Source organism: Phocoena phocoena, chromosome 8, assembly GCF_963924675.1.
Source record: "Phocoena phocoena chromosome 8, mPhoPho1.1, whole genome shotgun sequence".
Lineage (NCBI taxonomy): Eukaryota > Metazoa > Chordata > Mammalia > Artiodactyla > Phocoenidae > Phocoena > Phocoena phocoena.
In genome coordinates, this window is record NC_089226.1 from 98,239,759 (window position 1) to 98,303,639 (window position 63,881).

The following is a 63,881-nucleotide window of genomic DNA, read 5'->3' on the forward strand; positions in this document are numbered from 1 at the left end:
AGTAGAACAGTGCTATCACATTGGATCTCCTGCAGGCCGGTGGCCAGAGTCGGCCTCACAGCTGAGGGAACAGGAGTACTGGCTCCTAGTCACAGGCCGGGTCCCAGTCCTGGCTCTGCAGCTGACTAGATGCGCAGTTTTGCCCAAGGCACTCACTCCCGCGCCTTACTCTTCTAGTCTATTATGTGCTGGAAAAAATAGTATCCAGTTCACAGTGAAGAAATTATTTATTCAGCCTGACAAATAGTCATGGTAAACCCTTGCGTGAGGAATGTAAATAAATAGCGCAGCCACTTTGGAAAAACGGTTCGGCTGATCCTCAAATAGTTACACAGTCACCACTATGACCCAGCAATTCCTCTCCTAGGTATATACCCAAGAGAACTGAGAACATATGTGGACACAAAAACTTGGACACAGGGCTTCCCTGGTGGCGCAGTGGTTGAGAGTCCGCCTGCCAATGCAGGGGACACGGGTTCGTGCCCTGGTCCGGGGAGATCCCACATACCGCGAAGCGGCTAGGCCCGTGAGTCATGGCCGCTGAGCCTGCGTGTCCGGAGCCTGTGCTCCGCAACGGGAGAGTCCACAGCAGTGAGAGGCCTGCGTACAGCCAAAAAAAAGAAAAAAAGAAAAACTTGGACACAAATGTTCATAGCATTGTTATTCATAATAGCCAAAAAGTGCAAACAACCCAATTGTCCGTTAACAAATGGATAAACAAAATGTGTATTGTGGGAATCCCCTGGTGGCCCAGTGGTTAGGACTCTGCGCTTTCCCTACTGAAGGCCCGGGTTCAATCCCTGGCTGGGGAACTAAGATCCCACAAGCCTCGAGGTGTGACCAAAAAAAAAAAAAAATGTGTATAATAACAGTGAACGTATTATGGTTTGGTCATGAAAAGGAAGGAGGTACTGGTACATGCTACAACATGGATGAACCTTAAAAACATTATGCTAAGTGAAAGCCAGATGCAAAAGATCCCATAGTGTAGGGGTGCGCTCATGAAATGCCCAGAATAGGCAGATACGCTGAGACCGTAGATAAGTCGTTGCCAAAAACTGGGGGGAGAGACGGAAAGTGACTGCTAATGAGTATGGGGTTCCTTCTTGGGGGCGGTGAAAATGTTGCACTCTTAGATAGCGGTGATGACAGTACGAAAATCCATTTAATTGTACACTTTAAAAGGGTGAATTTTATGATATGTGAATTATATCAGTTTAAAAAATTTTTTAAACGCTTTCACATGCATCAGGCACTAGGGATTGAAGGATGAATAAGACACAGACTCCAACCTCAGAGAACATAAAGTCCAGTGGGGGAGAGGAGTAGATGAATCAAATTATCACATAGTAAGTGTAATTACATCTAAAGGAAGTGCCATTCAGTGGCTAAGAATCTGCCTGCCAATGCAGGGGTTACAGGTTCGAGTCCTGGTCCAGAAAGATCCCACATGCTGCGGAGCAACTAAGCCTGTGCGCCACGACTACTGAGCCTGTGCTCTAGAGCCTGCACGCCACAACTACTGAAGCCACATGCCACAACTACTGAAGCCCACGCGCCTAGAGCCCGTGCTCCGCAACAAGAGAAGCCACCACAATGAGAAGCCCACGCACCACGACGAAGAGTAGCCCCCGCTCACCGCAACCAGAGAAAGCCCGCGCGCAGCAACGAAGACCCAATGCAGCCAAAAATAAATAAATTTATTTTAAAAAATAAAGGAAGCGCCATGGAAGAGAAGTAACATATCATTGGGGAGGGGCGTTGATCTAGACTGGAGGGCAGGGAGGAGTCCTTAAAGGTGTCTGTGCCACAATCTGAAGATATAAGACTTCCCGTGTCTGAATCAGTAGGATTTATCAACCCCCAAGAGGAGGACACAGCGTGCAGAGGCCCTACAACAGGAGGATGCCTGAGACATTCAGGGAACTGAAGGAGGGCCTGAATGGAAGAACACATAGGATGAGGCGGGCTGTGGCATGAAGCTGCAGCTGGAAAAGTAGATACAGGCCAATTGTACCGTACCTTCTAAGATAATAAGTGCTCAGTGGGACTTCCCTGGTGGTCCAGTGGTTAAGACGCCACACTTCCAATGCAGGGGGTGTGGGTTCCATCCCTGGTTGGGGAACTAAGATCGCACATGCCACGCAGCACAGCCCAAAACATTTTTTTAATTTAAAAATTAAAAAGAAGTGCTCAGTGATGACAGAAAATGACCTTCCTCCTTCCTCCCTAACTCGCTCTACCTCCGTTGCTGCCTGTGTCCGTAAAAGCACCACCTTGCACACAGTTGCTTAAGCTCAAAGCAAAGTTATCCAGACTCGGCTCCCAGCCTTACTTTCCACGTCCAACCTACCAGCGAGCTTGTGGCTCCTGCCTTTAAAGACTTCTCCTCTCCATCTTCTGCTGGCCCCCAAGCCTAGGTCTCATCAACTCCCGCCTGCACTCCTGCGACCCTTTCAGCCTGGCCTTCCCAATTCCACTCGTGCCAGTGAACCTACCTTCCAGTCAGAATGATCCTGGCTTCAACCAGGCCTCTCCCCTTGGAAGTTTCCACGACTGTTGGGCAAACGTACAAACTCCCAACAATGCCCCCTAGTCCATCCGGGCCCTCCTGCTGCCCCCACCTCCCTCTGGCCTCTCTCTTCTCTATGCTTTCACTGTTGTGACCTGTTCTCATCCATTAAAACCCCGTGTTCTCCCACCTGGGCCTGGAACATTCCCCCACCCTGGCCTATCTAACTAATCCTTCAGATTTTGACTTAACGGACACTTCCTACAGGAAGGCTCCTTGCCTGACTCCAGCAATAAATCCCTTTGCTATATGACTCGTATAACATTCGAGTCACCCTTTGATAAAACTCATCACGACGTGTCTGTTTCCTCTGACAGACTGTATGGGCCAGAGGATAGGGACCTGAGCCCACCTTCCCCACCACTATCCTCCCACCACTTAACAAAGAAGCCACCACCCACCACTGCCCCCAACCTGGCAAATTCCTACCCATCCTTCAAATCTCACTCACCTACATCGCTTTCAGGGGGACAGCCTTCCCTGAGCACCCAGACTTGGGGGGGGTCATCCGTTTACATAGCCCCACACTTCCTTGGGCATCTCTTACAGCACTTATCACAGCTGTAAAAGTGACTGGTTTTAATATGTCTCCCCCCTTTGATTTTCTGTCTTGTTTCTCTTTGCCCCAGCATTTAAAAAAATGCTTGTCACAAGACTCCCCCCAGGTCAGCCCACAAGAATTCTTCCGAAAATCCCTAAAATTGCATGCAAAATTCTGTGCGAGAACAATTTTCTGAAGAACCAGTCTGTGGCTTTTGTTAGTGTTTCAAAGGGGCCCAAGATGTGAAAGGTTAAGAACCTTCTCCCAGGAGCTGAAGGGGCTGTCTTTCCTTCAAAACAGCCCTGCCAACCGACTTCTATGCAAAACCATTGCCCTAGAATATAAGTTCCAAGTGGGCAACAATCTTTATTTTGTTCATTGGTGTGCCCCAAATGCCTGGAACGGTGCCTGGTCCCTTCCAGGTGTGGGTGTAGAATGACCAAACATAGTCTTTGACGACTGTAACAGTTGTGAGAACTGTGTAGTGGTTAACTATTGCTGCGTAACAAATTCCCCCAAAAGGTAGCGGCTTAAAGCAACATTTATCACCTCAGTTTCTCTAGGCTGGGAGCCAGCATGCAGCTTAGTTGGGCCCTCTGCTTCAGGGTCTCTCACAGGGCTGCAAAGTGCCAGCCAGGGCTGTAGTCATCTGAAAGTTTGACTGGGGAAGGATCTGCTTCTGAGCTCACTCGTGTGGTTGCCAGCAGGATTCAGTTCCTCACTGGCTGTGGGCTGGAGGCTGCCCTGAGTTCCCAACCACATGGGCCTCTTCATAGGGCAGCTCACAACATGGAAGCTTGCTTCAACAGATCTTGCAAGGAGGAGGAGAGGAGGAGAAAGGGAGGAAGAGAGAGAGAGAGACAGTAACAAGATGGCCATTACAGTCTTTTGTGTCTTAACCTTGGAAGCAGCTTTCATCCCCTTTGCTCTGTTCTGTTAGAAGCAAGTCTCTGTTTAGGTCTAGTGCACACTCAAGGGAAGGAGATTATACTAGCAATGAACAGGAATGAACCGCAGTGGCAGCATCGTTACATGTTTTCTCATATAGTGTCTGGCTCATCTGAAAACCCGAAGAGCAGAAGGTGCAGACCAAATGCCTACAGGTCAAGCAGATGGTGACGAGGGAAGAAATGAGAGGTGGGAGGTTTGGCGGACAGCTGAGCCTCTACCCATCCTCCAGCAGCAGACCACTGCCAAGCAGGAATGCAGGCTGACTTGTCAGATCTTCTAACTTTTCCAAAGAAGCCAAAGTCCTGATTTTTATGAGACGCTTCCCGGTTTTTAAAATTGATAATCGCCGCAGAGCAACTAGGCCCGTGTGCCACAACTACTGAGCCTGCGCTCTAGAGCCCGTGCTCCACAACAAGAGAAGCCACTGCAATGAGAAGCCCGCGCACTGCAACGAAGAGTAGCCCCCGCTCACCGCAACTAGAGAAAGCCCACGCCCAGCAACGAAGACCCAATGCAGCCAAAAATAAATAAATAAATACATAAATTTATGAAAATAAATAAATGAAACTGATAATCTAGCAAACACACGTGAGCAGTTTTTGACTCTTCTCGATGGCAGAAAAGGCCTAACCTATTCTACTACTCTGTATGCTTGTTCCATCTCTCCTATGCCCGCCCTCCCAATCGCCACACTCGTTCACTGAAGGCAGGGACCTCGTTAATTCACTTGCACACTTCCTCCAGCTCTCTGCACGCAGCAAGCCAACAGTAACTACTGCTGAATAGAATACGGCATGGCTGACATCAGGGAGCGTGCCCCACCCACACCCGCACTCCAGTCCTAGAGGGGCGGGTAGAAGTGGCCGCTCATGTCTGAATGTAGCAACTCGATAGCTATTCTTACCGGCATCATCCCCCCGTTTCCTCACCAGCTCCCTGGCATGTCTCCCCTGAATCCATTAAGCCATCATCTACCACTATCCACCTGGCTGACAGCTAGAGGGAGCTTGAAAACGCAGATCTGTCATTTTCACCGCCAGGGTTTACATCCTTCAACAGTTTGCCGATGCCCTTTGGAGAAAATCCAAACTCTTTTAACTCAGCTCATCGGGCGCTTTGGAGCTGCGCCTGCGCAGCCCTCGGGCAGGTCTCATCTCTCACCACTACCTCCCTTCCCATTTGGCACTCCAGGCAGGCCAGAGCTTTGTTTCTTCACGGCTCCACACTTTCTGCCACTTCAAAGCTTTTGCAAGTGCTCTCTGTCGAGCTGGAACCTCTTCTCTCCATTCTCTACCACCCCCTCTAGATGTTCCAGCTATGTGCTCTGAAAATTTCTGACGTCCCTTGCTAAACCTGAGGGCAGGTACAATATCTGTTTTCCTCACCACTCTGCTCTTCCTAGTACAACGGCCGCAAGGGATACACCAATAATACACATTTGTAGAACTGGCCACAGCAGTGCTGATTCCCGTGAGCAGACAGCGCCACCTGTTGACGCAAGTTGGCACTTCAGTACCTAGAAAGGAGCCTTAGCTCTCTGCCCACGCTTAAGGTAGATGGACAATAGTTTTGAAGTTTTCAGGGGGTCTATCTCGAGACTCCTTACATCAAAGTTAGCAATTAAAAAAAAAAGAGCTAACATTATTGAGTATTTAACGTGGGAGAATTAGGCACTTTCCTAAGTGCTTTAGTTATTAACACATTTAATCTTCACTCCACTCAATGAAGGAGGTACTTTTATCGCTTTATAGATAGGGTAACTGAGGCACAGAGTAGTCAACTGCCTCACCCAAGATCACACAGCCAGAAAATTTCATCCCAGGTGGTCTGACTTGAACCTGGATTTTTTTTTTGGCCACACTGCGCAGCTTGTAGGATCCTAGCTCCTGACCAGGAAATGAACCCAGGCCCTAGGCAGCGAAAGCGCAAACTCCCAACCACTGGACCGCCAGGGAATTCCCTGAACCTGTACTTCTAAGCCTGAAACTCACTGCCTCTACCGTCTCCTTTCCTGTGAGCCCAATGACCTGGTGAGGTTACACCCCAGACACCTCCCTCTGCTGTGAAGGCACTGCTACCTGGGGCACTGACATCAACCAAAATTCCTTCTGCAGTGAACCCTACATTTTGAGAACTGCACAGTTCTGCAAGGGCACCCTCAGGACAGGAAGCAGATGCAGCCTCTCCTCCGCGAGCAGTCAACCCTGACCTCCGTTATTGCTCCTCGCCTGTGACGTCCAGCAAACAACCACCTCTCTGAGCTCCCTTCTCCTAACAGGGCCTTTGGCCTGCTGAGTGGATGAGGCTGGATACCCCATGAAGAGTGAGGAGCGCAGTCCCTGATTGAGATTCAGGTGAACACTGAATGGCAGTGGTTATCACTCGGTCCCCTCCCTGGATCGCACACATCACACACGAAGCTGGGTCCCTTCACGTTTCGATATTGCTGTTTAGAACCAAGAGGTTGTGGCTACTTCATGCTTAGGTTCCATCTACTTTCCACTCTCTCCTCTAAATCATTCCTTTATATCATTGAGGAAAATGCCTGCCTGCACTTGATTTTAAGTTGTTAGACATAAATAATATATACCAGGCACTTTCTATGGCCTAGTCATTATTCTAGTTTATTCATATTAACTCATTTAATCATCACAACAGCCCTGATTCTCCCCACTTTACAGATGAGGAAGCTAGGCACAGTGAAACGACACGTTCAGGGTCACACAGCAAGTGGCTGACGTGGAATGTAAACTTAAGCCATGGTACCAGTCTACGCTTTTAAACACTACGTTAGACTCCCTCTGCTGGTAGAGGCTGTGTCTGCTGCCTTTACTCCCAAGTGCCAGGCACACTGCTTTGCACACTGTAGGTGTCAACAAACTTGTTTTAATATATAATATATATAAACACACAGTCACATGCCAGTGTGACAAATACCCCTTCTCCGACCGGGAAAGAGCTCCATCATACCCTGGGCTCCTGGAGACTTTCCAGAAAGAGCCTAGGCCTGGCAGTCTTCACAGATGACACCCAATGGGGGCACTTTTATTAGACAAGTGGGAAAGGACAGGGTGCACCTTACGGTGTACTGCCTGGGGCCTCATGCAGGCCCAGAACTCTGCTGTACCCTCTTCATGAGCTCTTCGTCCTGCATAGACAATTCTGTCAACTTTTTGCCCATCCGCTCATGGATATCCAGGTACTTGGAGACACACCGGTCCAGGCACACAGACTCGCCCTTGGACAGTTCTGCTTCCTTGTAGTGGGGAGGCACGCACTTCCGGTGGCAGGCACTGGTCATTCTAGAAAGAAGGAAGGGCAAGGTCAGGTCAGCAGCCTCCTGTGGCATACCAGGAACCCTCAGCCATTCCTGCCCTGCTATACTGATTTCACCTCCCCGAGAAGGCAGTGTAAATCCTGTTTGCACCCCAACTATCTTGGAAGATCCTTGAGAGCAGGAACCATTAGCCATGTTTATGACTAATCAAACAGGAACCATTAGCTGAGTACCAGCTATGTTCCAGACATCGTGCTAAGTGCTTGACAGGGATTCTGTCATGCAGTTCTTACGATAATCCCAAGAGGTAGGCACCATCATTATCCCTCTTTTTACAGATAAGGAAATGAAGGCACAGAGAGCCTCAGGATCACATAAAGCTGGGCTATGAACCCAGGTAGCCTGACTTTACAGCCTACATTTAAAAATTATTCTGGTAAATAGCCTCCAAGATAAAACAACTAATCTAGGGAGGATACCAGAGAGCTCAAGCCAATAAAAATAGCAAATATTTGTTGACTGCTTACTCGACTTGTGTTGGGCTTAACGCTAAGAGCTTGTCATATACTTTTACATTTCATATTGATGATGTCTCTGTGAGGAAGGTACTATTATTAACTCCACTTTACAGATGGGGAAACCACTGGTCTAACAGTCCATGTAACTTGCCCAAGGCCATAGTAGTGGTGGTTGGTGCAGCTACGATTTGTTCCCAAATTTGCCAGATGGTTATGGGCACTAGTTAGGAGTCAGACTGAGTTACTGGTTCTGACATTGCTACTGACCAGCTGTGGACCCTGAGAGAGTTATTTAACCTCTAGAAACCTCAATGTCTTCACCTTTAAAAAAAGATAATGCATATAAAATGCTCAGCATGTGTCTGAGATGGATTAAGAGTTTAAGAAATGTTGACTACTAAGTGAGCTACGTGCTATTTGTCACAAGGCAAATGCTCTACTCTTCCCGGAACACAACCAGAGCCTGGACGGGACCTTCTCTTTCTGCTCAGCTCCTACGTCGCCAATTCCATCCGAACCTAAATGCCCAGTTCCTTCTAGTGACCCCACACTGCGTCTGCATTAGCCCTTAAGCATGGGGTGGGAGCTGGGGGTGCTGGGAGGGTAAGCCCGGGCCTCAGGTTTCCCCGGAATGAGGAAAATAATCTTCAGAAGTTATCCACCTCTGCCTTGGCAAGAGTGACCTGGGATCATTCTCTAAGACAAGGCAGCGCAGAATCAGCCCTTACCTGTTGTACATATCAGCCATCATCTCAACCTCCAGCTCTGCCGCCAGCTGCTGGGCCCTAAGCGGGTCCATTTCAGCCCTGCACCGTGGAAGAGATCTCCCTCTGGCCTCCTAATCCTGGGGGCAGACATCATGGTCAGCACCCAGCCCTCCCATTCACCTTCCCATCGCAGGGGCTGGAGGATGTGGAGAAATCAGAGGGCATCAGACCAGCAGGGGCCACTGACCTCAGTGAATTCAAACGTCCCATTTCACAGATGTGGGAACTGAGGCCAAGAAGGGGGACACTGCCTAGGCCAAGGTCAAAGAACATGTCAATGGCGGGTCTGGAAATCGAGCCCCAGAGCCCTGACTCCCAATCCCTCTAGGTCACCTCTATCCAGGAGAAGAAGGGGAGACCGGAACGCAGCATGAACCTGCGGGGCCGTAAGAATTCGATCACACGCGGGACTAAGGCGCCCGGGCCCCAGCCCAGGGTCTACACCTCTGAAATAGCGGCGCCATCATCAGGATCACCTTGAGGTCAGACGTCACTCACCACGGCCTGGGGCCTGCCACAACGCCCCCTACGTCCCCAACTTCGGGTAAACTACAAACTCACCGGGCGCTCAGGTAGGATAGGGCGGAAGCACCGGGGTCACTTCCGGGAGGGAAATCCCGCCTCTTCTCGGATCCGCACGCACTTCCGGAACGAAGTACCAACGAGGCGGCGCGGGAAAATCCGCTACCATAGAGAGGGAGCTGCTGGCCCGGCCTAAGGCGTCTCCCAAATGCTAGAGAGGACTCCAAAATACCATAGAGGCTTGAGCGGGGCGCAGAGCGCCTGCAGACTGGTTAGAATTCTTGTCTTTAGGGGTGTCACGGAGAGATTTGAGTTTATTGGTTCTGTGAGAGGGGCAGGACCACAGGACTCAGTGAACCTCGTCCTCACCTCCGGAGAGCCGAGGCCAGAGCGCCAATCAGGCGCAGAGTAGGAGGAATGCCGCCGAACTGCAGCTCTCAGTTTGTGATGTACTTAAGGTCACCTGGGACGCTTAAAATAATCCCGAAGCCCAGGGCTCACTTCGTACCAATTAAATCAGAATCCCTGGGAGTAGGACCCAGGCATCAGTACATTTTAAAACTCCCCAGGTGATTCCCATGTGCAGCTAAGTTTGAGGACCAATGCTCAGAGGCCCTTTATATGAACACAGCTGTGTGTAGGTCACTAAACTCTCTGGGGTTGCAGAGACAAGCGAGGCACGGTTTCTGCTTGCAGAAAGATGAGTCAAGTATACAATATGTTTTAGTCAGCTTCTGTTAGACGCCCTGGGCCCTAAAGAGATGAATAGGGCCACTGTGGCCGCCACCAGAACTGACCTAGTGTGTTTGGGTGAGGAAGACAGAGGGTACTTGTGAACTCTTCATCTTTCAAGACTTAATGTATTCCTCGGGTCTGCACGCCCCCCTCCCGCAACCCCCCCCCAAGAAAAACCCACTTCAATCCCTGGATTTTTCAAAGGATTTCAAGGGATGCAGTGGTACACTGCCCATAGGAGAAGGTGGGCTAGACACTTTATATGGCTGGTCACCATATGCTTCCCTAAGGAAGTCCCAATTCTAAATATTGGCCTCATTACTGCTCTAAGGACTCAAACTTCTTTGTCAGACCCTGTGCCTTGATACTTTAAAATTTAGGTATAGCATTCAGATAGTAAAGTAGTAAAATACACAAGCTTAATTTTTAAATATACATTCAGTTTTATAACTATCTCCCAGATCAAGATACAAAATATTTCCAGCACCTTAAAAAGTTATCTCATGTTCCTTCCCCGTCAATACTCGCTCTTCTGCAGTGAACCACTATTCTGACTTCTATCACCATCAGTTAGTTCTGCCTACTCCTGAACTTCACGTAAATGAAATTATACATTGTTTTCTGTTTTGTGCCTCACTTCTTTAGCTCAGTGTAGCATCCGTAAGATTTCATCCATATTGTCGTGTGTATCTCTTATTCCTTCTTTTTTATGGCTGTCTAGTGTTTGATTGTATAAATAAGCCACAGTTCATTTATCTATTCTCCTACTGATGGACTTTTGGGTTGTTTCCAGTTTGGGCTATTATGATAATGCTGCCACGTATATTATTGTATATATGTTATCCTGGTTTTTACTTTTGAGAATCTAGTCAACATATTATGGAGTATTAAGAAATTGCATGGAAAAAGGAGATGGGTTCTTAAGAGAGGAATCTGCTTCCTAGATGGGATTTTTGTTAGTTTTTTTTTTTGTTTTTTTTTTTTTGCGGTACGCAGGCCTCTCACCGCTGCGGCCTCTCCCGCTGCGGAGCACAGGCTCCGGACGCGCAGGCTCAGCAGCCATGACTCACGGGCCCAGCCGCTCCATGGCATGTGGGATCTTCCCGGACCGGGGCACGAACCCGTGTCCCCTGCATCGGCAGGCGGACTCTCAACCACTGCGCCACCAGAGAAGCCCTATTAGGTTTTATGAAAGGTTACATACTGTATGATTCCATTTAAATCACATTCTCAAAATGGCAATATTATAGAGATGGGAGAAGAGATTAATGGTTGCCTAGGGTTAGAGTTGGTGGGGGGAGGGAAGGAGGTGTGCCTAAGGGGATAGCACAAGGGAGATCTTTGTGTTGATGAAATTGGTTCTCTGCCCTGATTGTGGGAGAAGGTGTTTATTCAAATCTAAGCTGTCATAGAAGTATACATGCCATTGTACCAATGCCAATTTCCTGGCTTTGATATTGCATATAGTTATGTAAGATTTAGCCTTCAGTGGATAAATCTTAAGTAAAATTTAACCTTGTGTACCCTCTCTGTACTATTTATGCAACTTCCTATAAACCTATAATTATTTCAAAATAAACTTTTAAAAATCATTACAAAACAAACGAACAAACAAAAACATAAAAGTGATATTGTATTTAAAGCACCTAGTCCGTGACAGATGCTCAATAAAAATGAATCTTTTTGTTTTAGATTTTTATTTATTAGGGAAACTTATTAAAGTACACGGAAGTGGAGAGCACAATATATTGAACTTCCACATATTAACCACCCATCCCCAAGATTTGACAGTCGTCAACATTTAGCCATATTTTCTTCATCTAATTGTATTGCTAACAGATGAAGTCTTTTTTCTACAACGACATTTTTTTCTTTGTTTTTCTTTCTTTCTTTCTTTCTTTTTTTGTTTTGGCTGCATTGGGTCCTCGCTGCGCACAGGCTTCCTCTAGTTGTGGTGAGCAGGGGCTACTGTCCGTTGCAGTGCGCCGGCTTCTCATTGTGGTGGCTTCTCTCGTTGTGGAGCATGGGCTCTAGGAGCACAGGCTGCGGTAGCTGCAGCACGCGGGCTCAGTAGTTGTGGCGCACAGGCTTAGTTGCTCCGCGGCATGTGGAATCTTCCCGGACCACGGCTCGAACCCGTGTCCCCTGCATTGGCAGGCGGATTCTCAACCACTGCACCACCCGGGAAGCCCCCCACAATGCCCTTAAAATTACAGACGTCTTATCACTAAATGCAGCTGGCAATCAACAATATTGCACTGTTCAACCATCGGTACCCAAATCTGGCTTTCAGATCATCCCAGGAACAGGCCCCCAAATTCCCGTTCCATATTTCTACTAACTAATTAAATTATTTATTTAGTCACTATCCATTTACTGAGCACTTCATATGACCCAGGCGATTTGCTAGGTCCTGGGCATACAGCCATGAACATGACAAAGTCCCTGCCCTCATGAAGCTTAGAGTCTAGAGAGGAAGTCAGGTAACAAGGAAATAAATAAGGTAACTTTGGATTCCAATCCATATTCCATAAGAAAATAAAATATGCAGAAGCGATGGAGAGGCTCTCAAAGTCATGGGAGACCTCTCTGTGGAAATGAAATTTGAGCTGAGAGCAGGAGAATGAGAAAGAACCAGCCTTGCAAAGAGCAGTTTACAGTCCTGAGTATGGAAAGGAATCGACTCATCGGAGGGATACGAAGGAGGCCAGTGTTGCTGAAGCAGTGGGGAGGAGGAGGGGGAGTCACAAGCCCCTCACACATTCTCCAAAAGTAGTACCTTTCTTAGATCACAGGACACCTACAGGAGGTAAAGGTGTTTCGTCTTTCTGAGCAAAATCTCGATTCAGCACAAAAATCTGTTGAGAGCCTCAGCTCCACGTAGAACTCGGCTTTGTATTTCCTAGACTCTCAGTGCAGCGACCCATCAGCTTGGGCCATCACTCTTCTCTCTCTCCCCAGCTGCTCCCCGTGCAGTGGGAGCCCTGAGAGACATCGCCACCTCCGCAGCTGGCCCCCACCCCTCCTTAGCCCACCCTTCCGCAGCTACTTTAGTCTGAGGAAGGGTAAAAGGGACTATTTAAAGGAACGTGGTGGGGGGGGATGCAGAGAAGGCCTAGCTTGGGCTCTGGATGGGCAGGGGAGGCCAGACAGCTGGTGACCATGCTCCAAATGGGCCTGCAGATTGTCTGGGGAGTTGCCAGGGCCAGGCGAGTACATCGGGAAGGGAGATGATCGCAGGACGCATGCTGCCCCGTGTCAGGCGGGAGGCACTGGCTGTGATTGAAAGGTGCCACCTGCCAGATCTCCATGGGAAATCCGAGCCTCCCAGTCCAGGGAAGAGTGTTGTACCAACAGGGCAGTAAACAATGCTGTCTGCAGCCCCAGGATCTTGCCGGGGGCTGGGGGGAGGGGGCGGGGGAGGGCGGGGGGGGGGGGGGCAGGGGGGAAGGAGAGGGGAAGGGGGAGGGGAAGCGGGGACTGAAGAGCTGGGGGCTAGAAGCCACAGGGACTTGAAGACAGCCCGGGAGTGCAGCCGCTCAGCTGGAGGAAGGAGACAACTGCAAGCCCCCAGGGAGAGGCCCTACAGGTAGGAGAGGCCCTGGGCCCCTTTCTAGGCACCCCCTCCATCTGCCAACTCCTCTCCCATCTTCCAAGGACCTGAGGAGCCTCCAAGCAGGGCCCCACAGTTGGAGAAATCCAGGCTCCTTCCTAAGTCTCTCCGTCACTATGTCCACTCTTTTTCAATGCCAGAGTTCGGGGACTCAGCCCTGCGGTGCTGGGCAACTTGAGGTCACCCACCGAGCAGCCTGCAGGTGGCCATCCATGTGGACCTGACAGGCACAGAGGGCCTTGGGAGACTTACCAGTCCAGTTGGGGTGGGAGGCAGAGTCTCTAAGCAGTTGAGAGTGGCATCTCCAAGGGATGTCCCCACTGAGGTGAGGGATGGTGAAAGCTTTAGGGCCACTGGAAGACAGACTGGGGGGCAGTGGGTCGTGGAGGTGTTAGCTGAACCATCAAATGTTGTCTGTACCATGTGGGGCTTGGAACTCGGCCTCCTGGGTACTTTTCCTTCCAGTCTGCTGAGAAAAACAGGAAGAGAGAGAGGGGAGCTGTCTGCAGCGGACACAAAACAGGGGTGGAATGAATCTTTCCTTCTTCCTTCCTGGGGAAGGAACGAGGGGGGAAAGTGGAGAGGAAGGTCTGCCATGCACTTGGAAGAGAGAGCTGACCTCTTCAGCCATATGTGAAGGGGGGTGGGGTGCCCCTCATCCTGGGCTGGAACCTTTGAAGGGACGCTGGCGGAGGAGCTGGCGGGGGCAGTGTCTCCGGCACACGCTCTGGACTGGTTGTCAGGACGCCTGGGTTCTAGGTACAGTTGGGCCACTTAACTGTCCTATGACTTTATCAAGGGACTCAACTCCCCAAGCCTCAAATTTCTACTCTGTAAAATGGGGCCAGTAACACTTATTCTGAAGGGTTAGAGTGAGGAAGTAGGAAGGTAAAGCAGGGCACCACAGTGCAAGCTGTAAACTGCTATGGAATTAATGCTGGGGTGGGTGGTGTTATCCGGGTGTCTCAGTATTCTGAGTTTCTTCACTCCTTGGCTATTTATGACAAGCCTGGAGGGTGGAAAGCTGAGGTGATGAGCGCACAGGATGGCTGAGGGGTGTGTGTGTGTGTGTGTGTGTATACACCTGCCCTTCCCCTCCACCATGCTAAGTGTGTAGCATGTAGATGAAGGGTAAGATGGCTGCAGCACTCAGCTATGTCTTAGCCAATTACTCCCACATTTTTTTTTTTTTTTTGCATTACGCGGGCCTCTCACCGCTGTGGCCTCTCCCGTTGCGGAGCACAGGCTCCGGACGCGCAGGCTCAGCGGCTGTGGCTCACGGGCCCAGCCGCTCCGTGGCATGTGGGATCTTCCCGGACCGGGGCACGAACCTGTGTCCCCTGCATCGGCAGGCGGACTCTCAACCACTGTGCCACCAGGGAAGCCCTACTCCCACATTTTGAGGTATAAAAACGGCTCATCGGAACTTCCCTGGCGGTCCAGTGGTTAAGACTCTGCACTCCCAATGCAGGGGACACGGGTTCGATCCCAGGTCGGGGAACTAAGATCCCACGTGCTGCATGGCGCAGCCAAAAAGTTTTTAAATAAATAAATAAAAAGGGCTTATCATCTCATTGGTGTTCAGTTCTTTTTGCCTTGTCTTTTACCAACTAAATGCCCTCATGGCTGAGTCAGGACCTTAATCTGGCACAAGGCTGGGCAGAGGCCAGCCTACACCATACAAGCTGATGTATACTGAGTGCTCCTTCCAGGCCAGGCACACCCCAAAATACTTCCTATGCATTGGCTTCCTTAACCCTCCACTGTCCCTGTGAGGTGAGACCTATTTTTATCTCCAGAAATCAAAATACAGGGAGGGTAAGTAGCTTGCTCAAGGTCACAGTGGGAGAAGAAGTGGGAGCTGGGATCCCATCATAGGAAGCTCCAGAATCAATGATTTTCACCACTCCTCCATACCACCTTCCGAACAAGAGTGCAAGGCAGGGGTGTGTTGTGTGGATCATTTAGACCGGCACTTGACATAGTTTCTTCTGCTAAAGGTGGCATTGCTCAAGAGGGCAATAGATGCACCTCAGGGAAAATAAAGCAAAAAGAAAAGGAAGCAAGAAAAAAAAAAATCCATGGCCACATAAGTTTGGAGAAAAGCGAGTTAAATAGAGCTAAGCAAAATTAAGGTTCCTTTACCATGGGGTGTCTGGAATCCATTTAAGTGCTAATGAAGTTGTAAGACTCTAAAAGAGTCAAGAGTAGCCTGTTTCTGGAACAACCTTAGCCAAAGAACACCTCCCCCGCCACCGCAGCCCTTAATAAGGTCTTAGGAGACACCAGTTTTCCACAGAACACAGTTTGCAAACCTGATCTAGACCAATCCTGTCATTGTATTGGAAACCGAGGCTCTCTCCAGAGAGGCAAAGAGACATGCTCAGGTCTCAGACCAGGAGGTGGGGGTCAAGGCATGCTCCTAGCTCCCTGCAGATGTGCATTCCATCTCCCAGGCTCATTGGTTTCCCTCTAACTTTAATAGATTCCCGGAAGGGAAGGGGCCCTGGTGGGAGGGGTGGAATTGGAGGGCAGCGTGAACATCTTTGAAAATCCCAGCCGACTTCCTAGGAAATGGTGGGAGACCAAGTCCAGGGACACCAGGACTTCGATCTGGGGGCAGTAAGACCTGAATGGGTGGCAGAAACAAAGCCCTGTCCCTCATATGCCTGTCTTCTTGCCTCTGTCCCAATTACTCAGGTACCCTGGGTACTGTATCCAGAACGATGGCCCTGCAGAGGGCAGGAGGTATTTTTAGCCAGTGACAAGGAGTGTGTACTTCTTTTACTGCCTGAGTCATGCCCTGAACACGTTATTTGGGGATTATTTTCTCTGTAAACAGACCCCCCCCCCAAGAAGGGCAGAAGGCTGAAGGAGCTGACCCTGTCCACGCCACACACACCCACCCCAGCTGTTATTGTTTTTGTTTTTGTTTTTGTTTTGCGGTACGCGGGCCTCTCACCGCTGTGGCCTCTCCTGTTGCGGAGCACAGGCTCCGGACACGCAGGCTCAGCGGCCATGGCTCAGGGACCCAGCCGCTCCGCGGCATGTGGGATCTTCCTGGACCGGGGCACGAACCCTTGTCCCCTGCATCAGCAGGCGGACTCTCAACCACTGCGCCACCAGGGAAGCCTCCCCCCCCCAGCTGTTTTTGTAGATCGGACAGTACAATCATCCCTTGATGTCTGTGGGGGATTAGTCCCAGCTTCCCTTGCGGATATGAAAATCTGCGGATGCTCAAGTCCCTCATATGAAATGTTGTATTTGCATAGAACCTTACAATCCTCTCTAATACTTTAAATCATCTCCAGATTACTTATAATACCCAGTACAATGAAAATGTCATGTAAACAGTTGTTAATAACAATGTAAATGCTATGTAAATAGTTGAAGTGGCAGCAAATTCAAGTTTGCCTTTTGGAATTTTCTGGAATTTTTTCTTCAAATTTTTTCCATCCAAGGTTGGTTGAACCCACAGAACCCATGCAAAAGGAAGGCTGACTGTATATACAGTACTTGAATAGGAAACCTCATGATAAAGTTGGAGGATCAGATCTCCCTGCAGAGGTTAGTTAGGGAGAGTCTCTTCTGTTCTTCACCAAAAGAAACTCTTCCATGCCCAGTCCCAGCTCTTCAGAGAACCACACACACAGGCTGGCAGTGCTGGCAGAGACCCAGCGACCAAGCTGGCCCAGGGTTTCCCAAATTTCAGGCATTTTAACACCACCTCCATGATTTAGGTATTTTGTATCCTGTATTCCGCTTTCCTGAACGTCTTCCTTTGAATTAACTTACTTTACTTCAATAAATGTATTCATAAAATAAACTTTATATCACTATTGGAAATGGAAACTCGGTATCACTGGCCAGAAACAGAAAGTAACTGTAAAAATAAATACAATTGAATCAAAACAGTATTATTAGGGACTTCCCTGGTGGTCCATTGGGTAAGACTCCGAGCTTCCAAGACAGGGGGCCTGGGTTCGATCCCTGGTCAGGGAACTAGATCCTGCATGCATGCCGCAACTAAAAGATCCCATATGCCTCAACGAAGACCCAGTGCAGCCAAAATAAATAAATAAAGTAAATACTCAAAACAAAAAACAGTATTATTAAGTTCTATCTAGAGACTTCTGTCTGCTTTGGGCTCTGAGCACGAGGGCAGCTATCTCCATCAAAAGGGGAGAATAGGGGCTTCCCTGGTGGCGCAGTGGTTGAGAGTCCGCCTGCCGATGCAGGGGACGCGGGTTCGTGCCCGGGTCCGGGAGGATCCCACATGCTGCGGAGCGGCTGGGCCCGTGAGCCATGGCCACTGAGCCTGTGCGTCCGGAGCCTGTGCTCCGCAATGGGAGAGGCCACATCAGTGAGAGGCCTGCGTACAGCAAAAAAAAAAAAAAAAAAAAAGGGGAGAATAGCAAGTGCTCCATGGGGGTCTAGGAGGCTAGTCAGACTATAACCACCTCACTGGCTTATTCAAAAAGAGGCCAAATCATTGACAAGGCATCACAGAACCCAGTGTTCCTTAAAGCCCAAGTCACAACCTGCAGAGGGCCTTTAGGTGAACGCACCCAACATCAGGTAAACGTGGCTGGCCCAGCACCCCATTGTGGGGGATGTGGTGCTCTACCGTTTCATTTAGCCAAAGGGAAAGTGGATACTTGTGTCACATGTCCGAGTAGTGGGGGACCCAGGACTGAATCGCACGTCTCCAGACTCCAGGGCCTTCACCGGCAGAGAGGGGGCATGACAAGGCCTGCTTGTCTTCTCTTTTCAGAGATGGAGCAGAAGGAATGGAAGCCCTCTGAGGACGGGACCCCTGTGTCCCCCGCCACGGAGGTCCCAGAGACAGTGGGAGGGGGAGCCTCTGCTGAGGAGGAGGCCACAGGCCCAGCTGAGAGGACCATCACAGAGCGGCCTCCAGATGGGGCAGGAAAGCAGGAGAGGGCACCCGCTGAGGACAGCATTACAGCTGAATTCCAGGGGGAATCCAAAGGGGAGGCTGAACTTCAAAAGGTGGACAGCGGGAAGAAAGAGACCACCGTGGCTCCTCAGGAGATGGCTGATCGGAAAGAAGAGACCAACTCTGAACCCAAGGAGGCTGAGGGAAAAGAGGAGATCACGTTGGCCTCTGAGAAGCAGCAGGCTGATGAGAAAGAGGCCAAGCCTGGATCTAGGGAGAAAGCCAATGTGAATGATGAGGTGCAGGCTGCTGGGAAGGAGGAGGCCAAGGCTGGAGACAGGGAGGCTGCTGGGAAGGAGGAGGCCAAGGCTGGAGGCAGGGAGGCTGCTGGGAAGGAGGAGGCCAAGGCTGGAGGCAGGGAGGCTGCTGGGAAGGAGGAGGCCATGGCTGGAGACAGGGAGGCCAAAGGGAAGGAGGAGGCCATGGCTGGAGGCAGGGAGGCTGCTGGGAAGGAGGAGGCCAAGGCTGGAGGCAGGGAGGCTGCTGGGAAGCAGGAGGCCACAGTGGCCTCTCAGGAGGTGAGCAACAAGACGGAGGAGCCCAAGGCTGAAACCCAAGAGAAAGCCAGTGCCCCAGAGGCCAAGTCGGACTCTCAGAAGACTGCCGTGGAAGATGAGGCCAAGCCTGAAACACAGGAGGAGGAGGAGGTGAAGGAGGAGGTGGTGAGTGAGGAAGAGGAGAGGAGAGGAGGGAGGAGGCCCCACGATTCTCCGGAGCCCCCTGCCCAGCCCTCCCCCAAGCAAGCCCCTCCCCTGCTTTATTCCTTTGGGACAATCCAGTCTTCCACCCACTGATATCAAGAGCCTGGGGTGGGGGATGCAGCACTGTGGCTCCAGGCTGCCTTCCAGATCTTTCTAAAGCCCTCACAGAGCCTCAGGCAGGTGCGGGCCCACACAGCCCATGTTCATTCCAGGAGCCAGGCTGTCCTGATGAAGAGCAGGACCAAGGTGTGGAGAAAGGGGCGGAGGAAGGGGCAGGAGCGCTTCCCCGGTCCGCCGAGGAATGGCCTGAGAGCCCCACGGAGGAGGGCAGCGGCCTCAGCCCAGGTGAGTGAGAGCCCAGGAGCCCGCTGACGCCGCAGGGGCCTCCCTGAGGGAGCACGCGGGCCGCGCTCCACGGGTCACCCCAGCCTGCCTCCCTCCCGTTCCTTTCCCCTAGATGGGCTGAGTCCAGACACCGCAGCTTCCGGAGAGACCAGTCCTTCAGCCAGGTAACGTCAGGCTCTGGAGCCCCAGCTCCAACCCCTGCTACCGCTTGCTTCCTTTTTTTATTTTTTATTTTTTTTGCGGTACGCGGGCCTCTCACTGCTGTGGCCCCTCCCACTGCGGAGCACAGGCTCCGGACGCGCAGGCTCAGCGGCCATGGCTCACGGGCCCAGCCGCTCCGCGGCATGTGGGATCTTCCCGGACCGGGGCACGAACCCGTGTCCCCTGCATCGGCAGGCGGACTCTCAACCACTGCGCCACCAGGGAAGCCCCTGCTTGCTTCCTTTAAAGGCTGCCATCCCCTGGGCCTGGGCCTCCCCGGTGCTGGTCTCAAGATATGCCAGGAATTATGGTTTTCAGCCCTCTAGCCTAGGGCAGAGCCCAGGAGACAAAAGGAGCCGGAGTGTGGGAGCAAAGGGGCCGTGGAGCACACCTGGTCCGTCTCTCACTCACTGCTGAAGCCTCCTGGTCTTGCTTGCCTCCGCAGTGTTAGCCTCACCCATAAGTGAGTGAGCAGAAAGCCTGAGTTTGGACAATGACGCTGCCACTTACCAGCTGTGTGACCTTGGCCACATCACTGCCCCTTTCCTCCCCTGTGAAGTGGGCACAGTCACGGTACCTACCTCGTAGGATTTTTGTGAGGCTCAAACGACATCTGTGTATAAAGCCCTCAGCCCAGTGCCTGGTGCCTGGCTGCTGCTGGATACCATGATAGCCTTACTCTCGCCAGGGCACAACTTTCGTCATTAAAGAGTCTTCCTTTATTTCGAGCTGAAGCTCACCTCCGTGTCACCTTCTTAGGGGAAGGTACCAGATTGAACGTTCGTGGAGCGTGGTCTACACTCCCCCTCCCACGCAGGCCTTAGAACCACCCTGTCAGGTAGCTATTCTTGCCCCATTTTACAGATGAGGAAGCTGAGGCTCAGAGGAGTGACACGACAGTCCCAAGATCACACAGCAACTAAGAGGCAAAGGCAGGATTCAGCACCAGGTCAGACCTCAGATGTGCTCTAGCTCTGTCCACACATGCCAGCAGACCTCGTGCTCACCAAAGTGAGACTGAGCCTTACTATTCCTTCCCAGCCCCTCCCGGTGCTGGGCCCAGAGGAGAACGTGTGCGAGAGTGGGGACCACAGCTTCGTATGCCTCTTGAGACTGCAGGGGCCGTGCTCAGCCAGCCTCCTCCCTCCTCAGTGGCTGGTCCCAGCCCCTCTCACCTTGCTCCGAACTTTTCCATGCAGTGAATCTTCACCCAGCGACGTGTCCCAGAGCCCCACGGAGCCCCCTCCCTCACAGGAGAAGAAGAAAGACAAGGCACCAGAGCGCAGGGTGTCAGCCCCTGCCCGGCCCCGGGGGCCCCGTGCCCAGAACCGCAAAGCCATCGTAGACAAGTTTGGGGGGTAAGATGCGGGCGAGGAATGGTGGGGGCTGGGTTGGTTGGACAGTCGGTGGGGGGCAGTCCTGAGGGGCAATAGGAACAGCCTGAGCCCCAGCAGGAAGACTGACATCTGGGGCTGGGGCTCCTCCCTGATGGGACCCTCCCACCTCTCTGGCCTGACCTTCTCTGTCCCTTGCGCACAGGGCAGCCTCGGGCCCCACGGCCCTGTTCCGGAACACCAAGGCCGCGGGGGCAGCCATCGGCGGCGTTAAGAACATGCTCTTGGAGTGGTGCCGGGCCATGACGAGGAACTACGAGGTGCATGGTGGGCCAAGGGACCCTTCCCCAGGGCAGCAGTGCTGGGAGGGTCTGTGTGGTGCAAAGCCCAGAGGGTGGGAGGTCCAGAGGGGGCAAAGTCTGGGTCCTCTGGCTGAGGCTCACCGAGGCCTCTGGGCCCCGCTTGCCCGCAGCATGTGGACATCCAGAACTTCTCCTCAAGCTGGAGCAGTGGCATGGCCTTCTGCGCCCTCGTCCACAAGTTCTTCCCCGACGCCTTTGACTATTCTGCGCTGGACCCAGCCAAGCGCCGGCACAACTTCTCCCTGGCCTTCTCCACAGCCGAGTAAGCCACGCCAGGGGATGCAGAGGTGGGTGGGAGCTCGGCTCACCTACACAGAATCGAGGGCCGGATTCACAGGGGTCGGGTAGTGCGGTGGTCAGGTAGAGGCTGTCACCACACATTCATGAATTCAACAGATATTTCTTTACGATTTATTTATTTATTTTTGGCTGCATCGGGTCTTAGTTGCGGCACGCGGGATCTTCACTGAGGTATGCGGGATCTTTTGTTGCAGCGCACGGGCTTCTCTCTAGTTGTGCATGCGGGTTTTCTCTTCTCTAGTTGTGGCGCGCGAGCTCAGTAGTTGTGGCGCGTGGGCTTAGTCGCCCCACGGCCTGTGGGATCTTAGTTCCCTGACCAGGGATCGAACCCGCGTCCCCTGCATTGGAAGGCGGACTCTTTACCACTGAACCACCAGGGAAGTCCCCAACAGATATTTTTTGATTGCTGGGAACTGTTTTAGCACATAGCAGTGAGTGAAACTTACAAAATCCCTGCGTGCCTATGACACATTCTAAAGGGAGAGACAGATCATAAACTCACACACACGTGTGAAATATAATGTAAGGGAACAGGTGCTGTGAAGAAAATGCAGGCAGGGTAAGGGGTAGAGGAGGGGCAGGCAGGGTGGTTGCTGGGATTTAGGGCCAGATTCTGACTCTGCCATTTGTTAGCTGTGTGATCTTGGACAGGCTCCTTCACCTCTCTGAGCCTCCATATTCTGACCTTTAAAACGGGCATGACATTTCCTCTTTGGCAGGGCTATGGTGAGAATTAAGTAAGTAAGTAAGTAAAGTCCCTATAAACAGTGCCTAACCCATGGCAAACACTTCAAAAAAAAAATCTTAGCTCCTATGTTATAATGAATGATATCACACTTGTTACGATAATTATTATTCAGTGTGGGACCTGGAGGGGATTTATTGCTGGGGTTCACATAGCTGGGTGCCGGGGTGGTGGAGGGATGGAGACAGGGGTGGACTAGACAGGCAGGAGGGGTGTGAGGATCAGTGTGGCCCAAGGAAGAACCTAAGAGACCAAGACACGGCTGCCAGGTGGCAGGGGAGGAGGGGGCACTCCCACCACCGAAGCATCAAAACCAGACTCAGCCAAAGGCCTCCATCTCCACCCACCGGAGAGACATGACCTGATGGTCTTGGGGCTCCCAAGGAGCTCACGCCTGGAGTGCCTGTCCTTTCCCACCTGGGAGGGGCTTCTGAGCCGCCCGGTAGAGATAGGACTATGCATAGGGAGTGGTCCACGAGGACAGCTCTGAGGCCCGGGAATGCATTTCCCACTGAGTGCATTTCTAAAGCCTGGGGGCAGGGAATAAGTCACTGGGGATGTTAGCAGCACCTTGGTCCAGGAGGCTGAGCCCTTTGGTCTAGTCCAGGCCTGGCCGCCAGCCTGCAGGGAAGCCTGGGCAGCAACCTTCCCCTTTCGGGGCCTGCGTGTCCCCATCGGCAAGACGAGATGGATGAGATGGCTGGTATTGATCTGTGCTTTTCAGATGTTTTTTCCCCCCGACAGATTCCTCAAGCAAAATATTAAATGAATGCCCAACATATTAAACAGATTTTAGGGAGGCCTTTTGAGGTTGGGAGGGGTTCTTGGAGCACTCCAGCTCTGCTTCCCAAGATGGTCCCTGAAGCATGTCTATAGGGCCCTAGGGCACCAAGGATGCCGTTTGAAATCCACCAGACTTGGTGCTACAGAAGATCCCTTCTAGTTGGTCCCACCAAGGGAAGGGGGGAGTGCCCTGGGGTGGGGGATTGAGGGCATCCGGAGCACCATGTCCTGCTCTGGGCTCAGAAGCACCTTTTTTTTTTTTTTGGCGGTACGCGGGCCTCTCACTGTTGTGACCTCTCCCGCTGCGGAGCACAGGCTCCGGACGCGCAGGCTCAGCGGCCGTGGCCCACGGGCCCGGCCACTCCGCGGCATGTGGGATCTTCCCGGACCGGGGCACGAACCCATGTCCCCTGCATCGGCAGGCGGACTCTCAACCACTATGCCACCGGGGAAGCCCCAGAAGCACCTTTAATGGTGATGAACCAGGATTGGAAAATGAAACTCCTAGTCGGGGCTGAGAGCTCTTGGTGAACATCAGAAGGGCACGTGGCTTGGCCCTGACCAGGTGTCCCCGGCCTGTGGGACGGGGTCGTGGTCCTCCTGCAGCTGCCTTGCCTTGGCTGCAAGCCTGCAGAGCCACAGAAAGGCTGAAGGAATAATCAGGTGATGGTGACAGGCTGAGAGGAGGCATCAGGCAGCAGTGAAAAGGGAAGGATGTGCAGGGGATGCGTGGGGATGGAGGCTGGAGGGAGAAGAGGTGGGGGGTGCCTCCTTCTTCCTAGCTCTTTTTTTTTTTTTGGCTACGCCATGAGGCATGCGGGATCTTAGTTTCCTGACAAGTGATGACCAGAGATCGAACCTGTGCCCCCTGCAGTGGAAGCTCAGAGTCCCAACCACTGGACCTCCAAGGAAGTCCCCCTTCCTAGCTCTTTGACCCTCGGCAGCTGACTTAACCTCTTTTAGGGCCTGGTGTGCAGATTAAGCGTGCAAAGTAAGGGGGCCCCTGCCGCAGCTGGCTCCCTTCTAGAAGTTGCCTCTGATTCCCATGGAACGGTCAATGCTGGGGCCCCCAGGTGGCTTGATCGGCTGTGCTGCTCGAGGAGCCCGACCCCATTCCCCAGGCCCAATGGGAGTGAAGCTTTTGCCTCTCCTGCATGGGAACAGCACCCCAACCCACATCCAGGAGCCAAGATCACTGCATTGGTTGCAGGGAACTTGTCCCATTCTTCGAAATCCTCCAGTCTGTGCTCCTGCCTCCCGCTCCCAGGCCAGCCCGGCTTGGGTTTCGGTCCAGCTGCCTCAGCTCTAAGAGAGGATTTCCGCTGGGACCCTGGTTTCTCCTACTGCCAGCACCCATGGCGGTTTGGCAGGCTGGGACTGCTGAGACCCGGCTACAGGGCAGGGATGCCAGAAGCATCAGGCAGGCCTGCGGTGGAGTCCCAGCTGTGTCACTCACTTTGACGTTGGGCAAATCACCAAAATGCTCCGAGTCTCCAGTTCCTCTTCTGCTGGTTGAACACAGAGGAGTGGAGTAAATGAGACCATTCAAGGGAAAGCACTGGGGAGTTCCCTGGTGGCCTAGTGGTTAGGATTCCAGGCTTTCACTGCCGTGGCCTGGGTTCAATCCCTGGTTGGGGAACTGAGATCCTGTAAGCTGTGTGGCGCAACCAAAAAAAAAACAGGGGGGAAGGGAAGCACTTGATCAAACTCCTGGCACATGGTGGCAAGGTCCCAACAGTGGTTAGATCAGATGATCAGCTTTAGCAAAGCCAGGAGTAGCACATGGCCCCAAAGAGCAGCTGGGAAGTTAGAAAAAGAGGACTTGCTGCTAAGTTCTATGCGGTTGCTCAAACACATTAAGCACTCCTGCCTCAGGACCTTTGCACATGCTGTTTCCTCTGCCTGGAATCCTCTTCCCGCAGATATGTACCCGATCTACTCTCTTTTTAAATTTTGTTTAATAAATTTGTTTTATTTATTTATTTTTGGCTGTGTTGGGTCTTCGTTGCTGTGCACGGGTTTTGTCTAGTTGTGGCGAGCGGGGGCTACTCCTTGTTGTGGTGCACGGGCCTCTCACTGCGGTGGCTTCTCTTGTTGCGGAGCACGGGCTCTAGGTGCTTGGGCTTCAGTAGTTGTGGTGCACGGGCTTAGTTGCTCCGCGGCACATGGGATCTTAGTTCCACGACCAGGGATTGAATCTGTGCCCCCTGCACTGGAAGTGCAGAGTCTTAACCACTGGACCACCAGGGATGTCCCCAATTTACACTCTTTAAGAGAACTTTCCTGGGCTCCCTATTAAAATTCTCCTTGGAGAATTCCCTGGCAGTCCAGTGGTTAGGACTCCGTATTTTCACTGCCAAGGACCCAGGTTCAATCCCTGGTTGGGGAACTAAAACCCCACAAGCTGCGAGGCGCTGGCACAAAATAAATAAATAAATAGATGAAAAATAAAGCCATTACTAACATATTTTTTAAAATCCCCTTGAACACAGAAACATACCCTGTCCCCCTTCCCTGCCTTATTTTTCTCCACAGCAACTCTCATCATCTGATGTACCATCGATTTCTGTTTGATTACTGTCTGTCTACTGCAGTGAGAATGTCAGTGACATGAGAGTGGGGAATTTTTATTTTGTTCAGTGCTGAATTCCCTGGAAGAGTACCTAGCACGTAGTACCCCTCAATAAATACACGGAAACTGGTTGAAGCTGGAGATGTTGCAGCTACAAGCCAACACTCTGGCTAGTGTTGGGGTTCTGTCTTTTAAACTCTCCCTGAGGACAGGTATATGAGCACGTGGAAGGGGTGGGCTAATGCAGAACTATAGACCAGAAGGTCCCGCTCCTACGTGAAGGCACACAGTGCAATGAAAACAGGGGCTTAGGAATCAGACCACGCTGAGTTTGAGTCTTGACTGTTGGGCCTCAGTTATCTAATCTGTACAATGGGATGGTTGCCCTAGGTGACCTCCCAGCTCTGCCACACACAGTTCTGTGGGTTTCATCCTCGCCGGGCTGTCCCCTTAGGCCCCGCATCCTTCACCGTTGGCTCTCTGCTCTACCCCTCCTCACCCCTCCCCAACCTGCCCCTCAGGAAACTGGCCGACTGTGCCCAGCTGCTGGAAGTGGATGACATGGTGCGGCTGGCAGTGCCCGACTCCAAGTGCGTCTACACCTACATCCAGGAGCTGTACCGCAGCCTCGTGCAGAAGGGACTGGTGAAGACCAAGAAGAAATGAGGGAAGAAATGAGGGGCTGACCAACCCTGTGGGCAGAGGCGGGCAGGGAGCCCAGCTGACCAGCCGTGGCCCAGAGGCTCACTTCTGCTCATGGTGGCAACAGTGCTGGGGCTCAGACAAGGGCAGATGGCACCAGTCTTAACTACATGAAAAGTTCTTTTGTAAAATCCGTGCTCCCTCCCTAACCCAGCAGGAACATCTCTCACTTGGATAATAAACCCCGGCCGCCAGGGTTCCTCATCTGACATGATTTTCTCAACAACCATGAAAGGCATTTGGGAAAGGAGAGTGGGCTGGGTCCTACCACTAACCAGCTGTGTGTCCCTGAGCCAGTGAGTGAACCTCTCTGAGCTTCAGTTTACCGTCTGCATGGGGATGATAGGAGCTCAAAATCATGCAGGCGCTGTGAGCGTTGAATGAGATCATGAAAAGGACAAACAGCCTTGCCCGGGGCCTGTCACATAAGTGTTCTTTAAGTGGTGGCCCAAAGTAACAACACATCTTACATTTCCAGCCATGGGTGGCACTTTCCCAATTCTGTTCCCTTTTTCCACACTTCTCCCAGATTAGGGAATTCCAGGGCAGGGACTAGAGTAGAAGATTCTCTACAAATCTCACCCCAACTAGGCTAGTGGGGCCTGGAGTGATTCCCCTGACTCAAAGATACCCCATATTCTGTCTCTTAAAAGCCAGTGGTCTTCTAGGAGCTTAGAACCACTGCACCCAGAAAGCTCCTCCTTTGTGCTAAATTAATCCCTCCAACCCTGGCCAGAGTTTTGGCTTGTTTTTGTCTTTCTGTGGCTCACTAGAGATGAACCCTGGAACTGAGTATAATTTCCCGCTAACAATCTTGTCTGGCTTTATCAGCCACTTGGAGCATGTGCGCTGACGAGAACAGTTCATGAAAAACACAAAAACAAAACCCAACCAGCTTGGCACTGCAGCTGGAGGGGTGGCCTCTGCCCTGATCAGCAGAGTGGACCTGGCCACCCACTGAAGCGCTCTGTGCCTTGGTTGCGTCCTCTATAAAAATGGGGATGTTATCCTTGTGGACGTGTCGACGACCGCTCAGGCCAAGGGTGGTCTAATCCCTCATGGCCAGCTTTCCCCACAATGCTTGGGGTCACACAAGGCTCCACGCCCAGCGAGCCCTCAGCTGATGGAGAGCAGGGTCACACCTTTAGCTAGGCTGCAGCTAAATCCCCAGCCTCCTCTTCTCCCGATTAACCACCCGTCCCCTCAGTGAACACTCAGTTGGACTCCACGGTCCATCTGTGGCTTTAATAGCTGGGCAAACACATGGTCTCCGTGGCTCCCGTGGACTGGAAGCTGGAGGGGAAACACCTCCCCGCCTAAAGCCTGGTCCCTAGGAACCAGCAACCTAATGGGATAGCAAGTGGTTTAAAAACCGTGTAGTCAGGGGACCTCCCCAGCGGTCCAGTGGTTAAGACCTTATGCTTCCACTGCAGGGGGTGTGGGTTCGATCCCTGGTTGTGTGGCCAAAAAAAAAATTAAAAGGGAAAAAACAACAACAAAAAAAAACCCATGTAGTCAGATTTCTGGGATGGAGATTAGTTTCTTCACTTTATGATTCATCAGTGGAAGAGAAAAGGTTTTGCATCTATACATGTCTATCAGCGGTCTGGCTGTTTTCAATCACTCAATCAACGAAACCCTCCTCCCTGTGCCCTGTCTCCCTCCCATACTCCCCCCTGCCCCTCTGCCCTCCCTGCAACCCCCATGCCTGGGCCCTCAGCGGAATCTGGTTGGCTGCTGGGCTCATTTCCTGCAAGCTGGCCTGCAAGGCAGCCTGAGTCTCTAAGGATCAGGCTTCCCACATCACAGAGCGCTGGAGAGCTGGCAGTGCAACCCTGCAAACCTAAATGCCCCTGGCTCTGGGGCAGAGAAAGGAAGTGGGGAAAGCACACCTGAGGCCAGTGGATCCCCGTACCACACACATAACTGCGGCCCCACCACCACCAAACACACATACGCACACGCACACACGCACACGCGCACACACACACACAAATGACTAACAATCTAAGAAGGAAAACTTGGAAGAAATGAGCAGGAAATGGACCACAAAGGGGCTCTGGCCCCTAGCCCATGACATGTGTCGGTCCATCACACAGAAAGCATCCAGTGCAGAGATGGGCCAGAGGCAGAGTTAGGAGGGTCGGTCCACTCCAAACTGGAGGGTGAACTCTTCGGCCCTCCTGTTGAATAGCTCCGGGTCCTGTGTCAGCTGGTCAGCAAGCTCCAAGCGAAGGGGCTGCCCCAGCTCTGGTTTATTCACCAGCACGTTGAGGGCCTCCAAAACTGGGGAGAGAGGTCAGATCAGGACATCAGGATGGGAGGAAAAAAATCCTGGGAAGGAAGCGATGGCTGCCCACTCCCAGATCCCCTGAAACGTCACACTCACTCCTTGGGAGATCCCCCCAGGAGGTTCCATGTCTTAGGATGACGCTACAACCAAATGAAATGCCTCTTACCACATTCACTGATGATGCCCAAAGCCACAACCAGTTACATCAGTGCTTTTCAAACTATGTTTCACGGTGTCACAGAAGCTACCCATCATGGGGGTTGGTGAGATAAACAGGGTTTCTGGGTTCTATTCCCTCTTCCAGAAGAAACACTTTGCTTTTCTCTGCTGTGTTATTAGGATTCCAAAACAACTTTTATTTGGGAAAAAGGATTCTGAGGCTTAAGACTGGAAACCACTGCTGCCCCGTGGCTGGAAATCTTTCACGGGCGACTTTGGAAACCTGGTGAAGGCAGTGGCCCATCTCCCCAGGCACGTGCGCATACGGATACACACAGACGTGTGGTTCTGGGTCCAGAGCGCTTCACCGACCTCCTGAAGCTCATCCAAGGAAGAGTCCTCCCCATCCCCGGCCCCAGGATTCTTGTTTCCAGGGTTAAGAACTCCCGAGCTGGTCCAGAGGCAGGATTGATCGCACACTGATTACGTCCATAGGCTCTAGAGCCATAGTGTGCACTATGGTAGCCACCAGCCATGCGTAGTTATCTCAATTTAAATTAATGGAAATTCACTACAATTAGGAATGCAGTTCATCGTCACATCAGCCACATTTCAAGTGCTCGAAAGCTACATGTGGCTAGTGACCATGGCATTGGACAGGGCAGCTACAGAAGGATTCCATCACTGCAGAAAGTTCTGCTGGACGGTGCTGTTCCAGAGTCACCCAAGCAGGCTCCGAACCCCAGCTCTGCCACCTGCCAGCTCAGGCAAGCGCTTCTCCTCTCATATGCCTCGGTGTCCTCAACTATTAAATGGAGCTAATGAGAGCACTGTTTCAGGGGGCTTCTGAGGGGATTAAATGAAGTTGGTGGGTTAAAAATGGCTGGTGTCCCTGGGTTAGAAAGTTCAAGTTCTCAGTGGTGCAGGGACATGTCTCAGACCAGGTCCTCAATGGCTACCCAACTCCATCTTTGTATGCCTGAACTATGTTTACTCCATTATAATTTCAATTTGTCATCAACGGATAGATACCAAAAACGTAATATGGAATAAAAAAGTGAATTTTTATACTGGAGAGGGTGTGGAGAAAAGGGAACCCTCCTACACTGTTGGCGGGGAATGTAAATTGGTGCAGCCACTATGGAGAACAGGATGGAGGTTCCTTTTAAAAGCTAAAAGTAGAGTTACCATATGGTCCTGCAATCCTACTCCTGGGCATATATCCAGAGAAAACTCTAATCCAAAAAGATACGTGCACCCCAACGTTCAAAGCAGCACTATTTACAATAGTCATGGAAGCAGTCTGAATGTCCATCGACATATGAATGGATAAAAAGATGTGGTACATATATACAATGAAATATTACTCAGCCATAAAAAGGAATGAAACAATGCCATTTTCAGCAACATGGATGGATCTGGAGCTTATCGTACAGAGAAAGACAAATATATGGTATCACTTGTATGTGGAATCTAAAATATGATACAAATAAACTTATTTACAAAACAGAGACAGACTTAGGGACATAGAAAACAAACATATGGTTACCACGGGGAAAAGGGGGGCGGGGAGGGATAAATTAGGAGTTTGGGATTAACATATACACATTACTATATATAAAACAGATAAACAGCTAGGTCCTGCTGTATAGCACAGGGAACTATATTCAATATCTTGTAATAACTATAATGGAAAAGAATATGAAAAAGAATATATGTACATAAGTATAACTGAACACATGTACAAAAGCATAATTAACACAACATTGCAAATCAACTATACTTCAAATAAAAAAGTGAAATTTTGAGACTTCCCTGGTGGTCCAGTGGCAAAGAATCTGCCTTACAATGCAGGGGATGCAAGTTCGATCCCTGGTCAGGGAACTAAGATCCCACATGCCACGGGGCAGCTAAGCCTGCACGCCACAACTACTGAGCTTGCGTACCACAACTACTGAGCTTGCACGCCTCAACTAGAGAGCCTGTGTCCGTGAACTACACAGCCCACGTGCTCTGGAACCCACGTGCCACAACTAGAGAAGAGAAAACCCACACGCCATAACTAGAGAGGAGCCCGTGCACCACAACGAAGAGCCCGCGCACCACAAGGGAAGATCCCGCATGCCACAACAAAGATCCCACGAGCCGCAACTAAGAGCCGATGCAGCCAAAAATAAATTAAATGAATAATAAATAAATCTTAAAAAGAAAAAAAGTGGGGCTTCCCTGGTGGCGCAGTGATTAAGAATCGGCCTGCCAATGCAGGGGACACGGATTCCATCCCTGGTCCGGGAAGACTCCACATGTCGCGGAGCAACTAAGCCCGTGCACCACAACTACTGAGCCTGCGTTCTAGAGTCCGCGAGCCACAACTACTGGAACCCACGTGCCACAACTACTGAAGCGCGCGTGCCTAGAGCCCATGCTCTGCCACAAGAGAAGCCACTGCAATGAGAAGTCCGTGCACCAGAATGAAGAGTAGCCCCTGCTTGCTGCAACTACAGAAAGCCCGCGTGCAGCAATGAAGACCCAACGCAGCCAAAAATAAATAAATTTGTTTTAGAAAAAGAAAAAATGGCATGTGGGAATTCCCTGGCAGACCAGTGGTTAGGACTCCGAGCTTCCGAGCTTCCACTGGGCTGGGGGCCCAGGTTCAATCCCTGGTCGGGGAACTAAGATCCCGCAAGATGCAAAACACAGCCAAAAAAAAAAAAAAGGCATGTGAAGCTCTTAGCACAGTGCCCAAGTGCCTAATTAAGTGAGGTATGTTATCATCGTTGGGCCAGTCCCCTCAGCTGTCATGTAGGGCACTGAGCCCTGGAAAGGAACAGACTTCACCAAGGTCCCCAGATAGGGCATGCGGCCTTCTTATCCCAAGCCCTTCCCTCTATAGCCCAGCTGCTTCTCTCTCCCCTGACCCAGAGCAACGCTGCTCTCTCCCACCTGCCCAGGTATGAGAACAGAGGCAGGAGCAGGTCAGCCAGCCCAGGATCTCAGGACGCACCCCTTCTATCTGACAACAGGCTCAGCTGAGACTCACAATTTTTTTTTTTTTTTTTTTTTTTGCGGTACGCGGGCCTCTCACCATTGTGGCCTCTCCCGTTGCGGAGCACAGGCTCCGGACGCGCAGGCTCAGTCGCCATGGCTCACGGGCCCAGCCGCTCCACGGCATGTGGGATCTTCCCGGACCGGGGCACGAACCTGCGTCCCCTGCATCGGCAGGCGGACTCTCAACCACTGCGCCACCAGGGAAACCCAACTCACAATTTTTATCTCCTTTCTTCTGGGCTTCTCTAAGTGAAAATCGGTCCCATGACCCCCTCCCCCATCCAGTCCAGGTCCCTCCCTCTAGGCAGGGCCCAGGCCCACCTTGGCAGGTCTTGGTGAAAGGCTTCCAGTTCTCCTTGCTGATGATGGGCAGGCACACCCGCCCGTTGCTGTCCACATTGGGGTGGTAGATCCTGGTTGTGAATGTCACTGTCGGAGGCTTGAATGGATACTCCTCAGGGAAGCTGATGCGCAGGTTGAAGGCCTTGAGGTTGTAGGGAGGTCTCTCCTGTGCAGGAGAGGGATCGAGCTCTGCGCCGAGGCACCGCTGCTCATTTTCTTCTGGGGCCTCGATCTGGTTTCCCCCTCTCCCCGCCCCCACCCCAGGGTCCCAGGCAGCCTCTGCTCCACTCCTAGGAAGAATCATGAATGGTGACAGGCCACAACACAAATACACTCTGAAGGCATTGTGCTAAGTGAAATAAGCTAGATCCAAAAAAAAAGAACAAATATTGTATGATTCCACTTATGTGATGTACCTAGAATAGTCAAATTCATAGACATAAACTAGAAAATTAGTTACCAGTTGCTGGAGGGAAGGAGGGATGGGGAGTCAGTGTTTAATAGACACAGAGTTTCAGTCCTGGAAGATGAGAAAGTTCTAGAGATGGATGGTGGTGATCGTTGCACAATAATGTGTGTGTACTTCGTGTCATTGAACTCAGAACATAAAAATGATGAGGGTGGTACATACTGTTATGTGTATTTTGCCATGTTAAAAGAAGAAAAAAAAAGAACTGGGAGTTGGAGTGACCAGTTGCCAGGAGCCAGTAGAAGACCCTCTAGACTTCCAGCAACCAGAAGGCTTTCCTGGGCATCTAATCTGTGCCACCCTGTGCTAAGGGCTCCACACACGTTAGCCCATACAGCACAGCGTAGGGGTTACGTGGACTTTGGAGCCACTCTGCCTGAGTGTGACTCTTGGCTCTGCCACTTCCTAGCTGTGTAATCTCAGGCAAGTAACTTAACCTCTCTGTGCTTTCCCATACGGAACAAATAACAGACTTCTTCATAGGGTTTATGTAAGAATTAAATGAGCTCATTTATGTTAAGAGCTTAGAATAGGGCCTGGCACATGCAAGCACTATGTACATGTCAGCTATTAGGATAAGTATTGTGAAAACTCACGAGTATTAGCATCTCCACTTCCAGATGAGGAGACTCAAGTGTAATGTATGTAAGTAACTTGCCCAGGGCCACAGTGACAGTGCTAGGATGGGAACTCAGCACTGTCACCTTGACTTCTCCACACATGGGCAGTACTCTACAACCCTAGTGGGGAGGAACCTCAGGACTTGGGTGACCCCAGCATAGAGCACAGGGGCCTTCAGGCTGGTTTCAAAGCTCCAAAACCTTTCAGAACCTTCGTGATAGAGAAGACAGGACAAAGACAGTCAGAATGACACAGGTATGCAAGCGTAGAGTCAAGGTTTTAAGAGAGCTCCTCTCCCTCAGCAGAAGGCAGAAAGGAGGCCGTAGCGGTCTTGGGTGTGTCTGAGATAAGAACTGGGGCAAATGCTGGCAGATAAAGAAAATGCCTTAGCTTTCATGTTCTCGATAATAAGAAGAGGCTGGGACCTGGGAAGCAGACACAAAGCCACGGGTGAGGCCTCAGAAAAGGACGAGACAGCGTCTGTGTGTCTTTCTGCAGGGGTTGCAGGCTGGGCTGCCCGGGTCTTATCAGAGGAGGGAGGTGGAGAAGCCATGAAGCTGAGAGCCCTGGGTCCTGGGAACCCATCCTGGCTCCGCCTCGAGCTTGCTGTGTGGCTTTGAGCAGCTCTGGGGCTCAGTTTCCTCATCTGTAAAAATGAGGAAGTTGGACCAGACAGAGGGCTTCACACTGCACCTTAGGGTCAGCTGAGAAAGCCCTACTTCTTCTGAAGTCCTGAGTTAAATAAAGCATTTTGTTATTCTTCCAGCCCAGAGCAGGTGTGGTGGACTGTTTCAACCCAGCAGCCCACAGGACATGACAGAGGGTCAAGGATTGCCCTGACTCAAGCCTTTCTCCATTGTTCTGGGCTACAGGTCAGTTGAAAGAGAAGATGGCACAGGGACTTCCCTGGTGGTCCAGTGGGTAAGACTCTGTGCTCCCAGTGCAGGGGGTCTGGGTTCGATCCCTGGTCAGGGAACTAGATCCCGCATGCATGCCGCAACTAAGAAGCTCGCATACCGCAACGAAGATCCCGTGTGCCGCAACTAAGACCCAGCACAGCCAAAATAAATTTTAAAATATAAAAAATAAAGGAAAATGGCACAACCCAAGCCATTGCCTTGTCAGTAAGAAGTCCAAATCCTAAATAATCAAATGAATTGTTCCCATTAAATTCCAAAGAGCTAATAAAAAGCTCAATTGTTTCCATTTTTATTTCCTAGTATCCAAAGGTATATAGATGAACTTCTCAAAGAAAATATCTGTGGTCACTAATAATTAGATGATACAATAGACATCTTGCACTTTGATAGGTCCTTTGGAATATTACTTTCAAAGGGAGATTCTATCGAGATGATCTTTAATAATAAACAGAGAAAAAGCAGAATAGTAGAGATGAGTTATCTGTGTTGTCATATGTAACAATAATTTTCTGAAATACGATTTTTAAAAGAGAACAAAACACATTTTAGGTCTGAGGCAGCAAATTCTACCAACTGTGGGAAACAGGAACTTCATCCCTATCCTTTGACAAAGACCCAACAGATCTCTTCTTTTTCTTTTTCTTTTTAATGCCCTTTGTCTACTGAAGCTTCCATGGTGGGCATGGTAGCTACTGGCTTGCAGAAGGGGTCCCTTACTAAATCCAAAAGGCTTTTAGCCTCTTCATCAGTCGGCCTGAACCTCAGAAGCAATCAATCCAGAGAGAGACCCCCTCTGCCAATGATAACCTCCCGTGAAAAACAGGATTCAGGGGGCTTCCCTGGTGGCGCAGTGGTGGAGAGTCCGCCTGCCGATGCAGGGGACACGGGTTCGTGCCCCGATCCGGGAAGATCTCACATGCCACGGAGCGGCTGGGCCCGTGAGCCATGGCCACTGAGCCTGTGCATCCAGAGCCTGTGCTCCGCAACGGGAGGGGCCCCAACAGTGTGAGGCTCACGTACCGCAAAAACAAAACAAAACAGGATTCGAAGGCAGGGAAGATTCTTGCCCAGTCCTAACCCTCCCTGCCCAGGCTCCTGGCCTAAGTGGCCCCAGTCCCCGGCCATGGTCCTGTGGATACTCACAGGCAGGAGGAGAGCATGCCACACCAGCACGTTGGCATCATCGCTGAACAGGTTCCGCAGGTACCTGGGGAGCTCCTTCTGAAGGTCCTCCAGCTCCTGCAGGGGGACAGAGCACGGGCAGTTGGCCTAGTCTCCCCTACTTCAGCCCCCTCCCCCCTGCCCCCCAGCACACTGTCCAAGTCCCAAACAGGACCGCCCAGGGGACAGAAGCTGGCAGAGTCATAGCCCCCATTTACTGAGCACTTGGTATGTGTCAGGCACAGTGCTCAGGCCTTTGAGTGAACCACCCAGTTTTAGCCTCACCCCAGCTCCGTAAGTACCAGGTGGCGGGAGCCCGCACATCACTGCTTCCAGATATTACAACTCGGGAGTAAACTCTCATAGGAGCCTTTTCTCCTGAAACCGAGGTACTTAATGTCTGTCCTCTTGTCCTCTTCCTAGAGAGTCACGAGGTCCTCCCTCCCTTCCATAGCACCCAGTATGACGACGTGCCGTTACAGTGCTCAGGACAGAACAGGCAGCAAAGACGTCACCCTGGGGCTTCCCTGATGGCGCAGTGGTTGAGCGTCTGCCTGCCGATGCAGGGGACGCGGGTTCGTGCCCCGGTCCGGGAAGATCCCGCATGCCGCGGGGCGGCTGGGCCCGTGAGCCATGGCCGCTGGGCCAGCGCGTCCGGAGCCTGTGCTCTGCAACGGGAGAGGCCACAACAGTGAGAGGCCCGCATACGGCAAAAAAAAAAAAAAACCCAAAAAAGACGTCACCCTGTGCCTGTCAAACTGCTCCAGACCAGGCCTGGGGAGGGGAAATGACTCAGGGAGACCATAGCAGAGGAGAGCTCTACACACCAAGCAGAGAAACAAGAGGACAAGCAGTGTCACTTGCCCAGGAAGGTGACCCAGTCACCTGGACATCACTGAGTGCCCCCAACAGCCCTCTCCTCAACAGCACCCTCTGTTGACACTTGACTAAGACACGGCCCAGCCCTCGAGAACTTCACTGGAGTAATGGAAGAAACACGGATGTGATTATGTGAATAACATGTGGACACATAATAGGGAAGGAGAGGAGAGGGGAGCAGGAAAGCTTCACGCAGGGTGACACTGTGAGCTGGGTCATGCAGAATGAATAAGAGTCTACCATGCAGAGAATTGGAGAGGTACCAAGGCAGAGGGCCCAGTATGAGCAAACGTATACGGTGCGTCCCATGCAAGATTCATAGTTATTATGGGAAAAGGGCTCCACGGTCAAGTACACCGGGAAACACTGGACTCGACAGACTTCTTTCCTGCAGGACTTCCCAAAGCCTTTAATACGCTGTTGTGCGTTGTGATTCTCCAAGGTACGAGCCCAAGCGTGCAGTACGTCTCAAATGTATGAGACCAAAGAACCCCTCTCTCCGTTCTGGGGTCCATCTTGTGGAACAATAGACTTTAAAATATATATATTTCCTTTTCTTTTTAAAAAAATTTTTAAAAATTGAAGTATAGTTGCTGTACAATATTATATGTTACAGGTGTACAACATAGCGATTCACAATTTTTAAAGGTTATACTCCATTTATAGCTATTACAAAATATTGCCTACATTCCTCATGTTGTACAATATATCCTTGTGGCTTATTTTATACCTAATGATTTGTACCTTTTACCCCTCTACCCCTATGCTGCCTCTCCCCACTGTAATAGACCTTTAAAAAAAAACAACAGCGGGACTTCCCTGGTGGTGCAGTGGTTAAGAATCCTCCTGCCCATGCAGGGGACACGGGTTTGAGCCCTGGTCCAGGAAGATCCCACATGCCGCGGAGCAACTAAGCCCGTGCGCCACAACTACTGAGCCCATGTGCCACAACTATTGAAGCCCGTGCATCTACAGCCTGTGCTCTGCCACAAGAGAAGCCACCACAATGAGAAGCCCGCGCACCACAACAAAGAGTAGCCCCCGCTTTTCACAACTAGAGAAAGCCCACGTGCAGCAATGAAGACCCAAAGCAGCCAAAATTAAATAAATAAATAAATTTATTAAAAAACAGCAACAGATAAAAAGACATTCAGGGAATTCCCAGGCAGTCCTGTGGTTAGGACTCCACACTTTCACTGCCAAGGGCATGGGTTCGATCCCTGGTTGGGAACAGAGATCCTGTAAGTCACATGGTACATCCAAAATAAAAATAAAAAGTAAATAAATAAAAGTATTTTTTAAAAAAAGACTTTCAAGGGCAGGTCATATTTTTCTGGAACACCAAATGGTATAAACCAGTGGTTCTCAACTGGGGGGTTACTTTACCTACTTGCCCCCAGGACATTTGGCAATGTCTATGACCATTTTGGGCTGTCACAAATGGAGGAGTGCTACTACCTCTAGTGGGTAGAGGCCAGGGATGCCGACAAACACGCTACGGAAAATTATCCGGCCCAAGATGTCAATAGTGACAAGGCTGACAAGCCCTGGTATAAACAAAGGCAGAGAGAAAGGTCCCCAAAGCCAGTCCACAGCTGGGGAGAGGTCCCTTCCCACTGCGCACCATCTAAACTTTCTCTGCCCCCCAACATACAAACACACCCTTATCTCCTGTTTCTTATCTTTCCGTACTCCAACTCTGTTCACGCCAACAAACTGCTTCTTGCACCTTCTGCCCAGAATCTATGACCCCTCATTTATCTTTTACCCCAAACTAGAAGCATCTGCTACTACAAGTCCTAGTTCCAGTATCACCTGTGACTCTTCAGCAAGAATGAAGCCCCAGGTTGAACAGAGAAGCTCTGGAATGGACATTTTCCCCAAGTTTACTATAACTGGAAGAACTTGGACTTTACTGGTTGTATATGAGTTCTCTCAGGGTTTTCCCAAAGCCTGGGGATGCTGAAAGCCAAGCTAGGACACACAGTTTGTTCCTGAGGCCTGTTAGGAAACCACCTGACTCAGAGGAACAGAAAATGAAAGTAGGGAAGCCACTGAAAGAGCCTATGGGTTGGAGCCCCACCAATCTGGGCTCTAATCCCAGCCCCATCACTCCCTACTGGGTGACCCAGGACAATCAAGTTATTCTCTCTGAGCCTCAACTTCCCCATCTGTAAAATGGGGGTATAGGACTTATCTCACAGGGTTGCTGTGAGAATGAGATGAAATAACTAATGTAAACTACCTGGCATTTAGTGGTGCCAGTGCTATAAATACTGGCTCCTAGCTCTTTCCCACTTGGCTGGAAAGACTCTCTGCCCTATTTTGCTGCCAACCTCCAGATTTCAGTCCTTCTGGGCTGAGCCTGCTCTGGGTGCCCCAATCTCAGATCATTTTCTTCTCAGAGGCTGAGGGTAGCACTCCCTCTTCACCCCCCTCAAGCCTGCACGTAGGAGGGGCACTTCTGAGAGCCTCAAAGCCTGAGGGGTGTCCTGATGATTGCTCTACCTTCCCCATCTGCCTCCAGTCCCAGCCACATCTCAGTCCTCCAAACACCCTGGGTTTTCCCACCTCGTGGGGAAAATCGCCAACTCCCCATCCTTCCCGACCTCACTTCAAATTGTGTCTCTGATCGGAATGAAAGCTCAGAAGGGGTAGGTTTGTTTATCTCTGCCTCCTTATCTCCTAGAACAGGAGCCAGCATATAGGAGGCATTCAACAACATTTGTAGAACAAATGAATACACGCCACCTACTCCAGGACACCTTCTAGGTTCTCCCTGGCATCTTTTCCTCCCGAGAATACCCTGAGAACGTTGCTTTCAACTCCCACTCAGCATCGCATACTTCTCGGGACTCTAATGTGGGTACGAAAATATGGGGCGGGCCATGGGCTATTCCAAGGCAAGGACCTTGTCCTGGTTCTCTCTGTTCAAAAGGCACCTGCCACCACCCCCAACAGAACGCCTGGCTCCAAAAAAGACGCCAAGGAACCAACCCTTCCCGCACCTGAGACGCACGTAATTGTTATCACAAGTTTCTGGCAGTGAAATGAAACTGAAACCAATTTGGGGGGAGGTGGCTCATCCCCATCCCCAGCACAGCTCAGGGAGCCAGCGACACCCCAGTTCGACACGTCCTCACCTCCCCAAACTCCAGCTCTGGCCCCTCTCGTAGACCCACTCTTCCACTGGGGAGGGGGCAGGGATGCAGGGATTCAGCCAGCCCTGGTACCCAGACAAACGAATGCGCTCGGAGAGCTGGAGGAGGGATGGAGGGAGGACGGAATAGAAAGTCACCGGAACCGTGACAAAGGGGTCGTCCTACTCGCGGTTACCTTCGCCACCCGCTTGCTCGCCGTCATCTCGGGACCGAGTGTGAAGCTCCGACGGACTCCAGCTAGAGTGCGCACCGGACTGCGAACTCCGCGCACCCCACCCCGGGGACACCACCTCCGGGAGCCCCGCCCACTTTCCGTTCCACCCGCGGGGACCGGATTGACCTGCTCCCCGCCGCCTCGGCTGAGACTGCGAGGCCACCGAGGGGAGGACCCGCCCGGTCCCCGGGGCGGTGGGCTCGGATCCCCGGAACTTGAGCTCTTTTGTCGTGAGACCAGGCGGGCCTGGAAGAGCGCGGCGTTGCCGGATGTCGGCGTCCCGCTAGGGGGCGCCCTGCACCAGGCAGCGAGCGCGAGGGGGCGCGGGGCCGGGGTCCGCCCATCCGGGTTCTAGTTCCAGCTCCGCCGCTAGAGGCCCAGCCGGGGGCTGCACCGTCTCCTCTCAGCCGCCGCCCCTAACACACACTCGCTCTAAGCAAATACAGGATGCTCGCTATGCACGCGCAGCTCCGCGACAGGTCGCTCGGGGATCTCCGCCGTCAGACCGCCGCCCTAAGCCCCTCTAGCGAATTCCCAGAGCCCCCTGGGCAAATCATTTCCCCTCTCTGGACCCATGTGCCCCATCTCTAAAAATGGGTGGGAGACAGCGTAGACTATAGCCCCGACGAGGACGCCTCCCCTGGCAGCTTGGGATCCTTTGTGCTGTCCAGCATTCTGTGGTGGAACTGCAGACGTTTCTCCCAGGTGACTTCTTGATGCAGAGCACCGCAAGGGGGCGCTGTTGGATCCGTTCTCTTGCTTTGGGGTTTGGTAGACCCTTCAATCCTTTACTAGGTTTAATACTTAGTAAGTGCCTACTGTATGTTAGATTTGGGAGACAGTTGGGGTGTTGGGAGCCCCAAGATGTACTTAAGGGGCCTGACTTATTTTACCATCACTCCATTACAAACTGCAGGCCTACTGTGTGCCCCAAAACACAGCCCGGAGTCTCCACCCCTGTGCAAGAGCAGAGGGCCGATCCCGCAGCACGAAGCTGAGGCCACTGTGGACTAGCAGCCCCAGAGCATGGAGCAGCATCTGGGGAAGAATCTCCTAGTAATAATGAGACTCTTTGGGAGGACTGAACCCATCTTCCTCACCCCCATCCCCAGTCCAGAGGAGGAAGGAAATCAGAAAATATTTTGAGCGCATATTTTGAGTTCTGAGCTCACTCCCTCGCTTACTTTTTTTTTTTTTAATTAATTAATTTATTTGGGTGCGTTGGGTCTTCGTTGCTATGCGCGGGCTTCTCATTGCGGTGGCTTCCCTTGTTGCAGAGCACGAGCTCTAGGCACGCGGGCTTCAGTAGTTGTGGCTCGGGGGCTGTAGAGCGCAGACTCAGTAGTTGTGGCTCGCAGGCTTCAATAGTTGTGGCTCACGGGCTTCGTTGCTCTGCGGCATGTGGGATCTTCCCGGACCAGGACTCGAACCCGTGTCCCTGACATTGGCAGGCGGCTTCTTAACCACTGCACCACCAGGGAAGTCCCCTCACTTACTTTTTATCTAAGTGTGTTGGAACCAAGCAACTTCTCTGCTCAGATGTGGGATGTACTGTATTTGCAGGATGATTAATTCTGTTTAATTCAATTCAGGAAACTATTTTTTTGGGGGGGCGGTTCGCGGGCCTCTCACTGTTGTGGCCTCTCCCGTTGTGGAGCACAGGCTCCGGACGCGCAGGCTCAGCGGCCATGGCTCACGGGCCCAGCCACCCGGCGGCATGTGGGATCTTCCCGGACCAGGGCACGAACTCGTGCCCCCTGCATCGGCAGGCGGACTCTCAACCACTGCGCCACCAGGGAAGCCCCAATTCAGGAAACTTTAACTGGGCTTCGGCTGCTGCTGCTGTTTCTTCTGCTTCTTCAGGCCCCACAGCGGCTTGTGGGATGTTAGTTCCCCAACCAGGGATCAAACCCCGGGCCCACAGCAGTGAAAGCACCAAGTCCTAACCACTGGACCACCAGGGAAGTCCCAAACTGGGCATCTTCTATATGTCAAAAATGAATAGGACACTGTCCACAATCCCTTAACATAGGTAGCAATGAAAGAACTGAGGCGTTTGAACCCACCTCCGGTCATTCATCTAGTTAATAAGCATTTACTACAGAGTGCCAGGCACTGACCACAATGAGAAAGTGGGGTCCCTGCGCTTGAGAAGCTCTCTGGCTATTGGGACAGAGAGAAAGAATGCAGCCGTGCATTTTTAATGCAAAGTGGTCAGCATTAAGCTATAGGCAATCAACTGATGCTGTGGGAGCTGGGAGGAGGGTCACTGGTTCCAGCCTCAGAGAGGGGCAGAGGTTTCCTAGAAGAGATAAAGATCTAAGTGAATTGCAAGCCCGATGAGTTATAGCTAGAATAGAACGTGGGATGAGGGCGTTCCAAGAAGAGGGAACATGAGCAAAGGTGCCCGGCTGTGAATATGGAAACTCAAAGTGCTTCCGTAATGTGGAGCAAAGTCTGTCCTCCACTCTGTGGTTCGCCTTCCTTTCTTTCACAGAAGCCCTGAGGCCCCGAAGTGAATTCAGGATCATGGACTTAGCCCAGCCTCCCCATCCTGGGGTGGATCCCAAACCCTCACCCAGCTGCGAGGCCCACAGGTGTGGCCTTCACATTCTCACACAAGGCAGACCTTTGTGTGTCAGAATGAGCCCTATTAGACCTGGATTCTAGTTCCATATCTGCCCCCCAGTGCAGCATGGCCTTTGGTGAGCTGTGGACACTTCCACCTGCTTCCCAGGACCACTGCGAGGCTAAGCTCACAGCCCCGGAGGAACTTTGAAAACTGTAAGTCTGATGCTGAAGTCTCAGCCTTTGTACACCGGTGCCTAATCGAATCTCAGAGACAGAGTTTTGGGTGAAGTTAAAAAGAAGAGCTTTATTGCTTTGCCAGGCAAAGGGGGACCCAGCAGGCTCATGCCTGTCAAAATTGTGTGTCCCAACCTGGGAGGATTTGATGCGGGGATTTATAGCAATAGTTCAAGGGCGGGGTCTCTGACAAGGCTGGGGTGTGTGCAGGATGTGCACTCCCTTAATCTCAGCTCAGGTGGGCAGCCTCCTAATCCCGATGAGCTTGTCTGCTCCCTTTAATCTTTTTTCTTTTTAAATTATTTGTTTATTTATTTATGGCTGCAATGGGTCTTCATTGCTGCGCGAGCTTTATCTAGTTGTGGCGAGCGGGCTTATCATTGCGAGCTTTATCTAGTTGTGGCGAGCGGGCTTATCATTGCAGTGGCGTCTCTTGTAGCGGAGCAAGGGCTCTAGGCACACGGGCTTCAGTAGTTGTGGCTCGCGGGCTTAGTAGCTGTGGCACACGGGCTTAGTTGCTCCGCGGCATGTGGGATCTTCCTGGGCCAGGGCTTGAACCCGTGTCCCCCGCATTGGCAGGTGGATTCTCAACCACTGCGCCACCAGGGAAGTCCTCTGCTCCCTTTAATCTCGCCTCAGGTGGTTTCTTGGCTGCTCCTCCCTTGATTAGCAAGTGTTAGAATCTGCCCTTTGGAACTCAGGAAAGGTCATGGAGGCTGGAGTCTTGCGTACAAGAAATGGGAGACAAAAAGACCTCTGTGCCTGGGAGCCCCACTGGGCCCTGCTCAGTTTCAAGCTCAAGATATAAACAATCAGGATGGAATCCCAGCTGCACCATCGTTGGCTGAATAACCTTGGGTAAATTACTTCCCCTCTCTGTGTCTCCAGGGCCTCATCTGTAAAATGGGGCTAGTAATAGTGGATGTGAGGAGTAATGCGCTTATATTTGGACAAGAAGTGACAGTCATAACAGTAAAAATATTGTAATAACAATAATAATCAGTATTAAAATGAAGTCCAGTGCCTGCCCAGGAGTGAATGTGCTGGGTTGGAGGAACGGAGATGCCTGAGTTTGCGCCCTTAGAGCAACGGCAACACTATCTTACTGAGTAGGAGAACTCTTTTTACTTCTCTCTGATCTTGTCGGCATTTATTCATTTAGTCCACAAAAATTTCCAAGCGCCTGCTCCTGCAAGGCTCTCTGCTGAGCTCCCTGCGGGACGCAGGGAAGGGTGAGGCCAACCCTTTGCCTCTACCATCGAGTAGAAGGTACATATGTCTGTATAGACGACAAAAGTTGGAGGAGAAAGGCCTCTAAGTCACTTATATATGGAATCTAAACAAACAGACAAACAAACAACCAAGCTCATAGATACAGAGAACAGATTGCTCGCCAGAGGCGAGGTAAAAGTTCTCATCACAAGAAAAATAATTTGTAACTTGCCTTACTGATTGTGGTGACCATTTCCCAGTACATACAAACAGTGAGCCATTATGTTGTATAGCTAAAACTAGTATAGTATGTCAATTATATCTCAATAAATTTTTTTTTTTTTTTGCGGTACGCGGGCCTCTCACTGTTGTGGCCTCTCCTGTTGCGGAGCACAGGCTCCGGACGCGCAGGCTCAGCGGCCATGGCTCACGGGCCAAGCCGCTCCGCGGCATGTGGGATCTTCCCGGACCGGGGCACGAACCCGCGTCCCCTGCATCGGCAGGCGGACTCTCAACCACTGTGCCACCAGGGAAGCCCTCAATAAAATTTTTTTTAATAAAGAAGATATACCCCCAACAAACTCTAGGTTTGACTTATTGTCTGTTTATTGTAAGAATAAAATGAGATTAGGAAATTCCCTGGCGGGCCAGTGGTTAGGACTTGGCACTTTCACTGCTGAGGGATCCCTGGCCGGGGAACTAAGATCCTGTAAGCCAAGAGGTGTGGCCAAAAAAAAAAAAAGAACAAAATGAGATTGTATACATGAGGGGCACCTTGTAGGTACCAAAGCACTTTACCTGTTTATAATGCAGAGTTCTGGGCCAAAGGTTCAAGTTGTTCAGAAGGGGCCAGGACCCTTCAGAGCATCTTTGAGGGGAAGATTGGGTTAGAAAGGAGCATTTGTTGTCCTCCAGGCCTTCTCCCTGGGCTCCTTTCTGTCTGGGACAGGGAGGGTTAATCTCAGAATCACCCTAGCCCTCCCTTGTCTCCATCCAGCCCAGAGAAGTTCTCAAGGAACCAAAGGCAGAAAGGAATTTCCTGCTTCTTTTGACTGAGGAAGGACTCCGTCTTCCTGTCCCCCTCACACATCTCCTTCTCCTGGGTAAACCTCACACACACGCACAGACACGCACACATACAAACCTCTCTTGATAGGCGGCACCCCCGTGAAGGCGAGCCCTGCCCTTGCGGGTGAGGCGGAGGGCGTCAGCAGAGGTAGCCATGGAGACGAGGAGGCCCAGGAGGGGAGCTGGGGGGGGAGGTTCTTGCCCCGAGAGCAGGAAGATGGCCTGCTGAGTCTAGGAGCCCGCTTCCTCAGCCTGGCTCAGCCACTCACGCACTTGCTAGTGAGGCTGAAAGCTCAGCTTCTGTGTACCGGTGCTGAATCAAATCTCAGAGCCAGAGTTTTGGGTGAAGTAGAAAAGAACAGCTTTATTGCTTTGCCAGGCAAAGGGGGACCCAGCAGGCTTGTGCCTCTCAAAATTGTGTGTGTCCACCTGGGAGGATTTAATGAGGAGCTTTATAGCAATAGTCCAAGGGTGGGGTTGCTCACAAGACTAGGGTGTCTGCAGGTCCTGTACGCCTTTAATCTCAGCTCAGGTGGTCTGTCTCTTCATCTTTTTTTTTTTTTTTTTTTTTTTTTTTTGCGGTACGCGGGCCTCTCACTGCTGTGTCCTCTCCCGTTGCGGAGCACAGGCTCCGGACGCACAGGCTCAGCGGCCATGGCTCAGGAGCCCAGCCGCTCCGTGGCATGTGGGATCCTCCCGGACCGGGGCACGAACCCACGTCCCCTGCATCGGCAGGCAGACTCTCAACCACTGCGCCACCAGGGAAGTCCCGGAACATTAGCTGTTTTGTGTCTCTTCTTATAAAGACACTAACCCTGTTGAATCAGGGCCCCACCCTTATGATCTCGTTTAATCTTAATTACTTCCTTAGAGGCTCCATCTCCAAATACAGCCACATGTGGGGTGAGGGTTCCAACATATGAATTTTAGGGGAGCATAAACATTCAATCCATAGCACAGGCATTGTGCTAAGTGCTTGGTATGCGTTATTATAATTGATCTGTCCCATCATTCTCACTTAATTTTCACTCTAACTATAAAATAAGTTCTTTTATTGTCTCCGTTTTTTTATTTGTTTTTTTTTTTGGCTGCACTGTACAGCTTGTGGGATCTTAGTTCCCCAACAAGGGATCGAACCCGGGCCCCTGGCAGTGGAAGTATGGAGTCCTAACCACTGGACCACCAGGGAATTCCCAGTTGTCTCCATTTTATAGGTAAGAAAACTGAGGCTAGGTTATTGGCCCAATGTCACATATCTGTCCAGTCTCTAAGCTGGAACTTAAACACAGACTGCTGACTTCTCACTTCTTAACCGCTATGTCTACCTGGGCCTCCGTTTCTCATGTTAAAGATGGTGGTGAAAATTTCTGTCCTGTCTGCTTCATTAGGTTATACTCAGGAATTTGATTCCTGCAAAGGGATGTGTACTTGTAAGTTGTCTTTCTTAACAGGGAACAACCTCTAGAATGTGGCTGCCCCAGGACCTTCAAATTAGCCTCAGGTCCCCTTAAACCCAGAACTGGAAAGGAGTTTTGAGATTGTCTAGGGTTGTCTAACCACTCCACTCTCTGCAACATTGCACAGTGTGGATGAGAAAACAGGGGCCCAGACAGGGGAAATGGCTTACCCAAGTCATGGATCAGAACCCAGATATCCCTATGCGTGGTCTAGTGAGTTCTTTGCAGGTTTCCTCTAATTGTCTCAGCCTCAGCCTCAGTCCCTGACATTTTCTGAATTGAACCTTTTGATGGGAGCAAAGGGGTCACACTTCACTGTTGGTTTGCCATCAGGGACAACTGGTATTTAGGAAGCATTCCCTGGTCCAGACCAGAATATGGTGAGTTCCATGCTCATGGCCACATGACTCTGGTCAATGCAATTTACAGCCTCCATACCTTGGTTTTCCCATTCATTTTCTTAGGATTAGCAAATGGAAGTGGTAACTGGTGGCTCAGAAACAAGGTCGATTTTGCAGATATTTTTTGTGTGGCTTGTGCCAGCTTTTAACTATAATACAACATTTTAAAAATGAGAGCTATAAGCACCAAACTAGGAAACTCATTTGCAATGTATTCCAGACAAAGTATTAATTCCCCTAATATATAAAGAGCACCCACAAATAAAGAAAAATAAAAACAACTCTAGTAGAAAACAGATGAAAGATATGAAAAGATAATTCAATGAAAATCATGTAGAAATTATTCTTAAACATGTGGAAAGACCAGCAACTATGCTCACAATAGGAGAAATACATATGTACAATACTAAGTTACCATTTTTCACCTATCAGATTGATGAAAAATAAAAAAGATGGATAATACACATCTTTGGGAGAGTCTGGAAAAACAGACACTCTCATATATTGCTAGTTGAAATGTAAATTTGTACAATCTCTCTGATGAGAAAATTGTCAGTAACTATCAAAATCATAAATGTACGTTTCTTTAATCCATCAGTTCTACTTCTAGGATTTTTGCCTATAGATGATATATTTATCAATGTGTGAAATAATATAAATAGAGGTTTACTTATGAGAGCAAAACTTTGGAAACAATCTGTATTTATCAAGAGGGGTCCGATTAAGTTAATTATGGTACATGCATGCAAAGAAATATTAGGCAGCTGTAAGCAAGAATGAGGAAGCAGGGGCTTCCCTAGTAGTGCAGTGGTTAAGAATCTGCCTGCCAATGCAGGGGACACGGGTTCGAGCCTTGGTCCGGGAAGATCCCACAGGCCGTGGAGCAACTAAGCCTGTGCGCCACAACTCCTGAGCCTGCGCTCTAGAGCCCGAGAGCCACAACTACTGGAGCCCTCGTGCCTAGAACCCGTGCTCTGCAACAAGAAAAGCCACGACAACGAGAAGCCCGCGCACCACAACGAAGAGTAGCCCCCGCTCACCACAACTAGAGAAAACCCGCACACAGCAACAAAGACCCAATACAGCCAAAAATAAAAACAAATAAGTTAATTAATTTTTTTTTAAAAAATGAGGAAGCTGCTTATCTATTGATAGAGAAGACTCTTAAAGATAAATTTTAAGGAAAAAAGCAAAATATAGTACAAAGTGAAAAGTATGTTATGATCTGTATAAGTAAAGGAAAAATAATATTTGTGTCTGCATGCCTGCAACATCTCTGGAAGGTTATAAGATATTCTGATTTTCTCTGGGGAGGGTAACTAGGTGACTGGGTATGGGAGGGGGAAGAAATCCTTTCATTGTAAACCCTACTGCCTTTTACATTTTTGAACAATGTGAATGAACTACCTCTTCAAAAATAAATAACATTTAAATTTTAAAATATTCTCTCTTTAGGAAACCACAAACAAAATGAAAAGACAACCTACAGAATGGGAGAAAATATTTGCAAATGATGCAGCCAACAAGGGCTTCATTTCCAAAATATACAAACAGCTCATACAACTCAACAACAAAAAAACAAACAACTCAATCGAAAAATGGGAAGAAGACCTTAATAGACATTGCTCCAAAGAAGAAATACAGATGGCCAATAGGCACATGAAAAGATGCTCAACATTGCTCATTTTTAGAGAAATGAAAATCAAAACTACAATGAGGTATCACCTCATACTGGTCAGAATGGCCATCATCAAAAAGTCTACAAATAACAAATGCTGAAGAGGGTGTGGAAGGAAGGGAACCCTCCTACATTGTTGGTAGGAATGTAAACTGGCGCAGCCACTATGGAAAACAGTATGGAGATTCCATAAAGAAAACTAAAAATAGAATTACCATATGATCCAGCAATCCCACTCCTGGGCATATATCCAGACAAAACTCTAATTCAAAAAGATACATGCACCCCGATGCTCATAGCAGCACTATTCACAATAGCCAAGACATGGAAACAACCTAAATGTCCATCGAAAGATGAATGGATAAAGCAGATGTGGTACATATATACAATGGAATATTACTCAGCCATAAAAAAGAATGAACTAATGCCATTTGCAGCAACATAGATGCAACTAGAGATTATCATACTAAGTGAAGTAAACCAGAAAGAGAAAGACAAATATCACATGATATCACTTATATGGGGAACCTAAAATATGACACAAATGACCCTATCTATGAAACAGAAACAGAATCACAGACATAGAGATCAGACTTGTGGTTGCCAAACGGGAGGGGATTTGGGAAGGGATGGAGTGGGAGGTTGGCATTAGCAGATGTAAGCTATTATATATAGGATGGATAAACAACAAGGTCCTACTGTATAGCACAGAGAACTATATTCAATATCCCTATGATAAATTATAATGGAAAAGAATAATTTTAAAAAAGAATACATATATATATATAACCGAATCACTTTGCTGTAGAGCAGAAATTAACACAACATTGTAAATCAACTATTCTTCAATTTAAAAAATACTAATTAAGAAAATAATAAATAAAAAATATTCTCTCTTTATAAAGGAAATATTTTTGCATTAAAGTTTTTATTTCTGACTTCTCTTGGAAAAGGAGGCTATTGGCAATATGTAGGCCCACACCTGCTTATGGCAATGGTTGGCTGGAGCTGAGTAGGGGCTGCCCCTTTAGAGCAGGAAAACTTGCCCTCATTTACTGCAGTTCTCACCACTCCCTGTTGCTCCCGGCTGGGCCAGTTTCACTTGCTTTTTTAGCTGCCTAGCCCTGTAAGAGACCCCTGCTCTGGAGTCTCTTTGGATTGCTACCTTCCTATATTGCAGACCCTCTCCTTTCCTTTCTTCCCCAGGGTCAGAGACATAGATGTGTACCTGCCTGGGAGGTGTGACAGTGCCTGGTCCCTCCTCAGGACCCCTCCAGGCACTTCTCAGGTGAGAATAGTCATCTTCCACCCTTGGGAGAGCCAGGACCTTCCTTTCTGACAGTTCTGTCATTGACAGGGGGTCTCAGAGACCATCTGAAAAACGAGTCAGGAAATACATTAATACATGAAAAACAATGAAAACAAAAACAAAAAAACCTTTCCAGGACTTCCCTGGTGGTGCAGTGTTTAAGAATCCGCCTGCCAATGCAGGGGACACAGGTTCGATCCCTGGTCTGGGAAGATCCCACGTGCCGCGGAGCAGCTAAGCCCGTGTGCCACAAATACTGAGCCTGCGCTCTGGAGTCTGCAAGCCACAACTACTGAGCCTGCATGCCACAACTACTGAAGCCCACACACCTAGAGCCATGCTCTGCAACAAGAGAAGCCACCACAATGAGAAGCCCGTGCACTGCAATGAAGAGTAGCCCCAGCTCGCTGCAACTAGAGAAAGCCCGAGCGCAGCAACGAAGACCCAACACAGCCAAAAATAAATAAATTTAAAAAAAAAAAAAAAACCTTTTCAGACACCATAGACAGTATGACATCCTAGCTGTCTGCTTAAAGACTACAGTGTATACATTTATGTTTGCAGGTTAGAGACTCACCTGAAAGGATACTTAAGAACTTGATAAAATAGTTATCAGTTTAGGAGGGAAAAAAATGTTATCTACAAACAGCATACCCTTTTCAGACTGCCTGCCTTTCACTGTCTTTGAAATTCTGTAATTTGTAGTAACTGATGCAAAATAATTCTTAGGGACATGAAAATTTTTTCTGTCCAATAGAGGTTTAGTTGACTTTCTTTCTCCCACCCCATGGAAAAACCAGTTTTGCCTTTATTTGTATGTTCATTTCAATACTCTTGATCTATAAATGTGTCTGTTTCCAGATTCTCTTTGAGTTTAACATCTGCCTGTTTCCCTTGTTGATTAATGAGTAGAATGAAATCTTTAACAGTGTCCATTTTATATCTGTATGAAAGTCATGGTTTTATCTTTTTCTGGAAATTATCTTTAAACAGTTACAGACTAACCTGGAAGGATGCAACTGATGTGTGGTTTATCAGTCTGTGGAGAGAAACTGAGTGTCTTGGGGTGGGGTGGGGAGACTTAATTTCAATTATTTTGTATTTTAAAAATTTCCTACTTTGTGAATAACTATCCATTCAAAATTATAAACAAATACAATGTGTTTTTTAAAGACAATTGAAAAGAGGGAAACAAAAATAGGAAGTATAACCTAGGAATTAAGAATATGGGATTTATGGGCTTCCCTTGTGGCGCAATGGTTGAGAGTCCGCCTGCCGATGCAGGGGACACGGGTTCGTGCCCCGATCCGGGAAGATCCCACATGCCGCGGAGCGGCTGGGCCCGTGAGCCATGGCCGCTGAGCCTGTGCGTCTGGAGCCTGTGCTCCGCAACGGGAGAGGCCACAACAGTGAGAGGCCTGCGTACTGCAAAAAAAAAAAAAAAGAATATGGGATTTAGGGTCAATCGGGGCTGGATTTAAAGCTCTGATATTTTCTCATAATACCTTGTTCCCAACGTCTCTGTGAACATTAAGTGAGATTTGAATATGAAAATTTTTAGCCAAGGACCTGACACATGGTAAGCATTCCTAACAAACCTGGACCACGATAATATGGTGGTCAAGGTCATCATCATCATCACCATCATCATCAAAGCCAGTGTCTCGCATGTACAGGATGAACCCACTGAAGGGATGTCAAACAATTTTAGGTGGTACTAAATAACAATAAATCATAAGCTGAGAAAACATTTCCCTTTTCAACTTCTTTTGATCCTTCTTGATTTCTCCAGGACAAAGTATCAGTTTGGTGCTAATCAGTGTTTAATACCTAACACATGTTAATTTCCATTTTTAACAAGGAATGAGGAGGCACAGAAGGAAGGAAGTACAGAGACTTCAGCAGGTGGAATCTGCTAGAATTTAGGAACGTCGTTTGTTTTCATTGCATTTCTCTTGTAGGTACGTTCATTCCATGGCTGCATTCTGACTTTCATGGACCCTAGGCACTTTTGCCTTGGTGAGCCACCTTCCTGCATTAAAAAAAATTAAAAATTACATTTCAAGACTTTATTGGTATAAATAAGAATATAATCTAGACTGGTTTCGTTATTGCATTTATTTTTTCTTCTGATTTTAAAATAAATTAAAATTAAAGCATTTTCATAGGCCCCTAAAAGTACTCTGGGCTCAAGGCCCTGTGTCTGGTTGGCCCTGATTCATTCTATTTATGGTGAGGGCTACCGATTTTCCATTTACAGAGGAGAATTCAAGTTTCCTTTTTATATAGGTGTATTCAAGTAAACAAAATGAGTCCATTAGTCAGCTCAGGCTGCCATAAAAATATCCTAGACTAGGTGGCCTAAACAATAGAATTTCATTTTCTCACAGTCCTGGAGGCTGGAAGTCCGAGATCAGGGTGCCAGCACAGAAGAATGTTCAGGGAGGTCCCTCTCCTCTGTGTCTTCACGTGGAGGAGGTGTAGGTGTTGCAGGAAGGGGGACCCCTTCCAGGGCCCAAGAGTGGGCTCTTGTCTAACACTCGAAAATGAATTGTCCGAGGAGACACGCGTGCTGACAAAGCAGGAGACTTTATCAGGAAGCGGAACCTGGGTGGGGTCCAGGAGGGTAAGGGAACCCTGGGGAACTGCTCTGCCACGTGGCTCACCGTCTCCGGGTTTATGGGAATGGGCTCAGTTTCCGGGTTGTCTCTGGCCAATGACTCTGGCTCAGGGTCCATCCTGGTGGCGCACGCATCGCTCAGCCAGGATGGATTCCAGCGATAAGCCTTCTGGAGGTTGGTAGGACATATAGACTGGAGTCTCCTCTCTCCTTTTGACCTTTCCCGAATTCTTCTGGTTGGTGGTAGCTTGTTAGTTCAGCATTCCCTACCAGGACCTCCTGTTTAAGATACCTCATGCGAGTGGCTACTGCCTCGCCTGTCCAGGGCAGGCAGTTTCAGTCAGTGTTTGCCCTAACATGTGTGTGTGTCTCTTCCTCTTCTTAGAAGGCCACCCTCCTATTGGATTAGGACCCCATCCTATGACCTCACTGAACTTTAATTACCTCCTAAAGACTATCTCCAGGTAAAATCACATTGGGGTTAGGGCTTCCACATAGGAACTTGGAGGGGGTCGGGGAGACACAATTCAGTCCACAGCAAATATGAAAGTACATACTAGTACAGCGGTGCGAGAATATGGCAAAAATAAAAGTCCACTGTTTTAGGGGCTTCCCTGGTGGCACAGTGATTAAGAATCCGCCTTCCAACGCAAGGGACACGGGTTCGACCCCTGGCCCGGGATGATCCCACATGCCGCTGTGTAACTAAGCCCGTGTGCCACAACTACTGAGCCTGCGCTCTAGAGCCCGCGAGCCACAACTACTGAGCCCGCGCACCTAGAGCCCGTGCTCCCAACAAGAGAAGCCACCGCAATGAGAAGCCCACACAGCACAACGAAGAGTAGCTCCCGCTCGCAGTAACCAGAGAAAGCCCGTGTGCGGCAATGAAGACCCAATGCAGCGAAAAATAAGAATAAATAATAAAACAAGTAAATTTATTAAAAAAAAAAAAAGTCCACTGTTTTACAGATAAGGAGACTGAGGTCTGGGAATATAAAGCCTTGTGGAGCCAGGACTGGAATCCCTAAGCCTTGTCCACCCTTCAGGACAATTTGTGACAAGGCACTTCCCAGGAATAGGATTATCCCTTCCCCACTGGCTTAGGTGGTCTGCACAGGGATGCAGGACTTACCCCACAGCCTGCTCTTGTCAAGCCCTTGGGCCTGGGGAGTTCACTGCCCAGAGGACCCTACCAGGAAATTACATCAGAAATGGGTTTTGTTGGCACTTCCCCCGTGGCGCAGTGGATAAGACTCCGTGCTCCCAGTGCAGGGGGCCTGGATTCAATCCCTGGTCAGGGAACTAGATTCCCACATGCGTGCTGCAACTAAGAGTTTGCATGCCACAGCTAAGACCCGGAGCAACCAAATAAATAAATATTTTTTTAAAAAGAGAGATAGGTTTTGTTTCCATCAGAGCACTGCTTTAAAAACCATTCAGAGAGGCCAAAAAAGGACAAAGTCCCTTTAAATCCAGGCGGCGGCACCTTGTTAAAAAAAGAGTAAAAAAGAAATGAAGGAGCTTTGAAGAAGCGTAAACCAGCATTCTGACTAGGGGGCTCTTCAAAGGCCTGAAAGCCGACTCTGGTCACCCAGGTAGCCACATCCCGATCAGAGCACACGTCCTGAGGTGGCTACCCCATCCTCCCAGGGTTTTGTTCCCTCTTCCTTTTCCATTTTAGCCTAAAGGAGAAGAGGCTGAGGGGAAGGTCCAGAGACCTAGCAGGAGAGCCAGAATCCACCGATGGATCCGGCTTTCGGCGTTGCAGATGAAAGGGTAGTCTTTGAAAATGCAAACAGGACAAGAGTTCTTTGAGGTGGGAGCTTTTGCCACTTGTCCGAGCGGCACCGTGGCCGGAAGCGTGGCCCAGAGAAGCCCTAGGGAGCTTCTGACTAAATGAAAAGACAGCGGGGTTTGGATCCCCAACGAATACCCTGGGATGAGGTGAAGCGATGATAGAATACGGTTAGGATGGATGGAAAGCATCAATCCAGCCCTATTTGTAATATTAAAAAAATTTTACCAAAAGATCATTTTATTGTAGCACACAGATAAATGAAGGCAATTAATGTTAATGTTTAAATTTCTATGTATTTAGTAAGGTATGAAAATGAGAGTAACTTGGGGCTAGCAGTTACAAGGAAAGCATGACTGAAATATATTGGGGTGAGGGTGGGATCTAGAGCATTGCCTCCACAGTCTTGAATGGTTAATGTGCTCCTGGTGTAGCTGTTTCTCTGGGATTTGGGAGAGGGCTTGCTCTCCTCTGCTCCACTCCCACCTCCCTGTAATATCTTTGTGTCTCTCCTCTCTCTTAGCCTCATCACGTCTTTAGAGGAGGTAATGGGCATCACCAGCCTCCTGGTTGCAGCTGCCAAAGGTGCCTACTTGGGTGGGTGTGCAGGAGGAAATAACTGCTAGAAGGCATGGGAGGACAATTTCATCTGTGTCCTTTTTTTTTTTTTAATATTTATTTATTTGGTTGCACTGGGTCTTAGTTGTGTCACGTGGGCTCCTTGGTTGCGGCATGCATGTGGGATCTAGTTCCCTGACCGGGGATCGAGCCCGGGTCCCCTGCATTGGGAGCGCAGAGTCTTATCCACTGCGCCACCAAGGAAGTCCGTCATCTGTGTCCTTGATGGCGCATGTCAAAAGAGTCATCCAATCAGTCAACAAATATCTGTTGAGTTTCTGCTGTGTGCCGGGTGGTGGGCTGAAAGGAAGTTGCATGGAGCAGAAATGGAATCTGAGCCTCTCACAAGGTAGGCAAGAACTGTGATTGCAAACCCTGAGGATGTGTCACATTAGCCCCCAGCCACAGCAGAAGTTAGCAGTTGATACCAGTGTGCCATTGGTGTGCTTCTTTTCATACCAGTTCTTCCTGTTTGTGGGTAGTTTTCGTCCTTTAACTCACTGAGATGAAGGATGGAAAGGGATCAGAAAGATGGAATTGTTAGGGACCAACGGGTGGAATCCCCTGTTGATTGAAAAAAAAAAGCTCAATGTGAGTTAAGTTTTCTTTGGGGTAAAATGAGGACTGTAGGGAATTCCCTGGCAGCCCAGTGGTTAGGACTCTGAGCTTCCATCCCGATCCGGTTCAATCCCTAGTTGGGGAACTAAGATCCACAAGCCACGCAGTGCAGAAAAAAAAAAAAAAAAAAGACTATAGCCTGGGACATAGCATTTCAGATAGCTCTGAGAAACTGCTCCAAAGAGGTAGAAGGTGTAGACTGAAAAGAATGCACAACCTACAAGCTGAGAGTTACGTTTTATTTGGTGGACATTCTGAGGACTTCAAGCCCAGGAGTCAGGACTCTCAGATCACTCTGAGGGACTGCTCTGAAGAGGCGGCGAGGGAAGGATGCATAGGAGTTTTTGCAACAAAGACCAGGTAGTCAGAACATCAAAAGATTACTGTTAATTAAAGAAAATCAGATATCTCAAGTTAAGGAATTGAGCGCTTTTCTTTGTGAGGGAAGATGCAAAATCTGGACTCATTGAAATCATTCCTCTGGCTGTCTGGGGCAAGTATCCCGTGTTTCCTCATCCCGAGTCTCCTCTGGGTGTACTGTTAGGGGGTGGCTGCATTAGCAGGCATTGTTTCCATCCCGAGTTCCCTCAGGGCTCACCATCGGGGTGGCTGTAATGCGATAGCTCGATGGCTGCAACATCCTTTGTCTACAGATATGGCAGGCAATATTTTTTATTCAAAGAGGGAAGGTCAGTGTTCTCTACGATTTTAGTGAAGGGGGCACGTACAGTCAAGACACATGTTGGCAGAGGCTGGCTGCTTGTCACGAGGAGCAGAGGTCACATTTAATGATTTCAGTGCTTTTCTAGATACGAGGAAATGCAAGCATTGGGCTCATAAAATCTTCTCCTGAAAATATCTAACTTGCTGAAAGTCTGCTCTGCCAGTTGTTCCCAGAGCAGTGTGCCTCGCTCCTAATCTCCACCCTGAACTCCCTACAGAGGCTAGTGGCTTCATCCTTGTACAGGCAGATGGCGAATGCCAATTTTTAGTTAGCACCCTCTCACTGGGTGAAGAACGTTTATACTAGACTCATTCACCCAACTCCTATCCCAGTCACACACACGGTTGTCAGCGATCACTACACGCAATCATTTGAGATTCTCAGCAGTTCATCCAGCTCCTGTGAGGAGTCCCCACCCTCAGGACTTCTGTCTTTTAATTTAGGCAAGATGTATCCACCTATTCAACAAACAGTTACTGAATCTCTTCTAGATGGTGAGCACCGTATGATGTATCAGGAATAGAATGGTGAACAAGACAGGTGGGATCCCTGCCTTCAGCTGGTTCACAGTCTAGAGCGGAAGACAAATGACAATCAAGGGAACAAGGAGCAAACAAAACGATAGCCCTCTTGTGATAAAGGTAACGAGGAAAGCGAAAGGGCAGTATGGCAGAGAATAACAGTGAAGGTGGTCAGAAAGCCTGCTCTGAGGAGGAATATTTAAAGGTTCAAACCCACCTGAAGGATGAACCAGCCACACAGAAAGTTGGTGAAAGGAAAGTCCTGGCACAGGAAGAACAAGGAGAGAGGCAGGAAAGAGTATGTGGAATCTAGAAACTGTCAGAAGGCTGGGGGTCAGATGGAATAAGGGGAGTGTTGAGTAACACAAGAGGAGATTGGACAGGGAGACAGGTAAGCTGGACCAGTCTCATAGGCCAGAGAGGCTGGAGAATTTCGATTTTATTAGAAGTGTGGCGAGAAAGCCTTTGAAATGGCTTCCCATCAGAATGGTCTCCCACGGAAAATCAGCTCATATTCTTTACAGTTCTGGTTGTGGCATAGCGAATGCATGGAAGAGACAGCGTGGGAGCATGCAAGCCAGTTAGGAAGCTATTCAGTGGTCCAGATGAGGTATGACTGTGGCTAGACTGGGGGTCATGCCTCAGAGAAGGAGAGGAGTGGATTCAGGATACATTCTGATGTTACTGGAAGGCTTGCTTAATGGGCTGGATATAAGGAAAGATCAATCTTCCCTAGACCCTCTGGTGAGAGGTTAGTCAGTCTTCTACCACCTTCTAGCCTCACACACAGAACCTGACGTGGAGGTAGAGGGTTCAAATTAGGATCTAAGATTTTTTTTTTAAATATTTATTTGTTTATTTGGCTGTGCCAGGTCTTAGTTGCAGCGTGCGGGATCTCTAGTTCCCTGACCAGGGATCGAACCTGGGCCCCCTGTATTGGGAGCATGGAGTGTGAACCACTGGACCACCAGGGAAGTCCCTAAGATTTTTTTTACCTTTTTATTTTATATTGGAGTATAGTTGATTAACAATGTTGTGATAGTTTCGGGTATACAGCAAAGTGATTCCGTTATACATATACATGTGTCTATTCTTTTTCAAATTCTTTTCCCATTTAGATTGTTACATAATATTGAGCAGAGTTCCCTGTGCTATACAGTAAGTCCTTGTTGGTTAGGATCTAAGATTGAAGACCCAAACCCAACCAAATTCAATGTAACTGGAGCTGTAAAGTAGATACAAAATCTAAGACAGCTAGTCAGTGATAAAACTAGGCCTTGCTACATAAACAGAAGAAAGGGGAAACTAGACACAAAAAAGATTTTTAGTGACATTGATCAAACTAAAATATAAACTACGTCTAATAGCATAAAATGTATCAAGCACCTAGGAAAAAAATGAACAAAAACAGGTGGGATACATCTACAGAAAAAAATTAACAGCTATACTGAGAGATATTAAAGAAGACCCAAATAACTGGAAAACTATAATATATTCATTAATTGGAAGAGTTGTCAATTCTCCTCCCAAATAATCTATAGATGTAAATTAATACCAGTCAAAAATCGCAACAGATTTTTTTGTTTTTTTCGTGGAACATGACGAACGGATTCTAAATACATAGAGAAATGCAGGGATCAAGAAAGGCAATGAGGGGATTCCCTGGTGGCGCAGTTGTTGAGAGTCCACCTGCCGATGCAGGGGACACGGGTTCGTGCCCCGGTCCGGGAAGATCCCACATGCCGCGGAGCGGCTGGGCCCGTGAGCCATGGCCGCTAAGCCTGGGCGTCTCGAGCCTGTGCTCCGCAACAGGAGAGGCCACAACAGTGAGAGGCCCGCTTACCGAAAAAAAAAAAGAAAAAAAAGATCAATGACACTCTTTTTTTTTTTTTTAATTTATTTATTTATTTTTGGCTGCATTGGGTCTTCATTGCTGCGTGCGGGCTTTCTCTAGTTGTGCTGAGCGGGGGCTACTCTTCGTTACGGTGTGTGGGCTTCTCATCGTGGTGCCTTTTCTTGTTGCAGAGCATGGGCTCTAGGCACGCAGGCTTCCGTAGTTGTGGCTCGTGGGCTCTAGAGTGCAGGCTTCGTTGCTCCGCGGCATGTGGGAACTTCCTGGACCAGGGCTTGAACCCGTGTCCCCTGCATTGGCAGGCGGATTCTTAACCACTGCACCACCAGGGAAGCCCTGCAATGACACTCTTGGAGTAGAAAAAAGTGGGGGGACTTGGTCTACCAGATACCAAAATTTATAAGTGATGTTGTCACAATTTGAGATCCACACAGGAAAACAAGCAAGTTGTACACCTACTTCACATCATACCAAAAAAATGAGTCCCAGGTGATTCTAAACTTAAATATGAAAGCTCCCCCACCTAAAAAAAGTTTGGATGACAAAACAAGAGAATATATTATTAACCCCACGTGGAAACATTTTATGAGCAAATGCAAAATCATGCTAATCATAATGGGAGAGAGTGATAAACTTGACCATCTTACAATGAATAGTTTTTATTCTTCAAAAGACAGCATTAATAGAAGGAAAAGACCAACCACAGAAGAGAATATATTTGCAACACAGATAACTGACAAAAGACTTATATCCAAAAGGAACTCCTAAATTAAAAGTCTCAATAGATAAATCAGCAAGTATCAGTAAAGGTAGACTAACAGCTATGACGACCAACCCCCAAATCTCAGTGCTTTATACAATAGAAGTTGTAGTTTATTTTTTGCTTAGGTGAGGTCCGAAATTGATGTTCTTGACCACAGGAGGCTCTGCGCCACAAAGTCACTTGGGTACCCAGGTTAACAGACACTCAACTGTCTTCATCACGAGGCCTCCAAAGGCACCCTGGACATCAACGTCTAGCCAGCAGATGGGGGAGAAAGGAGAGTTTCATGGGTGGCGGATTTTTCAAGGCCAGGCCTAGAAATAGCTCATGTCACTTCTGCTAGCATTTCCTTAGCTAGATCTCAGCCACCTGGCTCACATAGCTGCAAGGGAGGCAGGGAAATGCAGTCGAGCAGTACAGCCAGGAGAAAAAGGAAACAACTTTGATGAACAGCCAATCGGTTTCTGCCACAAGACATTCCACCAAAGAAAAAAACACAAACGGACACTGCTCATGAAAAAGTGCATATGGTCTCATTAGTGATCAAGGACATAAAAATTAATAGCATGATGTGCAGCCACTGTTGAAGACAGTATGGAGGCTCCTCAGAGAACTGAAACTAGAATCACCATATGATCCAGCAATCCCACTCCTGGGCATATATCCAGATAAAACTATAATTCAAAAAGATACATGCACCCCTACGTTCATTGCAGCACTGTTCACAATAGCCAAGACATGGAAGCAACCTAAGTGTCCGCCGACAAAGGAATGGACGAAGAAGATGTGGTATGTATATACGATGGAATACTACTCAACCATAAAAAAGAATGAACTAATGCCATTTGCAGCAACATGGATGCAACTAGAGATTATAACACTAAGTGAAGTAAGTCAAAAAGAGAAAGGCAAGTACCATATGCTGTCACTTATATGTGAAATCTAAAATATGACACAAATGAAGCTATCCATGAGACAAACAGAATCACGGGCATAGAGAACAGACTGGTGGTTGCCAAGGGGGAGGGGGTTTGGGGATGGAATGGAGTGGGAGGTTGGGGTCAGCAGATGTAAGCTATTATATATAGGATGGATAAACAACAAGGTCCTACTGTATAACACAGAGAGCTATATTCAGTACCCTATGATAAACCATAATGGAAAAGAATATTAAAAAAGAATGTATATATATGTATAACTGAATCACTTTGCTGTACAGCATTGTAAATCAACTTTACTTCAATGAAAAAAATTAAGACTATAATGAGATATTAATAGACTGACTAAAAGTTTAAATTATGGCGATACCAGGTGTTGGTGAGAATTTGATGGAATACTAGCTTTTTGTTTTAAACGCCTCCCATTCCACTGGTGAGGGAGGGATTCCTGCCCTATAGTTAGGGGGATCACTAAACACACGACACTTGACACTTGGACAGATAAGATCAACAGCAGCTTATTGGTCACATATACTCACATCCTGAGGGATGAGGACATCCCATGCCATACAGGGCCACACAGAGCAGAGGGGCTGTGGGAAGCAGGCTTTGTGGTATCAGGAAGATGGAGTGCCCTCTGGCTCCCCTGGTAAGATATGATTGATTTGCTTGAATAATTCTACAGGCTGACAGGAAACTGAATCCCAGTACTCAGAGGTAATCAGGAACTGTGCCTGGTCCCCTGGATAAGGAGGGTTGTTTGGCTAGGGGACCTTTTCCAATGGAACAGAGTGAGGAGATGGACTTGCACTTAGGCCACTAAAGGCCCTCTCTGTTTTGCCACCTGTCAAGGCAGTGCATAATAAGCCTTAATTTTAGGTCTGTATAAGTCAGGGTTATCCAGAGAAACAGAACCAACAGGATGTGTGTGTATGTGTATACTACATACATATACAAATATAAATCAGTGGACTTGGAGTAAAGCAGATTTCCCTCTGTAATGTGGGTGGACCTCATCTAATCAGCTGTAGGCCTTAGTAGAACAAAGACTGGCTTCCTCTCTCTCTCCATATATATAAATATATATATATATATATATATATATATATATAATATTCTCTATAAATCTGCCTGCCAATGCAGGGGACACGGGTTCGAGCCCTGGTCTGGGAAGATCCCACATGCCGCCGAGCAACTAGGCCCGTGAGCCACAGCTACTGAGCCTGCGCGTCTGGAGCCTGTGCTCCGCGACAAGAGAGGCCGCGATAGTGAGAGGCCCGTGCACCGCGATGAAGAATGGCACCGCTCGCCGCAACTAGAGAAAGCCCTTGCACAGAAATGAAGACCCAACACAGCCAAATAAATAAATTTATTAAATATATATATATTCTCTATATATGTATGTATTTTGGATGTTGATAGATAGATAGGGAGAGAGAGAGAGAGAGAGAGAGAGAGAAATTTATTTTAAGAAATTGATTCAGGGACTTCCCTGGTGGTGCAGTGGTTGAGAATCCACCTGTCAATGCAGGGGACACGGGTTCGAGCTCTGCTCCGGAAGATCCCACATGCCGCGGAGCAACTAAGCCCGTGCGCCATGGCCGCTGAGCCTGTGCTCTGGAGCCCGCGAGCCACAACTACTGAGCCTGCATGCCATAACTACTGAAGCTCGTGAGCCTAGAGCCCGTGCTCTGCAACGAGAGAGGCCACTGCAGTGAGAAGCTGGTGCACCACAACGAAGACCCAATGCAGCCAAAAATAAATAAATTAATTAATTAAAAAAAAAAAGAAATTGATTCACATGATTGTGGAGCCTTGGTGAGTCCCAAATCTGACGGGATAGGCTGGCAGGCTGGACTCAGGGAAGAATCGCAGTTAGAGTCCACAGGCTGTCTGCTGGAAGAATTTCTTCTTGTTTAGCGGTGGTCAGTCTATGTTCAGTTAAGACCTTCAACTGATTAGATGAGGCCCATCCACATTATGGGGGTGATCTGCTTTACTCAAAGTCCACTGACTTAAATGCTAATCTTTTCTGAAAAAAAAACCAACCTCAACAGAAACATCCAAACATCCAGAATAATGTTTGACCAAATACCTGGGCACAATGGCCCAGCCAATTTGATACGTAAAATTAACCATCACAAGGTCTAATACAACAGTTTTATAAACCGCTATGAAAGTTTAAATTGGTAAAATCACTTTGGATGTGGTAGAAAAATTGAAGGTGCTCACATCTTTTAACTCAGCAATGTCGGCCCTAGAGAAACAGGCCACACGCACAGGTATATTCATAAATGCATTACACAGGAGAGCCTGAAACTGGAAACAAGTGTCCATCAATACTAGAAAAGATAAAATTGTGGTATATGAACATAAAGGAATTCTATAGAATACTGAAAATGAACAAACCACAGCTGCATGCACTGATATGGACAAATCTTAAAAGCGTAATGTTGAGTGAGAGAAGCCAGATGTTTAAGAATACATACTACATGACTTCATTTATATAAACTTCCAAAATGGGCAAAACTAACGATATTGGTTTTTTTGCGGTACGCGGGCCTCTCACCGTTGTGGCCTCTCCCGTTGCGGAGCACAGGCCCCAGACGCGCAGGCTCAGCGGCCATGGCTCACGGGCCCAGCCGCTCCGCGGCATGTGGGATCTTCCCGGACCGGGGCACGAACCCGTGTCCCCTGCATCGGCAGGTGGACTCTCAACCACTGCGCCACCAGGGAAGCCCACGATACTGTTTAGGAACAGTGACATAGGTGGCAAATGTATAAAGAAAGGTAAGGAAGTAATTACTATAACATTCAGACCATGGTTTCCTGTAGGGAAACAGAATTGTGATTGAGAGGTGAACGGTGGCTGCTTATGGCTTGACAATAATAATCTATTTTTTTGAACAGGGTTGTGGTTACATGGATGTGAACTGTATAATATTTTGTTAAATTGTACATTTATTTTATGTAATTTTCTTTATGAATTACTCTTTATAGTTTTTTTTTTTTTTTAATGTTACAAAGACACTGGGCAGCCATGGCAGATTCCTTGTGCATTATGTGTCTCACCGGAAAACGAAATGAAACGTCTAGGTGGGCCTACAAGGATGATTTGCCCAAGAACGAACACCCGCCTTGACGGAAAACTCCATTCTTGAACGCGCAATTTATGACCACTCTAACGGGAAACAAAAATGATTCCTTTTTCTGGAGTTTATGGGAAATTAGTCATCACCACTCAAAAACTGCTACCTTTTCAAGCACATTTTACGTACTTTTCACCTGCCTTACTTAATCCTCAGAATGGTCCTGTAGGGGAGACAGCACAACCCCATATTAGATTCTGAAACTATGACTCCTCAGAGACATTAAGTTCCCCCCGGACAGTTAACAAGTAGAGAAACAAGATTTGACTCCAAGTCAGTGTGACTCAGAGGCATATATCCTTTCCCCTTTCTGCACTGCATCTAATCACACACGGCCCTGGGTGGGGGTGGGGGGATGTGCAGCCCCTCTTCCAGATGAAAAAAACTATCATTTGTAGCAGATAAATAGTTGGATGATGAAAGATACTTACATGGTTTGTAGGGCAAGGGTAATTACATATTAGAGGGTGGAGCACAGAAAAGTCCTCAGTTGGGTAGGTGACCACGTGGGCTGCATGTCCAAAGAGGGCAGTGCTAGGATGTTGGCTTCCTGTCCCCTTGTCAGGCATGGATGAATGAGGGACG

The 63,881-nt window shown here is 49.2% G+C and overlaps 3 protein-coding genes across 3 annotated transcripts; 1 reads left to right on the plus strand and 2 right to left on the minus strand.

Annotated features, from left to right (window-relative positions):
* Positions 1-6,924: 6,924 nt before the first annotated feature.
* Positions 6,925-9,239, minus strand: TIMM10 (translocase of inner mitochondrial membrane 10). Its single transcript, XM_065882993.1, has 3 exons — positions 9,125-9,239; positions 8,588-8,703; positions 6,925-7,366 (listed from the first exon to the last, which is right to left on the minus strand). Exons 2-3 carry the CDS (start codon positions 8,656-8,658, stop codon positions 7,165-7,167), a joined length of 273 nt encoding a protein of 90 aa, XP_065739065.1. The 5' UTR covers positions 8,659-8,703; positions 9,125-9,239; the 3' UTR covers positions 6,925-7,164.
* A 9,033-nt stretch (positions 9,240-18,272) lies between these two features.
* On the plus strand, positions 18,273-26,465 carry SMTNL1 (smoothelin like 1). The gene is made up of 7 exons (XM_065882437.1): positions 18,273-19,118; positions 19,370-19,502; positions 19,615-19,666; positions 20,903-21,061; positions 21,243-21,357; positions 21,510-21,661; positions 26,321-26,465. Exons 1-7 carry the CDS (start codon positions 18,273-18,275, stop codon positions 26,463-26,465), a joined length of 1,602 nt encoding a protein of 533 aa, XP_065738509.1.
* A 2,170-nt stretch (positions 26,466-28,635) lies between these two features.
* Positions 28,636-39,756, minus strand: UBE2L6 (ubiquitin conjugating enzyme E2 L6). Its single transcript, XM_065883008.1, has 4 exons — positions 39,730-39,756; positions 35,497-35,592; positions 32,323-32,509; positions 28,636-28,787 (listed from the first exon to the last, which is right to left on the minus strand). The coding sequence occupies exons 1-4, from the start codon at positions 39,754-39,756 to the stop codon at positions 28,636-28,638; spliced, it is 462 nt and encodes a 153-aa protein (XP_065739080.1).
* Between the last annotated feature and the right edge of the window lie 24,125 nt (positions 39,757-63,881).

What these genes read in the sequence shown, in the direction of transcription:
- TIMM10 (XM_065882993.1), bottom strand. Translation starts at nt 8,658, where the DNA reads ATGGACCCGCTTAGGGCCCAGCAGCTGGCGGCAGAGCTGGAGGTTGAG. An exon ending in ATGGCTGATATGTACAACAG is followed by an intron (nt 7,367 to 8,587) that starts GTAAGGGCTGAT and finishes CCTTCTTTCTAG; the next exon opens with AATGACCAGTGCCTGCCACC.
- SMTNL1 (XM_065882437.1), top strand. Translation starts at nt 18,273, where the DNA reads ATGGAGCAGAAGGAATGGAAGCCCTCTGAGGACGGGACCCCTGTGTCC. An exon ending in AGGAGGTGAAGGAGGAGGTG is followed by an intron (nt 19,119 to 19,369) that starts GTGAGTGAGGAA and finishes TGTTCATTCCAG; the next exon opens with GAGCCAGGCTGTCCTGATGA. An exon ending in GGGCAGCGGCCTCAGCCCAG is followed by an intron (nt 19,503 to 19,614) that starts GTGAGTGAGAGC and finishes CCTTTCCCCTAG; the next exon opens with ATGGGCTGAGTCCAGACACC.
- UBE2L6 (XM_065883008.1), bottom strand. Translation starts at nt 39,756, where the DNA reads ATGACGGCGAGCAAGCGGGTGGCGAAG. An exon ending in CGAGCAAGCGGGTGGCGAAG is followed by an intron (nt 35,593 to 39,729) that starts GTAACCGCGAGT and finishes GTCCCCCTGCAG; the next exon opens with GAGCTGGAGGACCTTCAGAA. An exon ending in GGCATGCTCTCCTCCTGCCT is followed by an intron (nt 32,510 to 35,496) that starts GTGAGTATCCAC and finishes TCTCCTGCACAG; the next exon opens with GAGAGACCTCCCTACAACCT.